Raw genomic sequence first — 72,089 nt, 5'->3', positions numbered from 1 at the left:
TACGTACAGTCGTGGAATTGCAAACACCGCGCAATCGCTTTGAAAAAAAGTGGAGTCCACGATTAAAAAGTTAGTTTTTTTTTTCATATGGATCCCATATTAATTCATTTTTTTCAAAGCGACTGCATGCCGCTTGCACAACCACGATTGCAAATATCATTTCTCTTTCTATTTATGTCGTGTGTGCCCCTATTACACGCGTACGAATTAATTGCAGGTTGTGCATGCATGATGTATATGGATGAGAAACTCTACTCAGAAGCCAAGCAGTACAATATATTTGTTGAAGAAAAAAAATAGAAGAATTTTTCTACTCAACTGGTGGTGTAGGCAGACTACTAAGTAGAATTTATAACTCATTAATTATATATATTAGTTTCCCATTATTATTTTTACAATATAATAACGAAAGAACTGTTGTTTCATACACAATGCTAGGATGACTCGGGCCCATATGTGCACTCCAAATATGGCTCCTAGTACAACTGCCTTTTTTTTTTTTTTCATTTTCTTTCTAATATTTTTGAAACATCTTTAACTATTAAGGAAAAAAAAAATTACAAATTCACTAATAGTGATCAATTCCTTAACCATTAAAAATAAATAAAATACATGAGAAGCACATGATTTGGGGTGCATTTGGGAGTCATCCAATCATTTTCCAATAAATTTTAATATTATATATGCGATCAATTACACACAAATAGATACCGAATAAATGGCTAATTAAAGATCAAGAAAAGTAATTAATTATATGAGTAATGCTACTCATCATCTTATTTCTTATGATGGAACATTGAATGATTATGAACTATTTATTATATTTCACTTGTGAACACATCATCTAATGCCGTGTTATGGAATGATGAGGAGATGATGAAAACTAGAATGATGAATAAATTTTTTCATATATAGATATATAAGATAGGAAGCAAACATGCATTAATATTTCACATCAACAGCAAGCGAAATAACGAGTAAATATAACGAGTAATCGTTCGATCGAGATATCGTCTCATGTTATGGTTAACTTATTCTAATATTAGCATCCATTTAAAACTAGATATATGGATGTCTCTGATATTGATAATTAAGCGGTTAAATATGAGATCTCGATCAATTAAATGCTTACATAAATAAGTGACAGATTAGATGCTACTGATTCAAGGTTACTTTTCGCTCACCAGATTTGCTTCTATATTAATCTTGCTGTCTACAGCATTATTGATTGAAGAATAGGAGAAGTACTTCCCGATATTGTTTCTCTTCATATACGATTTCTAGGGTTATTGATTGAGGCATAGCTACGTAGCTAGCGCTCAAAATATACTTTTCATTTAGGTGAGATTTAGATAGTGAGTTGAGATAAAAATTAAAAGTTGAATAAAATGAACAAACTGGATTATATTTTAGGGATTGAATAACGAAAGCAACAAATTAAGAAGCATATATATATATATATTAAGAAGCCATTGTGGTGGTACGTACCATTGCTAGTGTTGTTATAATTATAATATATATACATATATATATGTCATATCTATAGTGTATTCGAAAATAAACGTACCCTTTATAATTTCAAGAAATTGAAAGATAAATGAACAGTTTATGAACAATATATAATTAATGTTCCTAATTTTGTTATATATCAAAAAAGAAATTAATTTCTGATCATGAAATATATATTAATGATTCAGAACATGATTAATAATGTTACTATATATATGCATTACCATATATGATTGGGATAAATAATCCTCAAATTAAATATATATAATAACGTACTGCTCTGCATGGGATCATAGATTCATGACCCAGACAAGCTTAATTGGAAGGAAGCCGGCCGCCGGTAGCTAGCTAGGACATATATCATCATGATTACACTAATTATTTACAAGTTTGCTCAATTTGCTTGTGTGGGTCAAAAAAATAGTTAAGCGTCTCAATTATTACATGCGCCCATGCATGCAGATTAATCGTTACGAGATTAATTATTTAATTCCAATGTAAAGTACTATAAATCAACCAATATCGATACATGTATATATTGTTTTTAATAAACCGATTTCGATTAAATATTATATATACATATATATATAATATCAATATAAGTAATGCGTGGCATGAATTTAATTGACAGATATTGTACGTACGTAGGATATAGCGGCCGAATAATTCAATCAGACATTATTCCAAGATATTAAGAATATTATTAATTAATGTTACTCTTATAAATTTTGTTGTAAACAGCATCAAGATCGAATACTTGGATACCTAGAAATTAACATTTAAATGAAACATTAATATTAGAAAGAGAACAAGGAAATTAGGAAGTTATCTTTTAAAGGGTGATCAGAAAGATGCATGCATGCTTCGCTGATCTGAATCCAATATTTACCATATCCATATACATTAGTAGATGAATATATATTTATATATATATATATATATATATATATGTGTGTGTGTGTGTGTGTGTGTGTGTTTTATAGGTATATGTATATATTTATATGCATGCATTGTAAGTTTATGTACGGACCAACTTTGCAACCTAACTAAATTACAAATAGAGATAAGAAGTGGGACGTACGTGTCTTTATAACTATTTTTATTATTTAGTAAGTGGCACAACTTAGGAAGGTATTTTAAAGGAGGTTATATATAGGTTATATATACTTGAAAAAATCTATATGCAATCTATAAATATATAGAAGTATATAAGCAATGCACAATTCTTTTGAAAAAAAGTGCAATCCACAATTAAAAATTTAATTTTTTTTTATCTTGTATTTACTCACTTTTTTTAAAAAAATTACATGACGTTTGTACACTCCATGACTGCAAATTTCATTTCTCTTTTAAGATATATCAATACATGCGGTGACGTGGAGGATGCAATGAGACATGCCACATCAATTAATAAATAGTGTTTTAACTTTTTCGAAGGCCCCACACCAAATAGTGTATTAACACATTAAGCATCTAGTAAGTAATATAAGAGCTTGTTTTGATATTAATAATATCTCAAAATATCTATAAATAGTAATAAAATAATTTAAATTAGAATGTTTTATTGAGTTTTGAGAAATGAGAGAGAAAAAATAGAATAAAAATATTATAAATTTAAAAAATTGTTTGAATATAATTTTTTATTTTTATTTTTATTTTAAAATCTAAAAAAGTTAAATTATATTTTGTGTTTAGTGATATTTGGAAATAATATATCTGAAAATGATTATATTGCCAAACAGAACCTATATCATATCATTCTAGTTCATTCTTCTTCAATATATATGAGCTAAATTAGTCTCTCTCTTTTTATTGTAATTCCATTATTATTGTTATGCACAAAATGGTTGTATATATCATATATATAATAATATATGAATAGGGATTAGCTGGCTAGCTAAATAGTGCCTTATAAAGAACCGCAATATATATAGAGAAATGCTCATCCTACTTAATTAGAAAAGTCATCGAGAAAGACTATCAATGGTTTTTTTTTTTTAATATATATATTAAGGAAATATTTTTAAATGAATTTGTGAATTTATTTTTAAAAAATATTTTAAATAATTTAAAAAATACTTGAAAAAGAAACACAAAATAAAATTTAAAAAAAAAAGTACATTTAATTTACACTAATAAAAAAACTCTCTGAACCTCTCTCAATGGCCCTAACAGTCCTATATATATATATATTAATATATTTTCTTATGCAGATAAAACCCAAAAAAGTTGTGATCAGAAACCATTCAATTAATACTTTTCTAGATCATGATCATGACTTGACTAATGGAATTTTTGCCTAACATTTCGTTTACGTGTAAGTTACCTAGCACTTGACCATGATACCACTTTCTTTTTTTCTTTTTGGATGGTGATTCTCATCTGTACATAGAGCTAGCTACGTATGCCTGGAGTATTAATTTGACATGTTGTTGATACTTTCATTTATTTATTATTACTAGCTACCTGCTAGGTGATGAATGCGACATACGTGATTGATTTGATTCTTCACAAGGAAATTATAAAGATGTTGGTAAAAAGAAAAGAAAAGAAAGCTAATATTTTCATGCATGATGGATATTGAAGATTATTCTATAATCTTTTTTGATTTCCTGCCAAGTTAAGTAAACGACAAATTAAGGGTGTTATCACATAGAGTGGTTCTTGTCAATGAGACAGAGATTGTGTGCTTCATCCAGCTTGTTCGAATCGTCCTCCTTCATCCTCTCCTGATGATCTCGACCACCTAGTGCTTAATTCATCAGAAACGTTAACGAAACGGGATTAGATAATATGTACATAAAGAAACGGGGATGGATGTATGGATCGATGATCGAAACGTTTCCGAGAAATGCGGCTACTTGCCGCCTCTTTACTTTCCCATCACTTGTTTTCGAAAAAGGACTTTTGGCTAAAGTTTCATTTATAAATCCAGAGAGAGAGAGAGAGAGAGATTAAATTAATGGAGAGATTAAAAACAGTGGCAGAAATTGACCCTATGATACTTTAATAAATGATTAAACACCCAGCTCAAGACCTATTTGTTTATTGCTATCATTTTAGTTTTAAATTCTCCCTCTCTCCCTGCGTGTTGCGTATGGAGATCAAGAGCTGTTTTTGTGTGAAAAGTCAGCGACTCTAGCCTTTTTCCATTATTATTTTTTATTGTTTCTCTATCTGCTAATAAGACCATTCTCTCTTTGTTTTTCGGAAGAAGAACGATCACTTCCATTAAACCTTCGCAAAACAAAGCAAACTTTTTCGTTCGTTTTTCCGCTTTTCTCCTTCCTAATTGCCAAAACCCATCTCCCCAGACCGACTATTTTGTTCCCTTCCTTGATCAAACACCCATATACCAGACGAACCAAAGAGTATTTGCATGTCTTTTACGTCTGTTGTGTTCCAAAGATCAGGAAAAATATCCCTGGCTTGCCTCCAAATGACAGTACTCTTTCTCTCCGACTTGTTCTTGCTCTTGCGCTAAAAAAAGTATGTACTGCAGCTTGTTTATGCCCAGGATGGAGAATTATCAAGGTGATTTGACTGACATAGTCCGAGCTAGCGGGGGAGCATATGGCAGTACTGGAGCTGAAGGCGCTTCCGAACCCAGTCCCGGTTGGCGCTTCCCTTCCGATCCCATGAATTTTTCGTCGGTTGTCGAAGAGCCTAGGGATTATTTCGGCAATCCATTCTCCTACATGCGAGATCCACTTCTTTACGAGCTCGATGTATCAGGTTCCGGCTTCTTCAGCAGCACCAGTTCTGCTGAAATGATGGGCAGCAGTACAGCTGCTAGTGTGGAGGACACGGGCGGTTTTAATGGAGGAAATACTACTGGTGCTGTTGTTGGTGTTGGTGGTGCTAGTACGAGTACGATTCTAGCTCCGAGCAATTATCTTGAAGATGAAATGAAAAGGCCTTGCAATATATTCTCACGGATGCTTCAGATCTCTCCTAATGCAAAATTGCCTGTCTCCCCATGTGGTTCGCCGGTGATGGCCGCGGCGGCTTCTCCCAGGGGAATTAAGGCTTCTGCTATGGTTGCAGGCGACATGATTACTGCAAACAGCCCCAAAGGTTGCTTTATCGACAACACCGGGGTGCAGATCTCGTCCCCGAGAAATCCGGGTATTAAGAGAAGGTGAGTATTTAATCTTATCTAGCTAGCTCAGGGTTTCTTCCATGAATTAACTCTAAAGGAGTTGAATTTGATGCTATTTTAGTACTTATTAAATCCTTGTTCAATTTTATTTTTTGGATACAAAAGATTTCACAAGTAGGACCAGCGAGCTGGAAGTAATGGTCATGATCAAGTCAAGGCAAAGATCTGAATAAGGATTACATGCTTTTACTGTCGATGTTGTCATTTTTAGGTTGATTGTATCCTGTCTTGCTTGTGGTGCTCGAGATGATTTTCAGATGCGATTTCCCATTGTCAACATTACCAACAAAAAACATATTATCTTTGATGTGTAGTATCGATCGACCTTAAAAAGTGGGTTTAGTTTTGGTGGTGTCACACTGATATTCATCATAGACTTAGCTTTCATTTTGTTATCTCAAACTACTCGTCTTCCCTAACACACTTGAGAGGTTAGCTGCCTTTTGATTGGTATTTGGGCTGCCTTTAGAATAATAGCGTTCCTTTCAGCTTTATTAAATAAAATAATCCAAAAAACATCAAATTGCTGCCAAAAAGTAGCTAGGAGATCAATTGAAACATTTTTATTAATTTGCTCCGGGAAAAGATCATGACAACTAGTTAAGTGTCTTCTAATCTTCTACTACTTTAATCATTCAAAATTCTATCGGCTTCACCATATATATATCCATTATGATCTTCCTCTTATTCTATGCACTGATGATCATGATCGTTAACAGTTGCTTTAAAAAGTATAGCAATCAAACATAAACTTGGATGAAAATATATATACACATATACGCAGGAAGAGCCAGGCAAAGAAGGTGGTTTGCATTCCAGCGCCAGCTGCTGCAAACAGCAGGCCTACCGGAGAAGTAGTTCCATCTGATCTGTGGGCTTGGAGAAAGTACGGTCAGAAACCCATCAAAGGTTCTCCATATCCAAGGTGAATTGAGTTAATTCAGTTCAGTTATTCATATTCTTGATAACGGAAATTTCTTTTAAGATAAAACTTCTGCCAAGGCTGCAGTTTGTATCTCCCACTGACAGATAACATTATTACTTCTGCTTCTTTGCTTAATCAGCTTATTTTGTGTGCATTAATATAATCAAAGTGATACAACGTATAAAGAGACTGCAAAGAACCTTCTGAATCCCCACAAAAGCTTCGATCCTTGGAAACTGACCTCAAACACTTCCATTGTCATTGTAAATTGACTATCCCCAAACCAACCCTAGCTATCAGTTTCGTTTACTTCTATTTCCCCCAAATATTGGAAACGCAACGAGTAGTACACCAAACCGCGCGCATCTTTGAACTTTTGGTTAAGAATTTCGGGCTCTTTCGAATGTTTCCTTCGTTATTGGATCGGACTTCAACCGGCCAGCACGAGCTCTTACACTATTTTTTTAATATGTTATTTCAGTAAAAATAGCTGTTTTGTTTTGGTCTAGTTTATGATCCAGTCAATCTTACAAGTCTTTATATAATCACTCTCTTATTTTTGTTTTTTGTTGGCAGAAGGCGTTTATAATAATGTTTACTATTCGGTTTTGAAATGTGAATATCCTATTATATTATAAAGAAATAGGGAATCCATTTTCAAATTCAGATATACAGCTTACATGTGATGTATATAGCGGCAAATATTTCGGTGGAGTTCGAATAATTTGGATCTAGTAATTATCCAATACGAAACGATTAACCAAACAGGATCGAAAACTTCGAAGTAAATAGGATCATGATAAACTGTTAATGCTACGAGACAATTAATACTATTACAATAACATCATGTTGCTCATCAACTTGTATATATGTACGTGTACACTTCTTATTTTATTTTATTTTATTTTTTGATACTATACAGGGGCTATTATAGATGCAGCAGCTCGAAGGGATGTTCGGCCAGGAAACAAGTCGAGCGCAGCCGGACTGATCCCAACATGTTGGTGATTACATACACATCTGAGCACAATCATCCATGGCCAACTCAGAGGAATGCCCTTGCAGGCTCGACCCGGTCCCAACCATCGAAGAGCAATGCTGCTTCGAAAAACTTCCAAGGAGCCCAGTCCGGCAAGAAGCCAACAAGCCCGAAAGAAGAACAGAAGGAGAGCAGCATTGACGACCACGTATCTCCGATTGTCGGCGGCAGCTCGACAACAAGTACATCAGTCAAGGAAGAGCTTGATGAGGTGGAGAAGCAAGTGCTGGAGATGGATGACGGAGAATTCAGTACTGCTGAAGGGTTTTCTTACAGGCCGACAATGCCGGTGTCAAACCTCCAATCTGATCAGGACTTCTTCGCTGAGTTAGAAGAAATTGAGGCTGACCCTTTAGATCTCTTGTTTTCTCAAGGGTTTGCGGGAGATCATGCGCAGAAAGATAGTAAGGGCATGGATCCATTCAATCTCTTTGACTGGCCAGGGGACAGCGGCCACGGCGGCTCCAACCCTTTTGGAGAAGCTAAGAATAGGGGTTTATAACAAGGCATTTGAAACGATAGAGCAATTTCCCCACTAAAGACTCATTTTTTAATTTATATGGTGCACTTCTTCTATATTCAAGGTCTGGTATAAGCAGCCCTTAAAAGCTTCTGGTTTGAATATTTTTCCGGGTGGGGGGGTAGGGGGGAGAGATTTCTACCACTTTTGTTCTACCTTTTTCTCTTGTTATTTACCAGAACGGTTTGGGGATTAGGAAAAGGAGTAAAAGACACTGCTGGTTCATTGGGAGCAAAGCCATGAGTCCCACATTCCTTTTGGAATATTGGTGGATGGGACAGAAAGCTGAGGAACAGAAGGTTTCTACAGTGAAAACAAGTACATCCATCAGAGACATGACTGAAAAGCTCGGTGAGGAGATTGATATAAAGATGGGACTTGCCTTCCATCTTTTGAAGTGGGAAAAATTATCAATTGCAAGAAGCCCACCCTCTGGTTTTGTGGGTGGGTTGTCTTATAAACAAAAGAAAATTAAAGCCATGATTTAATTAATTGCTTGCTTTGACGGGTAATCGAAAGATGACAAAAATATATATATACAGCAAAAAGATCACTAGAAAAGCTTGGACTTTTCTTATCAGTCTTCTCTAGGGATGTATAAAAGAGAGATAAACTACATGCTTTGGGTTCCTCAGCTTTCTGTTTCTTATATTATCCGTGCAACTTGTATTTGTTTTCTATTTTTAATTCCAGTGTTCTAGTTTTTATAAATTACAGTGACTGTTTGCGAGAAAACGGAATTACCATTCAACCTTATTTTCTATGTTCATCTCCCTTGCTGTGCTCTGCATATTTTTAAATAGTATTAGTCCAGCTAAAAGGAGGTTGGCATTTAATATTTCTGCATGTGAATGGTAACCTGTGCATGCATTATTATTTCTGCATGCCTAGCTGCGACTGCGAACCTAGTTTTGCACGAATCAAAACCATATTCATAGAAGAGGGTGTTCAAAACATATATACAAGAACAACTACGAACCGCCAAAAGTGTACTTGGGTCTCGTTAGTTGCTTATAAATTAACGAGGGGATCGGAGGGAATTGATCACGGGTGTGTTGAAATTGTTCCTTGAACAGGAAACTTGAAGGAGATCGATGGACTAGCGGCCTGTTTACTGTTTGGAAACGCGTTTCTCATCAGATTCTCAGTGAAAGTGATTTCCCTCAGCTGTTTGATTTTACTCAAGTTTAATATGCACCGTAATGATCAGTTTCATTATCGAATGGAGGAAAAAATTAATAATTAACGGTAGTAATTCTGCTTGCTTTTAGTGCTAATAATCGCTTAAATAATTATCTTTACGTTTTTCAGAGATCTTCTTTATTTAAAAGAATTAAAAGACATCGTGAATTAATACGAGAAACTAATTGTATATATGACTTTATGATCCTAAAACACCATATATATATAGCTAGGCTAGCTAATCCTTGAGGATTACTTTTTCCATTCATACTGATCGAGATCTGTATTTTGAGATGATCAGAGAGGGGGAAATGGGGAGGACAATAAATCATAAGATCATGATCAGTATGAATAAAATCACAATCTTAAATATGTTTTTTCAATGTTATGGTTTATAGTTTTTGAAAGGAGTGTAGTACTTCTGCAAACTCGATCTTGATTTGTACAGAACTTTTTTCTTGAAAGAGTTCTAGTCTTTAGAGCTCATGACTAGCTAGTCCGGCCTTTGGTAACGCATGAAATTAATATTGATCGATTTCTGTCTTCTCCTCCTATATATAAGAAAATAAATATAGACAATTGGGTTTGATTTTAGTTTTGAAAGTGTCTATATCTTCAAGTACACAACAGGTAAACAAAAAATGGAACACTGGTTTTTCAGTTTGGATATAGTCACGTTGCATCAGGTAACAGGTTTTTCGCAGGTAAAAGTGGCATTTGTACATATATTTATATATATTTATATAATATGTGCATGTTAAGGAATGGGAAATTGAAACCTGTGCCAGAAAATAGGTATTGGCTTTTAACACTTGTCCAAATCTCGCCCTTGTAACGTTGAGAGTCAGATGCCTCTGCTGGTAGTCGAAGTAACTTTAACTAAATTTAATGGGAAATAGTGACCCTAAGTTCTGTCAAATCCATCAACTTTAAATCAAATTATCAATACCCTTTCAACTGAAGTCACTTCAACGGAGGAAAAAGAACAGTCCAAAGTTGTTCTCCAAATGGGTCTCCCTACTTCTCATTCTCGATTGATTGAAATGAGACTCATTATGCATTTGAAGGAATTTTGGGTGCAATTGGGTTTATGGGAGTGACTGTTGTCATGATTTTGGAAAGAAAGAATGCCGGTTATAATTGATGACAAACATAAAAGCTTTAGGACCATTTACTCTCTCTTTTTTTCAAAAACTTGTGGCGATAATTCCTCTCTATATATATGCTGAGTGAGCTTTCTTTTCTCAAATCCAAAGACTCACATGCACATAAAACATCTTTTCATGTTTTGAGAAATAATTAGTCATAAGTACTATAATGTTTGCATCATTATATAGCACGAGTCCTCTGATCTGTTGACAAAAATAAAAGTACTAGCGGTGATTTCTCTTAGGACTGATTTGATTATATAAGTATTACAATTTTTTTAAATTTTTATATAAAATATAATAAATAATTTAATTTTTTTAAAATTTTAAAATAAAATTAATATTAAAAAATTATATTATAATAATATTTTATTCAATTTTCAACAAAACATCCCATCTCATATGATTATCTGAACTGTCTTAAGTTTTTTTTTTTACTAATTTTGTACTTTTACCTGTTCTTAATATCCTAAACCGGGAAAATATAGATGTGCTAATTAGTTTCATTAATACTAACTAGGGAAAGGAAACATGAAAGTCAGTTTTCACACAAATTCCACTAATTTCAACGATCTTGTTGGTATCAAGTCATGAGCAGTAGTACGTTCTTTGTCTTATCTTTTTAGTGAAATATCACAATCATCACTTTAAGTATTTAATTTTTGCTTGTAATCGCAGCAAATTATCATGAAATCCCTAACATTTGTATTTTATTCTAGTTGAGGTTATCTATATAAATATCATTATGATCTCAGTACCTTCAATAATATATTATATGCTATCTATAATTAGTAATTATTTATATATATACATACATATATATATAAATGTGGGACCAACAAGTTAAGTATATATAGCATGAGTGGCCACAATTGAACAGGTCACCATCTACAAATTTATATAAACCGTACTCTAGGTCTTAAATTTGATTTCAGTCGGTCGGCACTGTGAATGTATATATATTATAATTTTTATTTCATTTTCGTTTCACTGTGTTGATGTGATAATACTCATAAATATGCATTAGATCAATTCTTATTTTTAAAGTACTGAAAAATTCATTAATAATTGATAGATAATATATATCTATCGTCATATATAATTACAGTCAGACGAAAATGTAGTAGTGATCGATGCACTAGAAAGTCCCCAAACATATACCCAAGTAAGATCAAAGTTAATGTCACCTTTAGTTTATTAATATCGAACGGTCTGTACATTTTGTTTTTAATTCATGTCCACGTTAGCTAATTAACTTCTCCTTTTGATAATATGAGATTCCCTTTAATTGGCCGATATTATCTCATACATGATCTCCTCATTAATGGAGTCCTTGTACACAGCTTAATGATTATGGTTTGGCAAATATTAATGCAACTTGGTCTTCAATATATATATATATATATATATATGTGGGTATTTTTATGAGTACTTTGAAAAGCTCGCAAGAGGCTTGCATGAACGTGAGGGTGGATGATATTTTCAGATTGTACAACACATGTAAAATAATTTTATCAAGTACAGTACCCTACCTATATATATATATAGAGGATTGTCTCGAGTCTCGACTGTTCTGAGAGGAATACTCCTCCTATTATATTGTCGGCTGAGGATCAGATTCGTATTCGATTCCCTGAATAATGAACTGACACTTTGGATCGATGCAGATGATCATTCATGAGCTCAGGAATATCCAACTTCTATTTATGTGTTAACACTGATCTATATATAACACATAGTTAATGCTTGGAATTCCTCTTCAGAGCATCCAATTTAGAAACACAACATAATATAAGGAAATAAAAGAAAAGTACGTACCGGCCTGCATCTGGATAATTTCTTGAGTAATTAACAGATCGATGCTTGGGTTTTCAAGTTCCTAAGTTATTTCTTCTCCTGATCTATATATAATTTTCCATTAATTAATCATGCTGTGATTCGGTTTTCGTTTATCTAGCCGTATGCATGATTATCATCATGAACGTACACTGTGTACGTACCATATAGACCCATTATTATATGGGCCTCGTACCATTTAGTTGGGCTCAAATTTCACTAAATTGTTTGATTGCATGCAACGAAGTTCTGAAAGTTTGGAGGAGCACAAATCCTTGCTAGTTGCTAAACATCTTCCGTTCCCCTCTCCATCACCTTGTAGGGGGATGTTAACTATACCATTCCTATGCAAACTCGTGCTGCTCAACCTGATGATCACTTATCCAATACATAGGAACTGATGATGACTAAAGGATTATAACTCATTCCATCTCATCTAATACTTCAATTTAAACTCAAACTACCCAGTTGATCAATCCTTGTAGCCTAGTATTTCTCGGGATAACAATATCTGCCCTTATATATATTAGTTAATGTCGTGTATATAACAACTGACCGGTACAAAACTGCAAGTGCACAGTATCGTAGTTTTATAGTAAAGTAATAAGAAGAGTATCGTCCTCAGGGATTGGTACCTTACTCTTGCCAAATACCAAAATTATACTAATCTCAATTTTATCTAGAGGAATCGCTAAGGTTTTCGTAGTTGCAAATAAAACTATATCAACTCAAAGAGAAATAAGCAAAGAAAATAAAACTGACGTTCAAAGATCAAATTCAATGGGGAAGAAAACTTCTAGGAAATCGATTTCACCTAATTCTTCACTATGTTTTTCTCATCCAGCTAATTTAACTTAAACCTCTTTTGTCTATTAGCAAATCTCTAATTCATCCAAAAGCCTCTTTCGATAGTCAATTGGAATTGACTCTTGGTTATCAATTCACACAAGAATATGCAAATTCAATAACCAAGAACGCAATAAGATCAAATATTTAATGACTACATAGGTTCATACAAGTCTTTCGATCTCTATACTTACCTATGCTGAAATATCCAAGATCTACCCTATGATTCCCTCTTTCGATAGCAAATCACAAGATTACTTATCATCTAATCAATGGCCAGTTAATTAGAAGCAATAAATTCAGAATAAAGCAGATAAACACAAAGAGAATTGCATTAAATTAGCATAGACAATCAAGCATAGTTCGGGAATAGGTTACATCGTTTTCCTAGAATGAAGAAAATTTAGCTCATGCTAGAAATGGAATTCAACATAAACGAATTCACCATAATTGTTCTGAGAAGATGGGAAGAAGAAAATAAACACTGAAAAATCCTCCTTGCAGCCTCAACTCGTCGTCAAAAGCTCAAGGGAACAATTCAACGCTTTTTTCTAGTCCGTGCTCGTGTATGATTCCAACGTACGTGCAATAATTGGAATTCCGTCTCCAAAACAAATGAATTGAATCCTTCTAGCTGTGTTTTTCTGTCCCAAAGAGTGTTCTCCAATCAAAACTCGCGGCCCTAGAGTGAAAAATTGCTTTTATATGGTCTCACAGCGGAAAACCTAAAGGCTGTCAAAATACGATGTTCGCTCGAGCGGGGTGTCGAGCGCGCATCGAGCGTTCGACTCTGCCTGATTTCGCTCGAGCGTCCTATCGAGCGCAGATTGAGCATTCGACTCTGCCTGATTTCGCTCGAGCGGCCAATGTCTCTGCTCGAGCGATCTTTGTTTTTCAGCAACCCGCTCGAGCTCCCTGTCGAGCGGCAGTCGAGCGTTTGAATCTGCCTGAATTCGCTCGAGCGGCCAATGTCTCCGCTCGAGCGAACTTGTAAAATCTGCAATAAGAAATTTTTGCAAGTCATCAACAACTTATGTACAGCTTTATAAATATTTAATGAGAATGCCCCATGTGGTACCTATCGATTGAACCAGTACCAATATTGTTATTCTGATTCGGCAAGAGCAGTAATTGGCTCACACTTCTTTTGATCTTCTAGGGCCTCCACCAAAATGTTGCATATGCTACCTTTGTTATGCCCAATATTACACCATTAGTTTATGCCGGACTTGATAACTAATTACCTCAATTGGACTACTTAGTTTATTCTCATGCTAAGTAGCCATTAGGGTTGAGGGCCGAATACCTACGCCTGACCCACCCAAGCCTCTCCTAGGGAGCATTCCCACCCAGTAAAAAAACTAGAGGTGAGTGCCAAGTGGGGCAATGCCCCCGCCTGGGTTTATGTATATATATATATTTTAAAAAATTAGGATGAAATGATGTCGTTTTGGGGAGTTATAAACTCACCCACAACGACATCGTCATTTTATGGTGATTTATCCCTTCCTCGAATCTCTATCTTTCTTTCACGCCTCTTATACAGTCATACTCACACTCAGTCTTCTCTCTCTCTCTCTCTCTCTCTCTCTCTCTCTCTCTCTCTCTCTCTCTCTCTCTCTCTCTCCCCTCCTCTCTAACAAGTTTCTTTGGCTGAATGATCTTCTGCCTCTTTATTCTCATTCATAAATAGTAAAAATAGGTTACATAGATTAGAAATTCGAAATCTGACTTTCTATTCTAAAGGGATTCAAATTTTGGATAAGATATATTTCCCATACTTATCTACCCAATCTAAATATTCAAATCACAAATCCTATAAATCCTATACAGCTGTACAAATCTATGTATGCCCGAAATACATAAATAAAACGTAGGAATTAATTCAAGTAAATATTATCCACTAATACCCCCCTCAAATTGATGCTAGTGTATCTACTAACCAAATTGCTAACTAAGAATTGATGCCGCTGTCAAGTCAACGCTTTTGTGAATATATCAGCTACTTGAAAATTCATAAAGATATGAGGAAGAATAATAAACTTAGCCTCATAGGCTTGACGAATATAGTGACAATCCACTTTAATATGTTTGGTACGGTCGTGAAATAATGGATTGGTAGTAATTTGAATGGCACTAGTGTTGTCGCCAAGAAGAGGAGTTCATTTGTCTTGTCTTGAAACTCAAGTAAGGTATTGTGGAACTTCTCAAACCAAGCTTTGAGAGCTTGTTTTAGACCATATAATGACCTTTTCAACTTACAAACATTATTAGCTGGGGAAAGGGGCATACTAGAAGGAAGTTTCATGTAAATCTACTCTTTTAAATCACCATAAAGGAAAGTATTCTTCACATCTATCTATCGCAATTACCAAGACTGAGAAACAACAATGGCAAGAAGGAGACGAACGGTCGTCATCTTAGCAATAGGAGCACACGTCTTTTCACAATCAATCCTATATTCTTGTCTATTTCCCAAAACTACCAAACGAGCTTTATATCTCTCAAGGGACCCATATGATCTAAGTTTCACAGAATACACCCATTTACTACCAATAGGTATCACAAAAGAAGGTCAAGATACAATGTCCCAAGTGTAATTGGCCACTAGTGCATCCATTTATACTTGCATGGCATTCCTCCAACACTCATATTCCATACCTTGCTTATAAGAGGAGGGAATAACAATAGAAGAAAGTGTAGCAGACATAGAAGAATGAGATGAAAAACCATACCAATCATGGAGTTTGGAGACTTTAGAAGTATGTCAACGAGATGGTGGATCTTAAGAGATGTCAAGGGATTGATCAGGAGCCATAGGTAGATACTCAGGAGGGGCAAAAAGAGCGGTCAGATCTGCTAGATGAGATGATTTATGCCTGGCGTAAACACAACCAAGTTTAAACTGAGTGGAAGCTGGTGTAGAAGTTGTATCCTCATCTGAAAAATTTGGCAAAATACATAAACTAGGAGGAATAAGGTATAGATGAATACGAAAAAATTGTTGCTTGTCAAAGAATACCACATTGCGAGAAACTCGAATGTGTTTAGCCTGAAAATCATAACAAACAAAACCATTCTGAAAAGAATTATACCCTAAAAAGGCACATTGATTGATTATGTAGAAAGTCTATGTCTCTCGTGTGATGGAAGATGCACAAAACAAATACAGCCAAATAAGTGCAATTGAGAATAGTCTGGAGAGTGCCCAAATAGCAAAGAATAAGGAAAAACATTGTCTAATTATGGAGTAAGTAATCTATTAATTAAATACACAGCAGTAAATAAAGTTTCACACCAAAAACGAGAGGGCACGCCCAAATCAATTAGGAGAGCCCGGACCATATCAAGAAGATGACGATTCTTTCTTTCAGCTACTTTATTTTGTTCTAGAGTATATGAACAAGAACGTTGAGAAATAATTCCTTGATCTTAAAGGGACATTTGAAACTAATTAGATATATATTCTTCTCCTAAATTAGGGCGAAGAACTTTAAGAGAAGTAGAAAATTGATTAGTGAGATAAGCCAAGAAACACTTGAGTACCAGAAATACTTCATTCTTAGTGTGAAGAAATTAAATCCATGTAAAACGAGTATAATCATCAATAAACATCACAAAATATTTATAACAATCATGAGATTCTATCGGGACAATACCACACACATCACTATGAATAACCTCAAAGACACAAGTGACATGAGATCCTTCTGAATGAAAAGGAAAAACTTTACTTTTAACTAACTTGCATGTATCACAATCAAAATTTAATTGATCAAGAGAATAGAGCTCTTTATTGCTAATTAAATTGGAAGATAACAAACTTATGAAGTATGTGAGAATTGGGATGACCCAACCGCCTATGCCAATCCTTCACACTCAAAGTACCAACATTACAAGAAAATGAAGATAAAGACTTTGACTCAACAGATTTTGAATCTAAACATAAAGGAAACAACCAACCCTCTTTAGGACCCCTCACGATCATCTTCCTGGTCACTTGATCATATACAAGACAACTAGAAGAAGTGAATAATACTCTAGAATTGTTGTTAACTAATTGTCCAATAGAAATTAGATTAGTATTTAATGAAGGAGACACCAAAACATTATTCAAAGAAGGAGAAATGTCACCTATGTTAGTGATAGGTAGGGCACTACCATCTGCCATGTGAATTTTAACAAGAGAGTGAGAGGTTGTAATACCCGAGTCCTACTACGTGAGTCCTTACATCATTTTATTAATTCTTTAAGTTAAATATTTTAAAATAAAGATTTTTATTATTTTATTATTTTATTTTAAGATGTATGTGCTTTTATTTTTATGTGGGTTATTAAAATAAATTAAGGCATGATTTTAAGACCTTACAATATTTTTTCTCTTAAACCCTCTAATTTTAATTATTCATGAAATAAGCCAAGCTTCCCCTACCATTGGATGGGTAGGTAAGAGAAAAATCTTTCCACACTTAATCCCCACCGTCCCTTTAAGCTTGTGAAGTAAGATTTGACCAAAAAGTAATTCTTATCCCTTGAACCCGTTGGCTTCCAAGGCAAGAAAGGAAGAAAAAATCTCTCAAGCCCTCAACTATGCGACACTGCCCTCTTTCTCTCTCATTTCCCTTCTCCTTCCAATCTTAAGCCAAGCACCCATTATTTCTTCTTCTCAAGAGGAAAATAGCAAGGTAAGAGTACTCTTTATGAAAGAATGTCTCTCTCTCTTTGTAAATATTCTTTTAAAAGAAAAGAGTAAATGTACATATTATGTACAAGCCTTTCTTAGTAGCCCTTCTTAAGCACTCTATTGATTATAATTATGTGTACGAGTATAATGTAATGCATGCACGTTAAGTTCTAGATCATGAGATTTTTATACACACTTTCTTAAATAATTAACGTCTTTCCTTATACGTACTAGCTATCACATAAAATGCATTTTAAAATAAATGAATATACATCGAACTAAGAAAGATAATGAAAATGTTTTTGACTGTAAAGAAAGGAAAGAGATGAAATGAAAGTTTCAATGTATGAAAATACGTAACGGCCACATGAATGAAAGGGTGTCAAATGAATGGGCAGATTGTAATGCCAGGTAAGTAGTACTGGTAGTGCACCCAGTGCTACACCTTGATGGAAAGATTCCCAACCCACAACCACGAGCGAAATTAGGTCTAAAAGACCACTAACCCCAATACATGGGGCATAATAGTGTGTACCGACTAAACGAAAGTGAAACATAAAAGTTATATTTTAAATATGTTAATTATGCATGAAGTATTGCTATTTCTTAAAATGTTAATGCATGAAAGCATAGTTATTTCATAACATGTTTATGCATGAAAACATAGTTATTTCTTAAAATGTTTACCTATGTAAGTATAGTTATTTCTTAAAATGTTTAAGCATGAAAGCACAGTTATTTCATAGAATGTTTACGTATGAAAGCACAATTATTTCTTAGAATGTTTATGCATGAAAGCATAGTTATTTCTAAGAATGTTTATACATGAAAGTATTGCTTACTCCTTAAACTGTTTACGCATGAAAGCATTGTCAAAGTAGCAAACGTTTATGTATGCATGTTTTCCAAAGAAAAAGATTAGATGATTAGCAAGTTAATGGCATAGTATACTACTTATTGAGTATTAGACTCACTTTGTATTTATATTTTAAACATCCAGGTAATAACGAAGAAGCTGGGGAGCAGGACATTACTGCGGAGGGAGCGGCAGATGCTTAGTGTCTTCCCAGTTGGTTCGACCTTATATGGATGATGAGTTATGTTTATGGATGAATGTTTAAATAGAATATCTATCAGGTGTTTCCCTTTATTAAATTAGAAATTTAGAGCATAAAGCACACGTGTGATATGTTTATGCTTATCACATATTACTAGAAAATAAACGAAGAAAAGAAAAGGAAAAAAAATAAAAGGTTAAGTAGTGATTCCACCCTTCCCAGGGTGGGGTTGTTACAGAGGCACTTGTCATATAGTTGGTGGCTGGGTACTGGAATCAAAATACCAAAGTTTAAAAGTTGATCTATGCAACTGTAGCATTGAGTGGTACTTAAATCACTCCCTTTGGTTTTTCCTTGAGTTGCATATGCTATAAGAGCTGGAGTAGCTTGTTCTATGGCTGTTTGGGTTATCAATCTTTGCTTCTCTCGAAATTCTCTCCCAAACACATATCAAGTGGAGGTACAGGATCTCAATTCATCATATTAGCATGAATAAATTCAAATTCAGACCTTTGTTTCATAAGAAACTATGTTTGTACACTTGCTTCATGAACAACTTGAATATCAACCAAACTTGTTGCTGGAATTGAAGTGTATACAATGGAATTATACTTAGCCCACAAGTTAGAAAAACCATAATAAAACCACTCCACAGAGAGAGCTCCTTAAGAGAAATTCGACATCTTTAGTTCGAGTTGAAATCTCCTTACTCCATTATTCTGAGTATATAGCCACTTGAGATGATTCCACATATCATGATCATTCTTGAATGAGCGTAAATTCAAGATAACATGGGGATAAACAAATACAAGAATCCAAGACATGACTCAGGCATCCTTGCTTTCCCAAGATTCCCGTTGATCTTTGTCCTCCGACAAAACACTACTTCCATCAATATGACCCCAAAGTTAATTTCCTTTCTCCAATAGTTGAAACCAAAAAGACAACGTAGTATAATTCTTTCCATTGAATCAAACTAGAAGAGAATCTCTAATTTCAAAAGACATGATAGACAAGAAACCCTAGCCGTAACCCTTGAGACTAGAGAAAAAAATAGCTACAACTCTGGTAACAAAAAAACCCTAGCCAAGAGCTTGTCTCTGATACCATAACAAGTTTCTTTGGCTAAATGATCTCCTGCCTCTTTCTTCTCATTTATAAATAGCAAAAATAGATTACATAGATCAGAAATTCAAAATCTAACTTCCTATCCTAAAGGGATTCAAATCACAAATCCTATAAATCCTATACAGATGTACAAATTTGTCTATACCCAAAATACATAGATGAAAACATATGAATTAATTCAAGTAAATATAATCCACTAATACTCTCTATCGTCATCACCATTGCTAAGTTCATTTTTCTCTCTATCTCATCTTGTAAGTAACTTGAAAACCTAAGTTTGAAGGATGGGATTGTCGTAAATGGAGGATGGGGTTGTGTTTTGGATTATGTGGAGTTGGATTGTGTGCTATATGTTCGATTGTGGATTTATGTCCTTCAATTCCAGATTGATTTTAGGATTAAATGATATATGGTTTCAATCTAAAACCCTAAATTAGTTTATAGGTTTGGAATGAACCTCTAGATGATTTTAGGATATTGAATCAATGACCCTAAATAATTTAGAGGTTCAATCTGAAACTTTAAATTAGATTAAGGATTCATATTGAACCCCTAAATGGTTTTAGGGTTTCAATTTAGAGGTTCAATTCAAAACCCAAAATTAGTTTAGGGTTTCGGATTCAAACCCTAAATTAGGTTAAGGTTTCAATTTGAAGCCCCAATCTAGCTTGGGGTTTCTATTTTAATAAATTTTAAACTAGATTGTGTAATTTTTTGTATGATATTAATTTTTCTGATTTTAAAAACCTACAATTTTTTAATACTTTGGATCATGTAAAGTGCTTGATCATTTGTTGAACTCATGGATAATGGTAATTGTGTTAGTGTGGGTGATCATAATACTACTCCAAGTCCAAACAGTATCACTAGTGTTACCTCTCCTACACCTACCATTACCCTTACACCCATGGGTCTACCAAAGAAAAAATCTGTTTCCATCGCGAGTGAACATTTTATCAAATTAGAGGGTGCTAACTCCAGTGATCCACAAGTACAATGTAATCATTGTGGTGTTGTTTATGGCTATTATTATAAACGACATGGTACTTCTCTCATGAAAAATCATTTAGAAGAACAGTACAAGAAGAGTCTTATATGACATGCAATACTTGAAAAAAAATCAGTTTAGATTGGGGATTGCACTTAAGAAGATGGTGTATGAAATCAGTAGCAGGGGCAATACATTGAAGGGGTTTGTGGAGTTTGACCCGAAAAGGTGTAGGAGGAATTTAGCTCATATTATCATAATAGACGAACTACCATTTTGTATTATGGAGGGTTAAGGGTTCCAAGTCTATTCTAAGGACTTGAAACCTAGTTTTAACATTATTTCTTGCCATGAGTGATGAGAACATGCAATATGTCCACCACTTTGACAAGAATGAAGAGAGATCAGGGTAGCCTAACAACGTTGATTGGGAAAATATCCAGGTTTTTGTAGAATTTTTTAAGATTTTTTATGATGTCACATGCACTATTTCTAGATCTTTATGTGTAACATCCAATAAATATTATCAACAAGTTTTTCAAATGAAGGGGATGTTGTAGACTTTATTGATGATTTTTTTTTTCATTTCTCCTAACGCTTCCCTCTTAAACAAAGACTAGATGTAGCTTTATGCTTCATGAAATTAAATGTTTTGTTGAGAGTCTATTTCCACGAAAATTAAGCAACAACAAACTAACAATAATAGCAAATACGTCGCTTCCTCGTTTATGCATTTCCTGGAAAAACATGGGACCCTCTGCAAATTAGCTTGTCCCTATACCTTATAAAAAAATGGTATATCTGAATAAAACCATAGGTACATCATAGAAATTGGCCTAGCATTACTCATTGATCACTCTCACTTACCCTCCAAATATTGGGTAGATGAATTCTTTTACAAATGTGTATCTTATCAACCATATGCCTATCCTTGATTTGCACAAATCCTCTCTATACTTTGTGTTATTCCACATGCACCTAGATTACTCAAGTCTCAAGACCTTCCGTTGTGCATTCTTCCCCTTATTTTGCCCATATACAACCCACAAACCAATATAGTTTACATTTCTTGACATGTCATTTTTTCTGAGAACAGTTTTCCATCCTCCACTTGCCTTGCTCTTCAGAGGTGGCTTCCTTGGATCCTGCAGCTCATGCACCAATAGGTAATGGTCAGTTCTCTTTCACCAATTGTGACGCCCCAAAATTCTGTTTGGGATTGGACGTACATTTGAAGCGTCGAGACATGCAACACAAGGTTACCTGCCCCCGTTCATGACATATAAGATGCAATGTTCCTAACATGCATCTAACAATATACAATATTCGCAGTGGATAAATTTTTTCTTTAGCAATACTATGCACCAAATTGAAAATATCCCAAATACTTAAAACATACTTCATACATAAAAACCCATTGAACAACTAAGATCACAACACTAGTCCAAAATGGTTATGATCCAAAAAGTACTAGAGATGCAACTTAATCGTACAAGTAGTAATTTACGTTAATTACTATATTAACATTGATGTCGCATCGTTGCTTAGTCAACTGTGTCTAGTTGATCAGCTCCTGATTCTCCTTCAGGTCCTGTAACAAGATCTACCATTCAGGGGGAATGGTAATTGGGACTACCAAAGTGAGATTTGATTACAAATCTCAGTAAGTTAACAAAAAACTTCCACACAAACTAATGATGCATGGATGACAGTAAAAGCATAAATGCATAATCAAATTCATAAGTAATTAAAACATAACTTGGCGTACAACATAGCATAATTGACATAACTTAAATTGAAACATGAACTGAACTTAACTTGACATGAACTTGATCTGAAACTTGACTTAGTATGAACTTGCTCTGAAACTTGAATTAACATGAACATGATATGAAAGTTAACTTATCATGAACTTGTTCTGAAACTTGACTTAACATGAACGTGATATGAAACTTGACTTATCATGAACTTGTTCTGAAACTTGACTTAACATGAACGTGATATGAAACTTGACTTATCATGAACTTGTTCTGAAACTTGACTTAACATGAAAAATACATACTCCACAGTTATTGTGGCCCCATGTATTCTACGTGTAAATACATACTTCACAGTTGTTGTGGCCTCATGTATTCTACACAAACTTAACTTAACATAAAAAATACATACTCCACAGTTGTTGTGGCCCCATGTATTCTACGTGTCACAATTGCTGTGTCTCACATAGTGTATGCGCCACAATTGCTGTGACCCCATACATAAGTAACCAAGATGAAACGTGACTGGAATACGAAATGACTGAAACCCTGACGTAACATAACATGACTTGAGCACAACTTGAAATACATGACCAACTTGAGATAGAAACATTTCGTAATATAACATAACATATAATAGACAACATATTTAACATGACATACTTGCAACAGTGAATATTACATGACTTAACATACATGTAATAGATGGCATACTTAGCATGACGTACTTGTAAGGTACAGTAATACATGACAAAATATATTATGTAACAGATAAAAATTGATGACAGAATAAATTATGTATAATAGACAATTACGTGATAACTTGGCATGGCATGACATATATGATAACACATATACATACACTGTAGTTCCTTTACCTAGCACACATATACAGTAGACTGCTAGTAAGTTAAAAGCTAACTTACCTTGATCTCCGCATTTCTTATAAAACCTCAAGTGCGATCACGAGGAACTGTAATTAGTGATTCTAAAAGTTAGCACTAAATTACTAATAACTTGAAATATGGAAAATACTAACTTAAAGAGTAAAATTTCCATTGTACTCTCTACATGTAGGAAAATGACCGTTTTACCCATAACTTAAGGATTTTGCATACTAACTCCAAAAGTCACCAAAATTTACATACCTCATGTAAATTTTATCCTCAACTCAAATATCAATTTAGAAAAATTTAAAACTAATCACAACTATTAAAACTCCATAGGGCCGAAATTCTCATATGCTATTTCCATTGATTTTTGTTTCTAATTTGTTTTGATTAACCTTTTGATCTATAACTTATAAAGATGTGATCTTCAAACCAAACTATCACATGGTTTACAAAGATGTCCTAAAACATATATAAGCTTCTAATTCAAGATCACATGGTTAAAAATTAACCAAAACATAAATTTAACCAAGAACATCCACACTTTGGCTTATTTGAATATCTCTGTACATAAAATTTCATATCTTTGAAACTAACATCAAATATCTTCAAAATAATAATATAACATGTATATAAGATGCTTAGGATCCTCCAATTAAATTATCAAAGCCATTGGAATAGGTTTAGACCACCAAAGAGTTAAACTTTCTCAAAACAGAAACTGTTTTTCCTCTTCCAGTTTCTAAGTTCCTAAATCTAAGAAAATCTTTCATCAAAACCTTTAATCATGCAAAAATCCTCAACCAATAATCATATACACATGTTAACAATACTCCATAAAACTTTCGGACCAATATCTATCCATTAGCTTGGTCAAAAACTTCAAACTATAACATATTCTCCAGTTTATCTCCCAGAATGACCTTTCTATAGTTTACACAATATTTGACTGACCAAATGATCTTCAAATGGGACAAATAAGATATTTACGTAAACTAGACTAAAAAAGAAACAACTTATATGAAGGAGATTTTATGATAAAACACTTACAAAAGCTTCAAAATGGGCGTACAAAAGAATACCTAAAAGCTGTCCAAGAGAGAGTGTTTGGTATTCTTTCAATGGAAAGTGTAAATGAAGATAATTTCATGGGAAAGGGTGGTTGGAGATACTTATGGATGAGATATGGAAGAGATGAGGCTGGAGTGAGAAGTGTAGGACTCTCTTACCCGAAGTGAGAGTTAAGTGTAGGACTCTCTTACCCAAAGTGAGAGTGGAGTGTAGGACTCTCTTACCTAATAATATCTACAAAAATCAACTCAAGATATTTTTATCCAATAATATCCACGAAATTAGCTTAAAATATTTTTATCCAATAATATCCATAAAATTACTTTAAGATATTTTTATCCAATAATATCTATAGTTTTGAACAGATGTTTCGTCCAAAAATATGAAAAAGTGTTATTGCGCCATAAGATCTTAAATGACCCTCCGACTCTAATGGCACAAACCATAATACATTTTGACACTTCTAACTATCTCCAATAATCAAAAACACACTTATGATACCATAACGAGTAATAACACTAACTATGTAGTTAAACTAAAACCTATATGATTAATGGATTCGTGAAAACTTATAGAGTCTTTACGAGGTTCCTAAAATCAATAGAAATTCCACAATTAAATTTCTAGCGGGCTGTTATACCAATCCCTTTTCTTCTAAATTTTTAATGGCTACTAATGTTTCTCTTGCAGCTAGCCCTACTCCCAGTCAACCCTCTTCCTCTTCACCTACACCCTTGGACCCATATACAAATACATCCTCCCCTAGCTTCATCTCAAATAAACCACTTCCAGAATCATCCCCTATAACGCCATCTACAGATTCCCTCACTTACAAATTGTCATCCACACGTATGGTCACTAGATCACAGATCAATTCCCTAAGACCAAAAAAATTTCCTAATTTTCAACTTTATTACTTCTCTAAACATCCTATTCAAACTCTCTCCTCCATCACCCACTCTATGGAACCACACATTTTTAATCAGGTTGCTAAAGATCACAACTAGGTTACCGAAATGGAAGCAAAATACAAAGCCCTCATGGACAAGCAGACTTGGTCCTTATGTCCTTGACCACCTTATAGCAAGTTGTTTACAATAAGGGATTCAAACTAAAGCAAAAGTTTGATGGATCTATTGACTATTACAAGGCGAGGGTAGTGGTAACGAGTTTTGATCAAGAGGATGGCATTGAATTTACAAAGAAATATAGCCTTGTCATCAAACATGCCACAATTTGACTCATGTTTAGGCCTTATAATGCATCATAATTAATTTATACAACAACTTGGCATCTTCAATGCATTTCTATATGGTCACCTTGAAGAAGAGATGTTCATGGAACAACTTTGGGGTTTTGAAGATACTGTCTATCTAGATTATGTTTGTAGGCTTCATAAATCTTTGTATGTCCTTAAGCACCCTAGAGACTGGTTTATGCACCTTTCTCAATCTCTAATGGAGCTTGGACTCACAGTTTCTCAAGTTTACACATCACTCTTTTATGTTTTCGAGTCCTGCTTTTGTATCTTCATTCTCATATATGTCTCTTGATTATTAGTGACTGTTCATCTGACATCTCATGTCTTCTTAAAAGGCTCAAAAGTGACTTTGCAATCAATGATACTGCCATACCTTAAGGACACAATTGAGCATGGCTTACACTGAACATGAAGGTCTTTCGATATTCATGGCTTTTGTGATAGTGACAAGGCTGGAAGCGCTAATGATAGGAAATCAACAATAGTTTATTGCATTAACCTTGGTCAATGTCTAAAATCAACAACATATTTTGATCCCATTTCATTTCCTCAATAATGGTAGATATGGGGTTCCCAATTGTAATCCATGCTAATGGAAACAATCTCACATCCCTCAACTCAAAATTCAAAGGTTCGAGGAAGCTCCTTCAAGGCTTCCACCTCCACACAAACTCTCACATAGTTCCCTCTATTTTTGCAGTTGGTCATACTCTCAGGATAAAGTGGTGTTCCAATGACACTAGCAATGAAACTCCAACCCTTTTGCAAACCATGCCTCATTAGGAATACTTCTTAGTTTCAAAAAGAGGGATTTCTTTATTTCCTCTTTGCAATGAGTCATATTAGGCTACCATTTCTTCAATACTAAGGGTCTATTTACCATATGTCAAGAGGCAATATCCAATATTTCAAGCATTTTTTCAATTTCATGAATTTGAAGAAATAAAGGCCATTATAAACTTAAAGTAGCTCAGTTAAGCCATGTTCCCTCCACAATTTTAATGCTATTGTGCTAACCATATTGTATGGTAATTACTTCCCCCATAAAATATCTAACAAGGGTACTCTCCCACTCCTTGCACCCCTTCTCAACAATTTCTTTTAGTAGAACACCATTTTAACCCTATCTATAATCAAGGGTGGAATATATTAAAGTATTACAAAGGGTTTGATTAGAGCAGGTGAATTCACATACATCGTGCTCCTTTTGACCATCTAAGCATAACTATGGTAGTGGGGGCATTCACTAGATGGTTGCAGGGTAGATGAGCGCATGCCCCAATTTTCGGTTCAAGAGGGTGGCTAGGGCCAATAATAGGTCATCCTCTACCACCTTCTCCCCCTCTCGAGGGGTAGGAGTCTATACTATACCAAAATAGAAATGAATCTTTGTTTGAGCTCATAGTGTTAATCGGTGTACCTGTTGTTGGTGCAAATTGACTCGGTTGGTTGTTTCGCCGGTGTTCAATTTCAAGTTCAACATCCAATCGAGTTTCCAAAATGTGAGAGGGAGCACCACTTATACCTAACACTAAGCTCATTTTTCCATCCAAAACCGTTGTGAATGGTTCTCTGAGTCATGCTGGTCAGGATTGCGATATACAAGATTTGTAAGATCGATGGAGGTGTCATCCCCCATAGTTACTGATGCCAAGAGGATGGTGGGGACTTGTTGTTAGTTGGAACTAGCTAGGGGAAAGGGTGGGGAAGTTGGGAATTTAGAGTTAAAGTGAAGGATGGGGGGAGAGGAAGGACCATTGGTGCTTTATCTTAGGGCTAAGAGCCACCATAAGTCTAGATAAATGGGATCAATTTAATGGATGTAAGATCTTGGAGTCGGGGGGAGACAGATGCACTCGTACATGCCACCTATGATGACAGAGGGGAGTACAACAACTAGTGTAGCAAGTTTGTTGAGACTCCAAGTAATAGCTACAGAAGTATACTTACAAGTTACATGACTTTGTTACCATCCGGTATATAATCTTTTATTTCAAAAAGCTTACATCTCATTTGTTTCTCCCAATTTGTCAAATGGAAAAAAAAAATAAAAATAAAAATTGATCTTAGACCTTTTGGCTCCCGCTAAATCTCATGCATGTGTGGCACACTTGCCACCCCTTCCAACGCTTCTTCCAGCAAATTGCTTCTTTTCTTGAGCGATAATTTATATTCTTTTCACTCACTAGAGATCAAGATGAGAAGGTGATGAGGTTATTTCCACCAAATAATCAAATAATCCAAAACAACAAAGTGAAGGACAAGAAGTATCTCAATCTCTAATCATGACATCATGACTCTCTATTTTAACTTACCAAAATTGTCGATCAAAGAGGCCTCCTTAGTTTGACCAACATTTGTTGCCATGTGAGGAGAACAATTTATTGAGGCCCAAAATGTTTTTTAATTTTATCTTTAGGCGTTGTATTAGCTTTAATTGGGTATTTCTTGAAATCTTCGCCCCTTCTTTTACTATATTTTTGTTATTAATGAAATGCTAACCTAGAAAGAAATAGTTGCCAATCCCAAATATGAGAGTTTTAGGAAATAACTTTACCTCCATTATTTTTTATATTTTTTATGAAAAACGATAAAGAAAAATACAAAATTTCGTGTAAAAGTAGGTACACATGAACAGTAAAATTACTGTTCATAAGTGCCTTCAAATTTTCGTATGGTTAGCAAAACTCATTCTGCATTAGAAACAAATATATATCTCAGAAATGATTTGTACAGTCGGGAAATGTAGTCGGCGTGCAGTCAGCTGTAAAAAAAAAATTAATACGGGACCTATATGAAAAAAAAAAATTATTTTTATAAATTTTTATAATTCATGTAAGTCCCCCTGAATATAAAATAATTTTTTTATAATTTTTTTTATTCATCCCGTACAGCCGACTGCACGCCGATTGTATTTCCTGACTGTATGTAACAAAGCCCTATATATATATATATATATATATATATAAAGAACACTAGTGCTACGGACAGTTGACGGATGCAGTTGCCTTGCAGTCTCCATGTCATCAAGCGCATTTTTAATGGTAAAAATGTCAAAACCCTATTTTGCCCTCAAATAGAAAGAATAGAAACAAAAACGAGGCAAAAGACGAAAAGATAAAAAACCTCAATTCTTGCTCTACTCTCTTTGTTTTGCAACCGAGCTCAGATTCACACTCAAGAAATTCGTGGCTTCATGGTGGTCTGGCATCTTTGATTTGAGAAAATTTTTGTGTGCTATTGTCTAAAACTTGGAACTAGTCTGAGATCTCATAGAAACTTCAGCGTCGTGATCTAAAGCTTGGGTCTTCGTGGTGCTCTGGTGTTTCGTGGCATCGTCTTCTTCTCAAGGTCGTGTTCAGGTTCGTGAGATCCTTGAAGTAGATTTGTGCTGGTAATTTTTTGGGTCTCTATGATCCTCGTGTGGGTCATCTTCAAGTGAAGTGGATCTGTACTAGCAATTTTGTAGGTATTTAGGATCCCCGTATGGGTCATCTTCAAGACCCCGTAAGTTTGGGTCTATTGTTTGCTGGTATTTAAACATGAATGTTATGCTTCTTCAAGATGCATTTGGCTTTTTGTGACTATTATGCTTGTTTATTGAATATAAACATGCATGTATATTCAATAAGTATTCTGTGTGGTTGATTTTTGCTTAGCCTGCTTGTTCTCCATTTGCCTTGGTTGCCTTATTGGGAAAGAGTAGCTTGATTAAACTAGCTCTTCTGTTCAAGCTAATTTAATAGACTTAGCTTCATATATTTAGTTTGTCTTAATATCCTATAAAGACACTTTTTTTCCTTTGTTTTTCAGTATGGCGTCCTTACAATTGCAATGGGTAATGGGAACTTCCCTATCAATAACATTTTTAGAGCTCTACCTTTGTGTGCTTATATCTTATTTAGCCAATAAGCTTGTTTCCTAAATGAGCAAATCTTGAGACTCATAGGCAACTTTCCTATCAATAACATTTTCTTTGGTTTCATGCACCCACAACATGAAGAATGCTATAAAGTATAAAGATTAGACCCATGACAAACGCTCCTCATTAGGCATTGGTAAGATCTATTTATTTTTCTTTGGTAGAAGTCACTTTGAAAACTACCAGCAATCTCAAAGGGCTAATTTTTTAATAGCAAAAAAAGTGAATCTAAGAGTGCATATTCAACTTGGTTTAGCCATTAGTGTTACTCCACGTGTGATACAGAGTGCTATTCTAGGATGGAGGAAGCTTGTGGGGATTATTCCCCTCTTTTGGACTCTTAGGTAAAATAAAATTTGTTGAGATGAAAGCCGAAGTCTTCAATGCTCTCTTTTCATAATGCTACCACAGCAGCTGGGCATAATGCTCTCTTCTCATCCTTAGCATGAGAACTATCAATTGCAGACATGAAACTTTAATCAGGGTTACCCCTTTAGTTTTATGGTTAGACATGGAAGGTGTTTTGTTCTCGAGGCATTTTAATTGCAACTTTTGACTTAATTACTAGTGGATTGGGTGCATGGATATGGACTCAAGAGGGACCAAGGAATCTTGACACTTTCTATTACTGTACACAACTTAGTAGCTAGAGGAGGGGTTGAGACAAGTTAATGACCCCTGTTTGAAGTTTATTTGGGGCAATTATGTTTGATAAATATATTCCACCAAAGCAACCTGGCAAAGGAGACATTAAGAACCCAAATATATAAAATGACCTCTTGATGCATGCTTTATTTTTATTTTTTATTGTGTCACTCACATCATGTTTTTGTTGTTTTTGGTTTTCAAGGATTCCCAAAATGGTAAAAGAGCATGACTAACTCTGCATGGTGCATGCATGCTTGAGACTTCTAATTGGCCTATGCATCTTCCAACTTTTCCTTCACATGCCTGAGTCTGTGGAGGCTGTGCTACTTAGGACATGTTGAAGCTGCAATGGAGAGTATCCACTCCTTGAGCAAATGCATTTATGTTTAATTGTATAATGTAATTTAGCTTCATTCCCAAACTAGCCAGAATAGAAGTGGGAGAACAAATGCATTTATGTTTAATTGTATAATGTAATTTAACCAGTATGTACGAGTCTGTGGGTGTTTCATTTAATTGAAAAGTTTGTAAATTTGGGAGAATAGATTGCAGTAGAAAGTAGAAACTACAAATATGAGAATTATCTTATGGCATTTGTCTGGATTTTTGTATGTTAGTGCGATAGATTTCATTTGTATGTCGAATCTAGGGGCCATTCAATTACAAATTGCAACAACAAGCAAGGCAAAGTGGCATTCCAGCTTCTTCTTCTTTTTTTGGCAAGTCATGACCATAAATAATCGGCCCTTTATATAAATCATAGACATAAAAGTTGATCAACTCAACCAATTCATAATACAACATTAATATCACTACAAATCTTACAAAACTCCATAAACAGAAGCAATAATGCTTTTTTTTTTTTTCACACTTATCATAAAACAAAGATGCACAATATTGTATACAACAACAATTCCATGAGATTTTGGAAAAAATTTGCAACATGCAATCACTCTCAAGGAATCCTTTAGATCGAAATGGTCATCATGTCCAACAAAAAGTTCTCCATCATCAGCTCCTCAGCTTCTCCATAGCAATGCATCTCTGTAACTCGCTTACTATAAAATGGCAGGATGTTGTTGTTCCTAGTGGGTTCAACTAGCTTGAGAGGGCATGACCTAAGTGGAAGAACTGGGAGATGATGTGAGTAGCTTGAGATGTTGTTGTTCCTTTGAGCAAGCCTTTCTTCGTCAAGATCTGCTGGTAATACACTTGAAACAAAATCTCCTACTATCCATGTAAGTAGTACTTGAACTGTTGGCCTCAACCAAACTTACATTAACACCTGCACGTCTCAGTACCTCAAACGGGTCTTACGAACAATCAAATAAAATCTCATAAATATATATATATATATATATATATTTATATATGCAAATCTAAGTACATGAATCCAGTAAATCATTTACTTTTTATATCATTCTACCACAAATGTCAATGTAATTCATGGTCCTTGCATCCACTACAAATTGCCAGTTACTTACAAAAAGGAATGGCTCCAGCTATACACTCTGTACATTGGACAGAGACAACAACTGCATGTAGGGTGATTTTTTTGCCCAATACTACTCCAAAAATTATCATCTTCAATAGAACAAATTCATCTCCACCAACGTTTGCCACATTAAGTAGTAATGTGTATGTTTTTGCCTAACTCCATTTGGAGGCTCAACTAGAGTCACCATTGCCCTATAAATTCACCACCCCAATAATTAAAATTTACTCAACAGCAATTAAACCAACAAAATTTATGACTAGTTCTTGGAACAACGATAGTACTATTAACGACAATAATCACTAATAGTCATAGTTATAACAATCTATACATAGATAATTGTAAAAGAGTTCAAAATTCGAGCCTTACTTGCGGATTAAACTTTTGCGGGTGTTTTGAATTTCTGACTTGTTTGACTTTTTTTACCTTACTTTATACTAAAAATTATAACTTTTAAATTTTTCCAACCAAGAAAACATTCTCAGATTACAAATCCGGAGAGCATTCGAGGCAGCAACTATTCTTGAGCTCTCACATCATTCTCGAAGCTAGTTTTTCAACAACGAAACTTGGGATTTCAAGCAATCCACGAATCACTGATTGACCTTTTAGGAACTGGGATGAGCTTAGATGCAAATAGATCGGATGGGTATGAGAATTAGGAATGGTGGAAACGGGTGAGAGAGAGGCAAGGAAGAGATGAAAGAGAAGACGAGATAGGTTTGCAAGAAAGGTTTAAGGGAAGGAAAAAATAGAGGAGCCATCGAAGGAGAGGAGAGGAGAGGAGAGGAGAGGAGAGGATCTTCCTTTGCTGTTTTTCAGACTTGAGAGAGAGGAGCAAAGAGGAGGGAATCAGGGGAGAAATGGAGTCTCAACTTCATGCTTTGAAAACGAAACGGTGCGTATGGCATTTTTATCACGTCATCGAGCCGTTTGTGCGCCGTTTGCAGCAGGCGACTGCAATAAGCGTTTTTCTATAAAAGAAAAAGGGACGGACAGTAGCACACGAAGTTGAACTAAAGAAACATTAATGGTGGCAGGCTAACAGCCATACAATTTTGCATTTACGCGAGGCGTTCAGCTGAGAACTCCAAATGCATTGTTCTACACCGGGGCCTCTATAGTCTACAGTTTAACGTCAAACAAAGTGCAAAATGAATAAGCTTTTCCTTTTGAACCAGCGGGTGTTTGTGACAACACCGCTGAGCATGAGATCAATATCCCGATGGCGACGGGCTTCCATGTCCTCAATATCTTCTTCTGCTTTGAATTTGGAAGGTGGGGTTTCCATGGTGCAGGGAGCTTCCAGAGGAATTGGCCTTGAATTTGTGAGCTTTCCTTCCACTTCTCTTTACATTTACATTTACATTTTCCTTTCCACTCTTTGGCGTACATGGTTCATATATCTAAGATGGACTGGTCTGTTTCATCCGTAAAGCTTTGCTGGGAATGTTGCATTTTCATGGCACTTCTTAAATTTCGCTTTTTTCCAAAGCTAATCGAAAAGAAGGAGAAATGAAGCTTCTTCCGAAATAAAAAGATTTTCTTTCCATTTCTCTCTGTAAGTGCCTAGGCTATGTTCTGAAAGATGAACCAAATGGGGGTCTCACTGACCTTACGCTACTATTAAATAAATTTGGTAAACGTAAGGGCGTTAAATTTGATAGCTTACCTGTGAATTCAAAGATTTGGTGCATAATTACCATATGTTTGAATGTCCTATAATCTGTAATGGTGATGCCTAGATGCTACCAATACATATAATGGTTATGCTGCTAATTTTGGAAATATTGGGAATAACCAACTATTAACAATTGGAATAGGAAAAAAATTAGGGGTTTCATTTTGAGCCCCGGCTCTTGGGACCTTTTCTGTTATTATTTTTTGGGTGAATGATCTAATATTCAAACCGAGTAAGTAAAAAAAAAAACATACCTGTGTAAGTCAAGCAAATCATAATTGAGGAAAATGGAAATACAACAAGCATCGGCATACCACCAGAAACTTTTCCCAGTATTAAACAGCCCAAGTCAATTACGAATAGAGCAGAATGTTGGCAATTTTCCAGGATCTGATAGAAACAAAACTACATGCATATAGCCAAAATGGTTGATATGGCAAACCCCCATTATAAAAGCCTTTATGATTTCTTGTCTTTTATGTATGGTTGTTTTTGGCCAGCAAGCCAGGCTTTATGGAATAGCAATGTCTCCTAAAAGTGTTTTAAGTGGAAGCAAACTCATAAGTATCCTGATTTAGCAGATCCCTAAACGCTAAATCCTCTACTTTAGGATTTGGAAGCACTTCGGTTGAATTTGATTCTGGTAGCGATTTGAACCAAGTATACCATTTCTCAACATGTGCATTTATCTTGTCAAAGAGAAGTATTTGATTTTATCCTTTTACAATTGTGAGTTTAAGAAAGGCTGCATGCTTTAAACTCTGTTTAAGAAAGGCTGCATGCTTTAAACTCTGATCTAGCTTTCATTAGCATTGTAAAGGTTGGGTGGCAATCCAAAAGCTTTCACCTCTTAAAACAGAGGCTTTAACCCAAGCAACTGATAGAGATCCATATTGAGCAAATAGGGACTACTATATTCTCTTTACAAAGGTTTTAAATCACCAAATCTGCTAAAAATCAAGCCACCCTCCAATTTTGGATTAAACTTTTCAACTAACCTTAGCCCTTGATGCTCTATCTGCAGTACCACGCCACAAAGCACAAAAACTTTGCCCAATATGCTTTATGACATTGGAGAAGAATGAACTTTGAGTATATGTATGTTATCTTCCAATTTTTCATAGTTAAACTTTTATGCTTTGGAGTGTTGATCAAAATATTTCTAAAATAATCATTTTAAGGTTATTTGACGTCAAGTAGTGGGTGTTACTCTATTGGTTCTGTATAGACCTGGAAAAATGTTGCATTCATTGTCTTCTTGTACAACTTTTGTCTACTCCTGGTCTAAGTGTGGCCAATCAACAATAATTGTCTTTGGCACTCTAGAATAAACTTTCAAGCATGTTCTGAACTCTGTTTTAGTGCTTTTGTTGGATTTCCCATTCTTCCAATGAGTCAACTGTAAATTTCTGTTCACAATTTGGTAAGACAATTTTTAGATGTCTATGGGAGGCCACCATTTAGGTTCTTTAGGGCTTGATAGGATTATGACTATTATTATATATAAATAAAATCTTCCACATATGGTTTTTATGGCTAGGTAATGCTTTTACGTAGGGGAAATTATTAAAATATAGTTCTACAGTTATTTTCTTGATTGGAGATTGTTTAAATAGTAGACAGTGCCAAAGTTGAACATACTTAGATATTGAATTTTGCTCTTTTGGTTCTTCCTTTATGTTATGAATTGATTTTGTTTTCAGTGCATGGTCTTAAATTCACAGTACTTAAACAGCCTTGCTGGAGTCGTTTTTAAATAAGTTAGATTTAAAGGTATTTTAGTTGCATTATTGCTACCATAATCTGTAGATGTTAGTGAGAATCATTGTCGTGCTTGTGCTCCCTGCCTAGTGCTTTTCCTGAAACCTCTTGCTCTTCTTTTGGGATTGTTGACATTAAATTGAGATTGAATATAATGAATCATTATAGAGAGAGGCAGAGAGAGAGAGAGGGAGAGGGATTAAAATCGATGATGCTAATTGAAGTAATTCTCTTTGTATGGCATTGACTTGTTTTCTGCTTGCATAGGTTAAGCAGCTGCTGGAGAAGGAAGAGAAAGGGCATGTTATTGCTACTTGCCGCAATCCTGATGCTGCAACTGGGCTTCTGTATCTGAAAAACAAATTTTCTGAACGACTTAGCATTCAACGGTTGGATCTGACCCTTGAGAGCACCATAGAGGTTACATCACTCTTACTCGAAAGGGAGCTAACATTTGCACCTTGATCCATCCAACATGGTTTTTTGCACTTTTTTGGCTTGGCCCTTTTTCACTATCTATAATTTATATACCTTGATTTGGTGGACTAATGAAATCAAATTTTTGCTTGTCCTAATTACCATCATTTGAGTTCAATAGTTGTTTTTGCAATTGAGATTAATGGGAAAGGTATTAGGCCTTTTGTTGGAAATTCAGATAGAAGGATTGAAAAGTTGGAGGCCAATTGAGATAGATATGGAAAGATTGTTTAATTTTGCTCTCTCCAAAGAAAAAGGAAAATGAAAAAAGAAATAAAGGTGGTTGTAAGATTTTCAAAATTTTCCTTTTTTTCAACAAATTTGGTTTTGCTATTTACTTTCTCTCCTCATTTTATGTCACGTTTCAGGCATCTGCAAACTCCATTAGAGAAACATTTGGCTCTTTAAACCTTCTCATTAATGCATCTGGCATTCTTTCAATACCGGATGTACTGCACCCAGGTACTGCTCGTGTCATTGCTTATATCAGGATCTCGAGACTTGTAATGGGTGTTAAAATCTGCAGTATAAGTTCAGATCGTGGACCAGAGCTACGATTCTTGGTGCCTGGAGCTTACTTTTTTCCAATAAATCCTGGCAGTCACTAATATTCTTCGATTTGCAGTACAGAAACAACACTGAGCAAAGTAGAAAAGACATCGTTGCTTCTTGCATATGAAGTTAATGCCGTTGGTCCTACTCTAGTGATCAAGGTATGCTTAATAATTTTTTTTTTGTCACTTGTCTTTAGCTTTGAACAAAGCGGTTTAGCAGAACTGACACCTGCATCCTATTAGGCAAGAAAGTCTTCAAAGTTTGAATGAAATGCTGAATAATGTTTTTTGTAGTGCTTGATTTGATGAGATTAGAATATAGTCCATACTTTCTAGGGGCCACGTCTCATAGGTGGAAAGCCTATAATTTACCTAATCTGTGTGATGCATTACATGTGTCTGGGGTTTAAAGGGGGTAAAAGACAAGTTGTATTTGCAGAGTCTCTGAGATTCCTTGTCAGCTAAAAAATTTGCAACAAGTTTTTGAACCGGAAAAAACTCAGGTAATGATTCGGCCTCTAACCTCCATTTAATCCAGAGAACATTGCAAAGACGATTGCAATGAATGTACTGTGGTATAGATTACCGCCCACTGCTTGTGTTAGTAATATATGCTTAAAATAAGTGTGAAAGAAGGCTTCTTCATGTTATCAGACTGGAAAGATATCTAGATCTAGCATCTCGCCTTCATTATCACTGGACTTCTCCAAGAAATAATTTCTAGATGCTGGAATTGCTTCTTAACAAAACTAGCTCCCAAAACACGGTGGTATTATGTAATCCCCTGATTGAGTATAGGAAGGTGGGAATGGGATCTCAAATTGTTTGGGTGGTTATATATCATATGCAATAAGCATGTTATGAAATGATTGCAATAGGGCTTCCTTTTTCTACTATTTTGTTTGAGCTTTTTTGTAGCTTCTTTAATAAGAGAAATGATTTGTACAAGCTCCAAATAGACAAGCCTCATGCATGCCCTTGTAAAAAAGTGGATCTCACCTTAAAAAAGTGTAAAAACAACTATTCTTTATTAGTGAAACTCACTTTTTTACAAAGGGCTTGTATGGGGCTTGTAGGTAGCATTACTCCTTTAATAATGTGATTAAAGATTGTAGTTTGTTATTTGTACGAGCAGCACATGTGGCCTCTTCTAAAGGTGGGTGGAGGCTCTGGGACTGAAAGGGATGTTGCAGTTGTGGCCAATTTAAGCGCCAGGGTGGGATCCATTGGGGACAATCGCCTTGGGGGCTGGCATTCATACCGATCTTCAAAGACTGCACTTAATCAGCGTATGAATTCTTCATTGAATTCTCACTAGCATAGATTTTCTTGCTCTTAACACTGAGATCATTACTACATGCAATTGATATCTTTCAATTCTGTTTCGTATTGCTATTAAAAATGTTGCACCAGCGGTGCTAATGTCAATGGTTGTGGTATTTTCATATACCTGTTTGAATGCTATACACATGCAGACTGACTCAAGACATGTTATTGAATATATTGGATGCTTCCATTGGTAAAGTTCAATTATATATACCTATCAATCTCCATGTGATTAAACAGATCAAAAGAAACAAATAGTGGTTCGGTTATATTATTATAATTCATTTGCAACTGATGCTTGCAGTGACAAAAACTGTCTCAGTAGAGTTTGCCCGAAGAAAGGATCCAATTATATGCATTTTGTTGCACCCTGGCACAGTGGATACTGATCTCTCTAAGCCATTTCAGAGAAATGTTCCAGAGGGCAAGCTATTTACCAAAGAGTTCTCGGTTCAGAAGCTCCTAGGCATTATCAACAATGCAAAGAGCCACGACAATGGCAAGTTTTTTGCCTGGGATGGTCAGGAAATTCCTTGGTGATCTGTCACATTCATTTAGAATACAAAATATTGACTACTTGAGTTCGGAATTTCTAGATCGATTCTATTTTTTGAGTGAAAGGTTAAATGTTATTTTTTTTATTAATAATGCGAATTATTGACTATGCAATTTCTCCTTTTGTAACCTCCATTGGTTTTTCGGAGACATTTATGTTTTCTACTCTGATGTGAATTCTGTCAGAAAGTATATGGCACTACTTTCCTATTCCCAAGTGCGTTCAAAATCTGAAACTTGTCATTCTTTAGTCCTTACTCTTAGGTGTTGGCAACAACTGTAAAATCTCCACTGTGACATCTACATTATAAAAAATAGGCAGTATACAAGCTCTTAACACCCTCTGAGGCAGAATGCATAATCTCTTGTATCCTTCTCACTCTGGCGCTACTCATTGCCATTTATAAAAGAAAAAAAGCAAGTTCTTAATCGTTTTTCTACAGATAAAAAAGGAGCTTAAGAAGTCATTTTGTTACAACAAACAATGCCTGAATTAGTCTGGATAATTTAGTTTCAACCTTGTTCATCTTGGAAATTAAACGATTTTTATAAGCATGAAATGGATGGCACTGTTACCATCAGGGATGAATAGCATCAGTCCTTGAGGGGAGAAACAGAGACAGAAGAACTTGCTTCACCTGCTGAAACTTGTAGCATCAATCCTTGTCTAAGATTCTGATATAAAACATTGGTGAGAACCAGAAGGATCTTCCCGCCTTCCTTTTGAAGGCCACCACAAGATGTGGTCTTGCCATGGAAGGGTTCTCTTGTGAGGGGAGAGATATCTTTGGTTCAAACCTTTCGAACCTTTCCCATAAATTGGTCTCAACTTGCCTTTGATTGTCCAAAGCGATAGCAGTGAAGAAAAAAATGACCTCCAGGTCATAATTCTCCAAGCGGTAGCGAGTCTCCTCAAAGATGAGCACCAGCAACCTGATGGTACATCCATTGTCTTCTTTTAATGTTCGTATTTATCTGATTCCATCTGTTATCCTTCTACCGTGTCAAGCTTTTATTTGCAAGTTTGAGGGAGAAGTCTTGGGATTCCTGATCTTGTTCAATTACTGCTGAAGCTTTGAATTCTTAATTTAACCGTGAAAACCAATAATCTGTCAACATAAAAATGAAAAAAAAATGTCTTCAGATCAGATCAGATGTAAATGTCTTCCGTAGAGTATTGGATTTGTTTGGGAACAAGGTTTGTTTTTGCACTTTGGTTTGGGGCTCTTTTTGGCTCCTGAAGGTTTTGGTTCCCCAAGGTGTTAGATTGTAATCACGGAATTTCTCTGCAATAATTGAGTGCTTTTTAATAAATCAATGGGATCCATCCTTTGAAAAAAATCTTAATTACAGTCTCTTCCCATCAAATTCGATGAATCCTTCTTGACAAATATCAGGCCTCCTGTAGGAATTTGGACTTTGTACCATCCATTCTAACAAGTTCCCCCGCTTACTGCTTGAACTTCATCCACCTTAAAGGTTTGCACCTCATTCTTATTATCGATCCAACTATAACCTGGTTCCTTAATTACTTGTTTATCACTCATCAGCTCCCTAATAGCCCTCACATCATCCCATCTTCCCAACCCTGAATATATATTTGCCAGAAGCACATAAGGAGTAGGATTCTGAGGGTCCAAGCGGTAAAGTTCCTGTGCCGCTCTTTCTGCTAAGCTCACATTAGCATGAACACGACAAGAACTAAGCAACACCTCCCATAGAACTGGATCATCTTTATATGGCACCTTATCTATAAGCACTTCTGCTTCATCGAACCGGTTAGCTCGCCCCAAAGAATCGATGATGCAAGTGTAGTGGTCCAAGACAGGCTCCACATCATGTTCTAGCTGCATTGAATTGAATATCTCCAAACCCACATCTACCAGTCCTGAATGGCTACAAGCAGTTAAGACAGCAATAAATGTAATATTATCAGGTTTCTGACCAGTAGTAATCATGTCTTTGTAGAGAGAGACAGCGTCATATCCACGTCCATTCTGTGCATACCCATGTATCATTTCATTCCAAGTAACAGTATTTTTACTGTGCATCATATCAAAGAACCGCCGGGCCTCATCCACATCACCACATTTACAATACATATCAATAAGAGCACTACCCACAAAGACGTCACTTACATACCCATCTTTTGCTATCTGAGCGTGAATCTGTCTCCCTTGGGACAAAGAAGATAGTTTCGCACAGCAACTCAGCACAGTAGCATAAGAAAATTGGGTAGGACATATTCCATTTTGTCTCATCTGCTTGAAGAAATTGAAAGCTTCCACTTCTAGAGAATTAAGCGAAAAGCAAGCTATCATTGAGTTCCAACAAACAACATCCAATTCAGGCATATTATAAAATATACACCCTGCCATCTCTGTCTTCCCACATTTAGAGTACATGCCAATTAGTCCACTGGCAACATATATGTCAGTATGAAAGGAAGCCTTCCGTGAGGCAGCATGGACCTGCTTTCCAAACTCCAGTAGCCCCATTGCCGCACATGAACTAAGGATAATGGCCAAAGTAGTCCGATCAGATTGCACACGTTGAAACTGCATTTCCCTAAAGAGTTGTATTGCCTCCTTGTGATTCCCACCCTGGGTATAGCCAGAGAGTATTGCATTCCATGAACTCACACTTGGCTGAGACATGCTATCAAATATTCGACGCCCTGTTTCAATATCGCCAGACTTGATGCATCCTGCAAGCATATTGATATAAGTGACCTCATCTGGCTCAAAACCAGACCATTGCATTCTTTGCAAGTAATCAAAAGCTTTATCACTTTGATATTTCTGGCCATGCCCAGCTATCATAACGTTCCAAGAAACAACACTGGCTTCAGGCAAATGAGCAAAAACCTTCTCGGCACTATCCATGTCCCCATTCTTTGCGTACATATCAAGTAATGAATTATTTAAATGAAGATCTGTCTCGAATCCTAGTTTAATACTGAGGGCATGAGCTTGTTGCCCATGCACATTGGACGAAAGGACGTCGTTCAGATCATCCTGATAGAATTCTCCTGATACCCCTCTACCACAAGCACCTAAAATGCTTGACAACGAGACAGAATCGATACGTATTCCTTTCCTACACATTAGTCTAAACATTTTCAAAGAATCCATAACTCGACCCGTCTGTACCAACCCGCCCACCATGGCTGTAAAAGTGACCTCATTATGTTCGTGCATGTCCCCAAAAACTTGAATTGCATCCTTCATAAGCCCACACTTGGCATACATGCACAACAAAGCATTAACGACATATATATTTTTGTCAAGGCCAATCTTAATAACAAGACCATGACATATCCTACCACGCTCCGAAGCTAACAAGGCGCCGCATCCACTGAATACACTCGCCAACGTGAAATGTGTAGGTACGTATCCTTCCGAGATCATCGCATCATACGCATCCAAGGCTTTCTGTTCCAACCCACTTCGAACGAGTGCGCTAATCAAAGTGTTCCAAGACACGGTGTTTCTTTCCGGCATTTTAACAAACAATGCATAGGCATCCTGTACATTGCCCACTTTACAGTGAACACTCAAGATGGCATTCCAAGAATATACGCCTTTTTGAGGGATTTTATCGAATACCCGGCAAGCGGAATCGATTTTCCCGCACTTAGAGTAAAGCTCGATGAGGCGGTTGGAGAGGAAGGTTTGGGAGGCGAGGCCGTTCCGGAGGAAAAAAGCGTGGAGGATCTTGCCGGCACGATGGGCTTTCTTGTCGATGCAAGCCTGCAAGAGGTTTACCAAGTGGGTAGTGGTCTTGCTTTCCATAGTTAACGAGAGTCGGGTTTTGAAACAAAACTATTTCATTACAGGACCATGCGAACTGTAATCACAGTCACTATCTTCGTATTTTAACGGACATGTTCCAATTTGGTCATGCAGCCGACTCGGACTTGCAATGCTGTACTTAGATACTAGGTCTAGTAACTTTTGCAATTTATTGTTTTTTTAAACTAACCCCTGCGGTACAAGTTATTTATAAATACGATCCTCTCTTTATTAATTTCAACTTAAAACAAGTAGCGCAATTACAAATTGTCGCGCGTCATCTTTATTTATTTATTTATTTTAAATTGAACTTCTTTAAACAATCTAAATAAATTTATATAATATAAACCACTTTTTATTTTAAGAGTTAATTTTTCTTTCGAAAATAAAAAGGCCGTCAATACCACTTGAGTCTTGAGCTACCACCGATGGCCAAAATCGAGTCATTCTATATAGGATGAGATGGCCTAGACGGCTCCACAAGGTGCGGTATATTGTATGCATGATAGAGATGCAAGAAGGATTAACCACTTACCACCTAAATGTTAACCGAGTTTATCGGCAAAACCCTTAATTTTAGAGAATGAGGCGATTTAGAGGAAGTTAGACAAGTTTGTTGGCAAATTCCTTAATTTTATGGATGAGGCGGATTGGATAAGGTGATCTAGTTGTTGTTTCTAAAAATTAAGAATTTTACCAATTTGTTAATTAGTATATTTATTTCATCAAATTTAGGGATTGTTTCCCTTATATTTAGAAGTTTGGATTATTTTGGATTGAGATCTAGATTGGGGGAGGGCCAGCCAAACCCTAGCTCTATTTATTTCGGTTTTGCATTGTATTTTTATTATGCTATTTTTTTTAATGAAAGTTTAAACACTTATTGCCGAGAATTGAGTGCTAACCCGATTTAGTCTTGATTTTCATACTATAACCAATTCGAATCTTGGTGTTGCCCTGAGGTAACCCTTGATTCATCCATCCAACACGACCATAAACACCTAAGCGTGAGCGAGGCTTCCATCATTGGTGCTCTTATTGAGAGGCATTCAACCCATGGAGAGAAAGCCAAAGAGAAAGATCATAGTTAATCGACAACTGACGCATAGGGAGCGGATTGAGAACGTTGAAGCCACTTTGAAGGCACAACAAACCACCACCAATGAACGGCTTAGAAGGATAAAGGAGGTGCTCCACCAATTAGTGAACCAAATAAGGGTACCCGAGAATGGAGGTGGAATGCGCCATAAAAGAAGGGCCGAGAGACACCATAGTCCCAAGGGTTCCGTTGGGTCTAGAAGAAGCCAACACCATGAGAGAGTGGAGGATTCGGATTCATCTAATAAATATTCCTCAAGCTCCGATGAGGAATCAACTTAAGAAAGTGAAAGGGAAGAAGAAAATCGAGGTGAAAGAAGAGGTGTTCATAATTGAAGGCTAAGAGGGGAAGTCATCAAACCTAAGATGGATTTTTCTAAGTTCAATGGTGATGACCTGAGCACATGGGTAAGTAGGGCTGAGCAATACTTTGAGCATAATCATATGGAGGGTCATGCTAAGGTGTCCTATGTTGCTTACTTCCTTAAGAGGGGGCTAACCAATTTTGGCAATGAATGAGGAAGACCTATAGAGCTCAAAAGAGAGAATTGAAATAGTGAAAATTTGTCAATGAGCTCTTAGGGGAGTTCAAACCAACCGAATATATGGACTACCATGAGACTTGTTGAACCCAAGGTTTCAAGTTTCATGTGATTATAAATCTACACATGGATTTTGATGATAACAAATGAATTCAAAGAATAAAGGAGTTTCAAGCTCAAGTTGTCCACACAATGGAGTCAAGCACATCAAAGAACCAAGCATGAGCAAGAAGGAAATAAGTTCACATTAAAGTCATAGAGTAATGTTGTAAATCTCTTAAAATTTGAAATTAGGATTAATGCTCAAAATTAATATTTTATCATAAAGCATTAAAATACATTTTCCACATATGCATGAATTTTTTGAAAATTAAATTTGAAAATTTTGAAAGATGATTGATTGTCATCTTTTACATGTGCATGCCTTGATTAAAGGGTTGAACTTTGAAAATATTAAAGATGATTGATTGTCATCTTTCACATGTGCATGTTTTATTTGAATATTTTCAAAAGTGATTGATGCTTTTTTAGACTTATACAAAAGGTAGATGATTTTGTTTGAAAATTTTGAAAAGTGTGCTCCTTTTGTCATATACAAAAAGTAAAATATTAGGTTTGATTTTTTTGAAAAAGTGAATGATGTTGTTTTTGACATGTGAATCTTTTTTATTTTGAATATGAAGTCTCATATGCCTATAAATAGATCATTTGAGAGCTTCACATTCACAACACCAAGAGCATACAACATTCATTCAAAGCTTTCATTCTCTATTCTCTAAGCATTGAGCCTTAATCCTTGTTCATTTTGAAAGATATAGTTTGCGCTGTATTGTTCTTATTTCACTCATTGAGTAGTATTTTCTGATAATGTACCCATTATCAGCTCTTGTATCAGGAAAAAGAGTGTGTATAACTCTTGTGCGTGTAGAAAGTATTTTACACGGAGAATAGTTGAATCACCACGTGTAAGGTGATTGCAAGTGTAGATAGTATTCTACACGGATCTTTTGTAGCGGTGTTGTTCAAAGGTGTAATAGGTTTCAATTTCCACCTGAAGGAGATTAATAGTGAATTTAGGAATCCTCAAGGGGTAGCTTGAGGCGAGGACGTAGGCAGTGGGGCCGAACCTCGTTAACATACTGAGTTTGCTTCTCTTTTACCCTTACTCTTTATATTTATTGTTATTTCATATTTTGTTTATATTTTATATTATATATTTGATTTATAATTATTATTTTTTTAATACAACTCAATTCACCCCCCCTCTTGTGTTAGTCATCTGGGCAACAATTGGTATCAGAGCTAGTTGACCTGTACTGTTCATACAGGCAGATCACTCATGGGAACTCTCGCTTGTGACTGTGTCACCGAAGCAAGACTCTCCGACCATGAGTGATGGTGCACCGGTAGAGACAGTGGCCGGCTAGTCTGGTAGGTACAATTGTTAGGTGACATAGGTGCTGCCTATGATCAGTAACAATTGGTATCAGAGCTAAGAGTTCTATTATAAGATTAACTATCTTTTGAGTTAAGATCTTATGACTAGCATTTCAGCTTCATTTGGTGAAGGTCAATCTAGCAGTCGGCCTCCACTCTTTTGTGGAGATAATTACTCATTCTGGAAAGTTAGAATGAGAATATTCCTTCAGGCTCAAGGTCGAGAAATCTGGAAATGTATTGTAAATAGACCTTATATTCCAACAAAAGTGGTTGATGGAGTAAAGGTCAAAAAGGAAGAATAAGAGTTTGATCGTGAAGATGATAGACTTTATACTTTGAATTTAACTGCTATGAATTTATTATTTAATGCTCTCAATAGAAATGAGTTTAATAGAATAATGACTTGTGTTACGGCAAAAGAAATTTGGGATAACTTGGAAGTTACTTATGAAGGAACTTCGCAAGTCAAAGAATCAAAAATTTATATTCTTACTCATGAATATGAAATGTTTAAGATGAATGATGATGAATCTATTTCTAGTATGCACACTCGTTTTACTAACATCATAAACAGCTTGACAGCTCTTGGCAAAATTTATTCCAAAGTGGAGATAATAAGAAAAATTCTCAACTCTCTACAAAAACGCTGGGAATCAAAAGTGACAGCGATTCTTGAAGCTAGAGACCTCAAGAAGCTTAAAGTGAATGAACTCATCGGGTCACTTATCACCCATGAGTACACATTGAAAAGAGGAGAAGAAGAATGAAAGCCAAAGAAGAGCTTGGCACTTAAAGTTATTTCTCATGAAAGTGAAAGTGATGAAGATGAGGAAAATGAAGACGAGGAAAGTGAAGACAAAGATGAAGAAGTTGCGATGATAACAAGAAAAATTCAGAGGTTCTTAAAGAAAAATAAAATTTCTCCGAGGAAATCTTTCAAAAAGTTTTCCAAAAAAGATTCAGGTAAAAATGACACTTTAATTTGTTATAAATGTAATAAGCCTGGTCATATCAAGCCAGATTGTCCTCTGCTAAAGAAAGATCGAAACAATGGCAAGAAAGCAATGAAAGCTACATGGGATGATGATTCAAGTAGCTCAGATAGTGAAGCAAGCAATGGAGAATCAACAAATCTTTGTCTTATGGCTAAAGATGACATAGAGGTAACAAATCTTGATAATATTGAAGATCCTTCATATGAAGAATTGCAAAATGTTTTAGAAGAGGTTTATGAGGAATTTGAAAAATTGGGTATCAAATATACTGCTTTGAAAAAGAAAAATTTTTCTTTAACAAATGAAATTGATATTTTAAGAAAAGAAAATATCATTTTGAAAGATAAAAATCTTGAATTGAATAAGAAGAAAACCGATTTAGAAAATATTGTTGAAAACTTTACGAATGGAAAAAGAAATTTTAAAAAACTTCTTGGTAGTCAAAGATGTGTTTTTGACAAGGCAGGCTTGGGATATATGCCAAAACAAAAATACAAATATTATAAAAATTTCTTTGATAATCCTTCTATATCAAAAACCAATAATCAAAATTCTTTTCATAAAAATAATTTTGTCAAAAAAAGATATTATTATAATCATTCAAGTTCTTCATATATGTCACATGCTATTTGCAATTTCTGTAATAGAAATGGTCATAATTATCATACTTGTCCTATTAGAAGAAATCATGCAATGACTGTTAGGGCCATATGGGTACCTAAAAATCTTGTTTATTCTAATACTAATAAATAAAGGACCCAAAGAACTTGGGTACCAAGAAAAATCATTTTAATTGTTTTTATAGGTATGCATGAAGTCATCCACAAGCAAAAACAAATGGTTTTTAGATAGTGGATGTTCAAGACACATAACGGGAGACAAGACTAAGTTTTTTGATATTAGATCTAAAGAAGAAGGACACGTGACATTTGGAGACAACTCGAAAGGGAAGATCTTGGGAATAGGTAAAATTGGTAATGAATCTTCTCTCATAATTGAAGATGTTCTACTTGTTGAAGGTCTAAAACATAATCTTTTAAGCATAAGTCAATTATGTGATAAAGGATTTACAGTTACTTTCAAAATGGATAAGTGCATTATTTTGAATGATCATGATTGTAATATTTGTTTTATTACTTTTAGAAACAATAATGATTATACAATCGATTTTGAAGAAATTACCTCACAAGATGTTATTTGCTTTTCAGTTCAAAATGAAACTAATCGGTTATAGCATAGAAGATTAGGTCATGCCAACATGGAACTTATTTTCAAACTTTCAAAAAATGATCTTGTGAGAGGTTTACCAAAAAAAAATTTTCTTAAAGACAAAATTTGTGATGCATGTCAATTTGGTAAACAAACAAAAACTTCTTTTAAAACTAAGAAACATATTTCCACTACTAGACCATTGCAACTAATACATATGGATCTTTTTGGACCAAATAGAGTTGCAAGTCTAGGAGGAAAATATTATGCATTTGTTATTGTTGATGATTTCTCTAGATATACTTGGGTCATCTTTCTTGCTCATAAAGATGAGGCACATAATGCCTTTACCAAGTTATGCAAGAGAATTCAAAATGAAAATGACTATACTATTTCAAGTATCTGAAGTGATAGGGGAAAAGAATTTGTTAATAAAAATATTGAAACATTTTGTGATGAAAATGTTTTGTGCATAATTTTTCTGCTCCTCGAACTCCTCAACAAAATGGGGTAGTAGAGAGGAAAAATAGATCTCTTCAAGAAATGGCAAGAACAATACTCAATGAGAACAACTTGCCTAGTTATTTTTTGGCTAAAGCGGTAAGTACTGCATGTTATGTTATAAATAGAGTTATGCTAAGGTCTAAATTAGATAAAACCCCCTATGAGCTTTGGAATGAGAAAAAGCCCAACATTGGTTACTTTCATGTATTTGGATGCAAATGTTTTATTTTGAATGACAGGGATAATTTAGGCAAGTTTGATGCAAAATCTGATGAAAGTATCTTTTTCGGGTATTCTACTAATAGTAAAGCTTATAGAGTATTCAATAAAAAGACTTTGACTGTACAAGAATCTATGCATGTAGTATTTAATGAATCTAATTCTCCACTCTCCAAGAAATCTATTGATGAAGAAACATGAGGTATAAATAATACGGAAAGTCTCAATCTCAACAAAGAGAAAACAATAGAGGAAGTTCAACATGGAGCTATCAGGAAAGATCATCAAATTTTAATACAAGATGCAATCAAACAGTGGAAATTTGTGAAAGATCATCCAGTGAAACAAATTTTGGGAGAACCTTCACAAGGTGTAAGTACTCGATCATCTCCTAGAAATATTTGCAATCATACTGCTTTTCTATCTCAAATTGAGCCCAAAAATATTGATGTCGCACTTCTTGATGAATCTTGGATTTTAGCTATGCAAGAAGAGCTGAATCAATTTGAAAGAAATGATGTTTTAACACTTGTTCCTAGACCCAAAAATCATACTATTATTGGAACAAAATGGGTTTTTAGAAACAAGAAAGATGAGTCCGGAGTCATTACTAGAAATAAGATTCGACTTGTAGCCCAAGGTTTTAATCAAGAAGAAGGAATCGATTATGATGAGACATATGCACCAGTCGCAAGATTAGAAGCTATTCGAATGCTACTTGCATATGCTTGTTATAAAGATTTCAAACTTTTTCAAATGGATGTTAAAAGTGCTTTCTTAAATGGTTTTTATAAATGAAGAGGTATATGTTAAGCAACCTCCAGGTTTTGAAAATCATATTTCTCCAAATCATGTTTTCAAACTCACAAAAGCACTATATAGACTTAAACAAGCTCCTAGAACTTGGTACGAGAGACTCAGTAGTTTCTTGATTGAAAAAGGTTTTTCAATAAGGAAAAATTGACACAACTCTTTTCATTAAATATGAAAATGATGATATTCTTTTGATTCAGATTTATGTTGATGATATAACATTCGGTGCTACTAATGAAAATATGTGTCAAGTTTTTGCTAAGACTGTGCATGAAGAATTTGAGATGAGCATGATGGGAGAACTTACATTCTTTCTCGGATTGCAAATTAAGCAAGCAAAAAGTGAGACATTCATCAATCAATCAAAATATATTAAGGAATTACTGAAGAAGTTTGGGATGGAAAATGCTAAGGAAATTGGAACGCCAATGAGCCCATCAACTAAACTTGATAAAGATGAATCCGGTAAGCCAGTTGGCTCGAAGATATATCGAGGTATGATTGGTAGCTTATTATATTTAACAGCCAGTAGACCATATATTATGTTTAGTGTGTGCTTATGTGCACGCTTTCAATCATCTCCAAAAGAATCACATTTAATTGCAGTTAAGCGCATTCTTAGATATCTTAGTGGTACAATTAACCTAGGGTTATGGTACCCTAAGCACACATCTTTCGATCTAATTAGCTACACAGATGCAGATTATGCTGGCTGTAAAATAGATCGAAAAAGCACTAGTGGAGTATGTCATTTCTTAGGTCATGCACTAGTTTCCTGGTTTAGTAAAAAACAAAATTCTGTTGCACTATCTACTGCTGAGACAGAATATGTTGCTGCTGGTAGTTGTTGTGCTCAAGTTCTCTATATGAAGCAACAACTTGAAGATTTTAAACTCACGTATAATCAGATTCCAATCAAATGTAATAATACAAGTGCTATAAATCTTTCAAACAACCCAATACAACATTCTAGAACTAAGCATATTGAAATAAGATATCATTTTCTTCGAAATCATGTGCAGAAAGGCGATATAGTACTAGAATTCACAAACACACACGATCAGTTAGCAGATATTTTCACAAAACCTTTACCAGAAGATAGATTATGTATGATCAGAAAAGAAATAGGTATGATGCATGCTATGAATATCTCTTAAAAGATAGACTAGAGTCAATAAAAATAGAGATAGATTTTTTAAATACTTTTACATAAACTTGAGATTCTTAACCTCATGTTTGAGACGCTCATTCTCTTCATACAATATCATGCCATTCTTATCCTTGGGAACCGGCAAGCAGAATGAAGAATCTAATAAAGATTTCAACTGTTTATTCTTCTGCCGAATGATTCCTTCCCTTGTGTGAGACTCTTGAACAATTCGTTAAGGTACAACAATTTGTTCTTTGAGCTTTTCAACTTTATGATTTTTGGTTTGTAGCCGCTGAGAAAAAGCAACAATAGAGGAAGAGTAGCGAGTCCCAAGACTCACCAAGTCATAAATTGCATCAGAATCTGACTTATTAGTCAGATTATTATTTTCTTGCTACAACATGACACCAATGGCAGCTGCAGAAAGGACAAGAGGTTGAGATGCAGAATGCCTCATGGATGGATCTAGAGAAATGTTAGAAGAATGAGCCATTGAGAAAAGAATAGAAGGCTTAAAACGAAAATGTTGAAGGAATGCATATGAGTTATAGAGATGAAAAGAAAACTTCATGCGGATTGGATAAACTTCAGGACTGATTTTATAGAGATAGCATAAAGAATAAGACAAACTATTGTCTCTTCAAATCTTATTTAGTCAAAAGAAATACAAGATATGCTGGACACACATTGTCAAAAGTTTTCTTACTAAGCCAGCGAGATTAACAGTAGATTATCCTTATTTTTTTAGTAAACAATGAACCTCTGCTATTATCTGCCGATGTTGACCTTGTATCTGAACCCTTTCTTGTTCCAGCTCCTCTATTCGTGGTTGCAGATCATGAGCATACCAATTTGCAAATTTTTTTCAACTCTTGATTTTCTTGCTTTAGCCTTTTATTCTCACTATCCTTATTAGCAAGCTTCTGTCGTAACTTAGATATTTGCATGTTAAGATGATCAATCTCACTCACCCTCACCATTACCCTCCGAGACATGATCGTAACAGAGGCAGCATATTGACTACTGAACATTCTTGATTCTGCAATAATCTCAGAATCAGCCTTACGAGAAAAACGGTTCTCTACTCCTATCATAGTATTGACGGCCTCAGGAGAGAAGATTGATGATTGATGTGTCAAGGGTTCCTGATTCAAGTCTGGAACATTAGTGGAAGAGAATTGCTCAGCCATTCTATCGTTGTGGAAAAACAGAACTTAGGTCAAGAAGCGATGTATTTTTTTGGCATCCGATAGATGAAAATGCTCATTTTTTTATAGAAACTCAGAGCCTTCAATCACGTTTGTCAACAACATCAGGCGATTGTTTAAATCTCCAGCCGCACTAAATTCATAGAGTTAGGCCTTGAGACTTTGCAGTATTTGTTGGGTCACGGACGGTTCCTTTTTCAACTATCTACAGTGACTATTAAACACATCGTTTTCTTCATTCCATTTACTTGCTACCGATCCTTTTTAATGATGCCAAAAGAGGGAAAAGTTTTAGACTAAAACATTAACATTGTTTAAATTGCTAAACTTGTTATATATGCTTGGAATTATATTTATATTTTTGCTTGAAAAACTAACGCATATTTTCAGGGGGAGCTTAAGTATTAATACAGGTTTCAAGTTCTATCAAGTATTTGTTATCATAAAAAACGGGGAGATTGTTGAACCCAAGGTTTCAAGTTTCATGTGATTATAAATCTACACATGGATTTTGATGATAACAAATGAATTCAAAGAATAAAGGAGTTTCAAGCTCAAGTTGTCCACACAATGGAATCAAGCACATCAAAGAACCAAGTATGAGCAAGAAGGAAACAAGTTCACATTAAAGTCATAGAGTAATGTTATAAATCTCTTAAAATTTGAAATTAGGATTAATGCTCAAAATTAATATTTTATCATAAAGCATATTAAAATATATTTTCTACATGTGCATGAATTTTTTGAAAATTAAATTTGAAAATTTTGAAAGATGATTGATTGTCATCTTTTACATGTGCATGCCTTGATTAAAGGGTTGAACTTTGAAAATATTAAAGATGATTGATTGTCATCTTTCACATGTGCATATTTTATTTGAATATTTTCAAAAGTGATTGATGTTGTTTTAGACTTATACAAAAGGTAGATGATTTTGTTTGAAAAATTTGAAAAGTAAAGTGTGCTCCTTTTGTCATATACAAAAAGTAAAATATTAGGTTTGATTTTTTTGAAAAAGTGAATGATGTTGTTTTTGACATGTGAATCTTTTTTAATTTGAATATGAAGTCTCATATGCCTATAAATAGATCATTTGAGAGCTTCACATTAACAACACCAAGAGTATACAACATTGATTCAAAACTTTCATTCTCTCTTCTCTAAGCATCGAGCCTTAATCCTTGTTCATTTTGAGAGATATAGTTGCACTGTATTGTTCTTATTTCACTCATTGAGGAGTGTTTTCTGATAACCTACCCACTATCAGCTCTTGTATCAGAAAAAGGGTGTGTATAACCCTTGTGCGTGTAGAAAGTATTCTACACGGGGAATAGTTGAATCAGCACGTGTAAGGTGATTGCAAGTGTAGATGGTGTTCTACACGGATCCTTTGTAGCGGTGTTGTTCAAAGGTGTAATAGGTTTCTATCTCTACCTGAAGGAGATTGAATAGTGAATTTGGGAATCCTCAAGGGGTAGCTTGAGGCGAGGACGTAGGCAGTGGGGCCGAACCTCGTTAACATACTGAGTTTGCTTCTCTCTTACCCTTACTCTTTATATTTATTGTTATTTCATATTTTGTTTATATTTTATATTATATATTTGATTTATAATTGTTATTTTTTTAATACAACTCAATTCACCTCCCCTCTTGTGTTAGTCATCTGGGCAACAATCTTTCAAAGATCTTGCAAACCAAATCTTTAATGGATTATCAAAAGGAATTCGAATACTTGTCTACAAGGATACATGGGTGGTTGGAAAAAACCCTTATTAGAACTTTTGTGAGAGGCTTGAAGAGTGAATTTGCGGTGGAGGTAAGGCTTAAGAAGTCAAAAACCTTGATGCAAGCCTTGGAAGTTGCACGGATTAAAGAGGATTAACTCCAAGATTTGAGGAAGAATAGCCGCTTTGAGGTAAGGAAACCACCCCCAATGATTTCCAAATTTGGTGCAAATAAAACTTTTAGCAAGGACTTTTAACTGGGAGGCCCTAGTGGAGGTGCATCAAATAGAGTCAAACCACTACTTGTGGGCGTGAAGAGGCTATCATGGGAAGAGATGCAACAACGAAGGAAAAATGGGTTTTGTTTCAATTGTAATGAGATGTTCACAATGGGCCACAAATGCAAGGTGAAACAGATTTTTCTCAATAAGATGGAGTCGGAAGAAGATGAAGACTTAGGGGAGGAAGAGCAAGGAGCAATTTCCGGAGCTTGACCTTGAGGACAAGGTCGGTCTTGAAGGGGGGGACTGATGGAGATGCAAGAAGGACCAACCACTTAATTACCACCTAGATGTTGACTGATTTTGTTGGCAAATCTCTTGATTTTAGGGGATGAGGCGATTTAGAAGAAGTTGGACAAGTTTGTTCGCAAATTCATTGATTTTAGGGATGAGGCTGATTTGAGGAAGTGATTGAGTTGTTGCTTCTAAAAATTAGGGATTTTACTAATTTGTTAATTAGTAGATTTATTTCATTAAATCTAGGGATTGTTTCTTTTAGATTTTGGAGTTTGAATTATTTTGAATTAAGATCTAGATTGGGAGAGGGCTAGCCGAACCCTAGTTCTATTTATTTTGATTTTGTATTGTATTTTCATTATGCTATTTTTTTGAATGAAAGTTTCATCTCTTATTTTCTAAAATTGAGTGTTAGGCCAAGTTAGTCTTGATTTTCATACTCCAACCAATTCGGATATTGGTGTTGCCCTGAGGTAACCCTTAATTCATCCATCCAACACGACTGTAAACATCTAAGTGCGAGCAAGGCTTCCATCAATGCGTCATGGCTCCACCTTGGCCACCATGGTGTAGCGCAGCTTTGATGATCAAAACATAGTCATTGACGATGGTTGGGGTGGCAAATACCACAAGAAGTTACATTTTTTTAAAATTCCTATTTAAGTAAAAATGATTTTATTATAAAAAAATTTATATTCAAAATTTAAAATATGTTTAATTTATTCTTTAGAAAAGTTAAGTTTGACATGTGGCAGCTACAGTTCACATATTTCTCATCTCATTTTATCTCATCTCATCATCCAAACGAGTCCTAAGTATCGATGTGGTAAAACAAGTGTGGGAAAATCCCATGACAAGTTACCTGCTCACATTCTTTCAAGGAAGCTCAATGTCCCTAAAATGAGTGCTGCCACAAATGAATAACATAAAAGTAATCTTACAAACTCATGTGACTTCATTTGATCTGTTAGATCTACTTTATAATAAAAGTAATTTTATAATCTGACAAACCACATCAAACTACATCAGATTGTAGAATTATTTTTATGTAATCTCTTTATGGTTGGAATATTTCTCCACAAAATTCCCTCAAACTTTGGAATACAAACAATTTTTGCCATATGTAAACTCTTGCTTACAAACTCTATCTCCTATATTTTGTAACTCACTACAACTCCTAGATAAACTCTCTTGAAAGGCTTTTGAATTAACCTCGATAAAATCCGTAAGATGTGAATCTCTTTTGCACAAAACGTCTACACTTTATTGACTTGCAACTATAGATTTTAATGCAAATTCTTTCTGCACCCACAACAATCAAAAGAAATTGTAAGTAACTTCATGAATAGTCTGAAAATTAGTTACGACCAATGGTCATTTGATCTAATCACAATCCAAACAATGTTCCCACAATATTTTCAATATATTTATCAAATCCCAAACAATTAAATCATGAAAGATTTTAAAGATCTTTCTTTTTTCTAATATAATGTCGATTATAGAGAATGAATTTCTTTGTGCTATTACAAATTGTAACCCTGGTTAATTGTACGTAATAACTAGAGTATTTGACTGTGTGTTTGGTTTATTTATATATATATATATATATATACATACTAGGATTTATTATTATTGGAACTTGGTCTAAGTTAGAAGAAGGCTAGGAATCTAAGCCTTTAGAGGTTTTGGTATATGAGTTTCTAGGAATTTGGAGTGAGATAAAAATAATATGGGTTAGAAACTAGCCTAGAAGCCCAAACCATGACTCAAGCATTGACTTGTTGCTAGGGTAACACTGACGTAATGTATGGAATAGGCAGTGCTGCATATCCAATAGACTCACCATCTTATAAATACTCCTCTTTCTCCTTCACAATCACTTTCCAAAGGTCTCGACCGTTTCACATCCTTTGTCTTCTTCCTGCCCTTTTGTCTTTGTGCTACTGAAATTCGTGAATCTTGGCTCAGCCTCATGAGGAAGAATGCCATTTCCAAGTTGTGGGAGTTGTGCTAAGTCACCATTTTCAAACATCATTGAGAGCTTGTTTATATTCCCTTTCTAGACAATTGGTAAAGTCCTTTTTTTTTTTGTTGTTGTCATAGTAGCACTCATTATCCATGTTTCACAGACTCTATTTATTAGTAAAAAAAAAAGTGGAGGATAAGGGTTGTCATAATATACCCTTGCCATATTGAGTCACTACAACCATGCAATCAAGGGTCGCCAACCGCCACTTAACTACCCTGTGACGCCCCCAAATCCCACGTATGGACACGGGAAAATCGAGACGTTCGGATGATGACATCACGGGTCACTACCCTATCGCCAAGTGCCAAGTGTGTGTACATACAACAAGTGTGCAAATAAAAACACGCAGTGGATAACAAAAGTCTCATAACTAAGTACCAGAATTTTTCTTTGTTTAATACAAAACCGTTCAAAACATACATAATAAAATATAACAAGCTACAAATATCGTTTCAAACCTAATAACAAGGCATAAACTTCAACTCAATACTCCGGCGGAGCCTCCTCCTCGGGCTCAACCTCCTCCTCCTCCTCGATCTCTACATCAAAATCTACGGTACCAAAAATGGTGCCGCAGGTAAGTAAGATCCAAAACGCCACTATATAAAAAAAAATATATTAAACTCAAACAATATGCATGAAAGAATGCAATGCACATAACCCATAAAATCACATTTTTCCACGTACGCCAAAATCCTATTTTGGCCCAAAACATAACCTTTAAACCAGTCCTTGCCATTATCCCAGATAAAGGCCCAAAACAAGAAACCACCACTTTCCCAGAAAATGGATCACAAAGCCTCAACATAATCTCGCCATTTTCCCAGAAAATGGCCCGTATCCGAAATCCATAAAACCGATCTAATTATTGCATGCACCATGATCTCCCCTAGGGATCATCCGCACACTCTGGCTCCTGTGCCACACTGCAGGTAACGACTACACGTGTGACACCTAAACGAGCGATGCCCAGTACTCGCACCTAGCGCGTCCCTGGACCAGGCCATCCTCTAGTCCCTGCCACTCTAGGGACCACGAAGTCGACACGACAGCGTTACCGTATCGTGCGATCCGGTCGTCGCTGTCATGTTACCGTATCGTGCGATCCAGTCGTCGCCCAGCGACAACCCAGGGGATGTCTCTCGAGTGACCAGAGGAGCTCCACCGAGATAATACCTCATCCCGGCTTGTGGTCGTGATACACACGCACCCGAAAATCCATTTACACGATTAAAACCGAATTTTCTCAATTTAAATAAAATGCACACGAATGCATCATGCAATGCACGCCTCAAGGCACAATTAACCAACCAATCACAAAACAACCAAACTAAGCAACTCCGTCCTCATCCATCCGACCCCCGAACTCCTCGGACTCAGTCCGGAATCAACTTACCAGTCAAATAATTTATTGTAAGAGTAAAATATATTTAAATCTAAAATAGAGTTTGGAAAATACTTACAGCGCTATAAGGTATTTTTTGAAAGCTCATGACGTTGCAAACGGTGAAGAAAAAGCAATGTAATAGTATATTTTACAGTGTGGCCGTGGGTTGTAAATTACCCACTTTCAAACGGGAATAAACCAAGACACGAAATTGATAGGGAATGGTCTAGAGATGTTTATGAAGCTAATGGAAGTGAGTTTTGGCCGTGGGTGGAGGTGGAAAAGGTGGTGGAAGTGCAAAAAGGGGCAGATCGGAGTTGAGCTCATGGGAGCTGCTCCGGCAACAGATCGGGGCCGGAAATGGGTGGGTTAGGAAGGCAAGAGGTAGGGGATGAAGTGGTAAAAAGATGGTGGCCGGAGGTGGAGCGACGGTGCCAGAAATGGCTCAAAACCGTGCGGAAAGGTGGGGCTCTAGAGGGTTAACGGCGGCTCGGATGGGGCTGGAAATTGGTGAGGTGGTGTGCTGGCCGGAGGGGAGTCGAACGGTGGTGGCTGTGTCGGCCACGTCGGTCGGCAGTGGTGGGTCTGGGTGGTTGAGCTGAAACGCGACAGGAAGAGAGGGAGAGAGTCGTGCGCGCGGGAGAGGAGAAGGAAAAGAGAAGAAGAAGAAAAGAAAGAAAAAGAAAGAAAAAGGAAAAAGAGAAAAAGAAAAAGAGAAAAGAAAAAGAAAAGATTAGGGAAAAGAAATGAGGTCCAATCCTCACCTCGGAAGTCCAAAAACTGGTCCGACGAAAACGATTTTAAAAATCATAAAACGACTAAAATAAATTAAACACCACATCAATTAAAATAAAACCAATTTAAAATACAATAATTTAAAATAAAAGAACTATTATATTAATTAAATTAAAAAAAAAAACTCTTTCAGTGAAAATACACGTAAAAATGGGGTATCACATACCCGAACAAGGAAACGAATGAAGAAGTATCATCATATCTTTGTCTTGCAACCACGCACACCATCATTACTAAGTTTCTTCTCAAACTCATGTACTTTTCATCACAAACACATACAGCCCTCAGAAAAACTTCACGACCTAGGGCTAGAGGTGGGGAAGCAGAGTTAAACCGAAAAAGATAGTGTAAATGATGCAGGGGGATCCGAGATAGATGATGTTAAGCAAAGCTCCATATGCCCTTTTTTCGACCTCAAATTCTACTATTTTCCCCTCCGAATCACTAGTTTTAGTTATTTTTTACTATTTGTGGTAATATTTCGTTTGTCAGTTAGGAAGTCATTTTAAACTTGATTTGGGCTGAATATTTTGCAGATTCCTTATTTTATTTTGAATTTCAATTTTGAGTGATTTTCAGGATTTTGCTATTTTTGAAAAAATTTGGATAAACACGATTTTTGGCTATAACAGTCTGGCTTGTGGACTGATTTTCGATATATTGCTTGATTTGATAATATTCAGTTAAACCCTAGAGATTTTTCTCTCTGTGTTTTTGGGTGATTTTCTCCTATTCTTCCTTGTGAATCATCTGCTGGAACTAGCCTGCAAGATAATCGCTATTCTGTCCAGCATTAGTAAAGGATATGTGTATAAAGGGCAACATTGTAAGGATAGGTGACCTAAGCGTATGTGTGTTTTGGAGTAACATAAGTTTTAGGTTCTAGGCAAGAAAAGGGTAAGGCAATGAAAGAGTTAGGTGGGGAGAGGAAAGATTTGTGTGAAGTAGAGGCACGGGTATTAAGCAAACAATGTAAACTATACGGGGAAAAAAATATTTGACTGAAGAACTTAGGTATCCCGAGGCTTCATGAATATTATGTGTAATGTATGATGATTGAGAATGATTGTCAATACCTAGATATTATAGGTACGGTTCAAAGCTTGGAGGCACACAGAGTTAAGCATAATTTACACAAGGACCAAGGTAAGTAACTGTTGTCATGTTCTTCTACACATTGTTTTATGATCAATTGTATAGTCTCTTTTGCAAATATATATTTAGTAAAGGTTTACAAAGAAATATATATATGTATGTATGAACCTTCGTTGGAAGCCCCTTTTTATGATTCTAGAACTGCATAAATAATGTCATGATTGAATACCATTTAGTATGACTATGTATTTTTAACGAATGAACAGTGAGGTAAGAAAAGGAAAGAAAAGAAAATATAATTGTATGATTGCATATATATGATGAGATAAATGAATGGGCCATATGAGGATGAGGAAGGTACCTATGAGATTGGGATGGATTGCAATGTCAAAATGCATCACTAGTGATACACCTAGTGATGACCCATTCTTGAGGTTTGGATCTTATCCGGTTGCTCCGGGAAGAACCATTGATTGCAAGGGTCATGACTAAATCTAACACATGGGTAATAACAGCCTGTAATGGCCATAAAGGATGAGGTTAAGGAAATAAATTATTAATGCTTGAGGTTGAGGAAATGAAAGTTTTTCTGTAAGGCATTGAGGTAGAAGTATATTTTCTTTTAATGTTTCGAGGTAAATGTATTATGCTCAAGGTAATGTTTATCAAGAATGTCAATGATAACTAAACCTAATATTTATGTTATGTTTACTGTATTATGTGGTTCTTACTACATATTTGACTCGTTTTAGTTTCTTTCAATTTTCTCCACCCAAGGTGTCGAAAATTTTGAGGATGTTGTGGGCGGGGATGCTGATTCAGGAAAAGATAACAACATTGAGGCTTAGGGCTCAATAAGAAATTCTCTTTCCATTATTTCGTTTCAAAGGAATTGTAATACCAAACATTTTACTCTCTTATTAAGTAAATCCGACTGAACTTTATTTTGGGACCTTTTAGCTTAATGCAAATATTCCACATGTTTTTATAAATGACATGTAATCTTTTATATTTGGTGTCTTAAGTTTAGTAACATCCATTTACTCTAACTTTACAAGCTCCAAAGGAGAGGCTCGTTACACAAATAAAAGGAAAACTTTATTTTCACTTCATCAAAGCCCCTCTACTAAATCACTAGGCCTTGATGGATTCACTAGCTAGTCATTTCTATAAATATTGTTTGGAGGTTGTACAAGTAGATTTTATTATTACCATTACAACTTTTCATTAACAACCAACTTCTGAAGGAGTTGAACCACGCTTACATTCCTTTGAAGCAAAAACACTCACAAAGATAGTTCACTAATTTTATCCAATCAATTTCTTTAATGTTTGCTACAAGATCATAGAAAAACCCTAATAAATTGTCTCAAAACTATCTTGAGGCCTTAGACAAAGTCACCCTTCGTCTCCTTTTCACTTCATCCTTAGCAACAAAGTATTGTCTAGATTAATATGTTAGAGGAACTACTTAGCCACCAAAAATGCAAGAATATAAATGTAGGTGGACCTATCAATATCACATCTACTATGTGATGATGATCTTTAGAAAATCCTTTGTTAAACAACACAATCTATTGCCCTTGAGTTCAATACTTCATGGTCAAGTTAATCACCTAGAAAATTCATCCATTTAATTCAGCAATAACTCCTCAACATTAGACGTTAGAACAATGAAAAAGGTATTAAGTTTCAAGATTTCTCCTTTTGCGATTAGATATATCGGCATCCTTCTATGTTTTGGTATTTCTAAAGGAGTTCTTGTTTTTGAAATCCAAGAGAATATCCAAACAAGGTTAACAAGTTGGAAACCAAAGCTTCTCTCACAAGCTAGTCGAACCAATCTCATTGGATCAGTAGCAAGCTCTAGCCCTTCCAGTCATCTTCACCGTGGAGTCTTAAAATAATCTGAAAAATGATAGTTTTTCTTTATGTAAAATTCTAGTGAGATTTTGACCCTAAGATTCTCATCACAACGTCACTGCAAAATAATGAGATCTGATTTTTTAACCTAATTTGCTTAGAGGCCTAGTTCTAGAACTTCTTTTGTACTTTAATATGACCATTTCCAAATTAGGATGGCAATTTATTGGTGGGAGTTACAATTTTGGAAGCATATCCTATCTCATTAAGACCTTAAAAAACTTTTCCTTTATATCAACAAATCTTAAATCTTCCCATTGAACATTTTGAAAAAGCTTTCTCAAGCAAAGAATGGTTAATCAATCATGTTATTACTTTCAAATTAAGAAAGGTTCATCAATTAGAGTTTGGATTAGACTTTAGATCCCCACATTGACCTCCTTTAGGCCCTCTTCCTATTTTATCAGTGTTGTCTTAGATCATAACACCAAAGTCTTGTACTTAATTTTAAAGGAGCAAAGGTGTGACGCCCCCAACTCCCACATATGAAAATATAGGAATTGAGACATCGGGATGATGACAACACGGGTCATGCACTCCAACGACAAGTATTAAGTGTGTACACATGCAACATGTGTAAAACAAAAGATGCAGCGGATACATTAAAGTCAATAAACTAAGTACTAGAATTGTTAAATACAGAATCACTTGAATAAAAGTATTTTAAAGGTATTACAGTCATCCAATGAAACCATAATAAACACCAAAATACATAATTCTAAGAGCAGGAAACAAATCCCAATACACGAGCAAGTGACCCCAAATCACTCCTATGGCGGCGCCAAATCCTTAGGCTCTACATCATCATTTGCATCAAAATCTAAGGTACCATAAAATCATATCGCAGGGTATCGAATACTATGAGATTATGAGTCTCAGCAAATAATCACCCAAACAAACCAAGAGATGAAAATACATTCATGCAACAACAAATATGCATGCATATGATGAAATATGCATGAGACCCAAAAATCATCCTTTTCCAAAAATAATTATGTCCCAACACACGCCAAAGTCCCATTTGGCTTAAAACCATTCCATAAAAATACCAAATGCCATTTTTCCAAAAGATGACCCAAATATCCAATTTTAAACCGTATGCATCACAATCTCCCTTAGGGATCATCCGCACACCCTAACTCCCTTTGTAACACCACGTGTAACAACCATGCATATGAATTCGTAATGAGTGATGCCTAGTTCCGTGCCCAGTGCATTCGTGGCCAAGCATCCTCTAGCCCCCGCCAGCAGAGGGACCATGGAGTTAGCACGAGAGCATTACCATCCCGTCCAATCCTATTATCGCCCATGGACAACCTAGGGGATGTTACTTAGTATATTACACTCTCGAGTAGTAGAGGCACACCATTGAGATAGATATGTATGCATCCAAAAATCATTTTATACATGAAAACCCAGTTTTCATTTCCAACACATGAACATGCATGAACACAATGATAAATACGAAGACATTGAACACCACAAATAAAATATCCCACCATAATTCAATTTCACAAACAATTCCATTCTCCGATCCAATTGACCACCAAACTCTTAGGACTCAAGGTCCGACACAATCAACCAGATCACAAAAGAATTGTTAGTGTAAAATATATTTAAATCTAGTAAATTTTTTTGTAAAATTACTTACAGTGATGAAATATAATTTTTGAAGGATCAAGAAGATGTTAGAGGTGGCGGCACAGCAACGTAATAGTGTATTTTGAACTATGGTTGTGGGTCTCAAAATGGCCAATTTTGAACGGGGATAAACGAAGACTTGTGTCGGCTAGGGAAGAGCTTAAAGGTGTTGATGAAACTAATGGTCATGGTGGTTGGCCATGGGTGGTGGCGTGGGTGGCGGTTGGAGGCCAAAAAGCTCAAATCGGAGATTAAGCTAAAAACGATGACAGATCAAGATTGAGGAAGGGTGGTTTGGATGGCTAGAGGTCCGATGGTGGTGAGGTGAAGAGATGGTGGCCAATGGCAGAGCGACGACAACGATGGAATGAAAAAGGGTCGTGGCTTGGATTCCCTTGTGGCAGTTAATAGTGGCATGAGAGAGGCTGAGATTAGAAGGGGAGGGATGCCAACCTGAGGGGAAGAGAATGGGCGGGGTGGTGTTGGCCACGTTGGCGAGTGGCAGTGCACTAGAGGAGATGAAGAAATGGACAGGGGAAGAGGGGAGGAGGGGCTCGCACACGGGAGAAAGGCAGAGGAAAAGAGAAAAGAAAGGAAAGAAGAAAAAGAGGAAAAGGAAAAGAGGAGAAAAAGAAAAAGGGAAAAAGAAAAGTAAGGGAAAGAAATAAGGTCTAATCTTTTGGTCTCAAACTAATCCTTTGAAAATAAAATTTCAAACCGACAATTAAATGAAATAATTTTAACGAAGTGATTAAATAAAATAATATAATAAAATCCAACAATAAAATAATAAGATAATTTAAAATAAAGAGCATTTTAAAAAATGATCAATAATTAATAACAATAAAACACATTGAATTAAATTTCACAGTTAAAAGTTGTGAAATAATACCACGTAAATTATTTAAAATTTAAAACGAGAAAGCCCATAATCCTAATAAATGCAATAATTACTTAGTTAAAATACACGTAAAATACGATGTTTATAATCATATGTTTATTTTATTCAAAATGTTTATGTCATGCCATGTTGTTATATATACGAATCGTGAACATCTATTACATGTAATGCATGAAGCATGCAAGTTCGTCATGTAGTATTTTTCAATTCAAGTATGAAATATTAAGTTTAAATCATGGTATTTTTATGAGGCAAGACATCTTGTATGAATCTATTTAGGTAAGAAAGCATGTCATGAATTATCAAAAATTCTGATGTTATTAAGTTATATTTTTACACAAGTCCATGTCTGACATGCATACATGTCATATTTATTGTCATACATGCTTGATATACTATTGGTAGCTTGGGAGTAAAACTTGTTGAGGTTATAAATCTCATAGTCGTGGTTCCAACTACCATTCTCCCGGAATGTTAGAAGATGTGATAAGGCCGAATGGAGCACCAAATCCTAGGTTGGACAACGTCAAGTATATAGGGAGAAGCCTCAAAGAGTTGATGGAGATGATACTCTAGTTTTCGGACTTTATTTTAGAGTTGATAGCCGAATTGCATGAGCGGCTTGGTGTTTAGACTAGATTTTCTATGTCTGTAACTAAGGAGTTTCCACTCTAATACAATGTTTGTTTTGTTTAAAGACTAGTTGGACTAATGTTATTACTCTTGGGTATGTGAATTTGAATGGAATGAAATGATGTTTTAGGATTAGCATTTTGTACAATGTATGTTGATAAAAAAAAATATATATATTATCTATTGCATTTACTTCATATTATTATAAGCATGTTAGGTGTATTACATCTTAACTGTCATGAATGGGGTATGTAATCTTGTATTGCATGTCTCGATGTCTCAATATTCGTCCAATCCCAAGTGGAGTTTAGAGGCGTCACATAAGGGTCAATCCATTTTTTATGTTCAGTACATCCTTTTGATTTTTCACGATTTTCATGACATATTTTTTTCCATTAACAACTTGTGCAAATTGCTCGCCACTGGGTATGCATTAAAAAATACAAGTGCCCTCCACTTGGTGAACTATGTAAGGGATGATAATGATTGCCATCTTGGTGAGGAATAAAGCGTGTGCTGTAGGCAAGCAATACTGCCTATAAAGTAAGCGAACATTACATTAGTTACTTGCTACTTGGCGAGCAATATGAATAATGATAGTACTTGCCATCTTGGTTAGGAACATGCAGAAAGGTAGTGCTTGTGCAATAGGCTAACATTATCGTAGGTAAAGTGCCTACCACTAGGCGAGCATTTCGAAATTCAATTACTCACCACTCGACAAGTAACCTAAGGAGAAATAGTGCTTGTAGTCTCAACAAAAAACAATCAGGGATAAAGCTTGTGTGGTAGGCGAGCAATGGCATTAGCAAAAGTGCTCATCATTAGGTGAGCATCATGGATATAATTGCTTGCCTCTCAGTGAGAAAAAGCACAACTAAAGTAGTGTGCCCATACCCCAGATAAGCACCTTGAGGACAAAATCAAAAAAGAATTAAGATAGGATAGAAAATGAAAGGAAAATGATAAGTGATATTATAAATTTTGAGAAAGTATTTGTAGAATATTATTAGTTTATTTATTTTCTTGGTTATTCATTAAAAGAAATTTGGGTCGTGACAATTTTTGTAACATCAAGGAAAAAAAGGCAAGCGAATTACATGTGTAATAGTTATAATTCATAATAGCAAAACTCATATAATAAATGTACCATGCTTGGTTTGAGATATTTACTCAACACTTATAATTTGGGTTTAGCTACTCTCTTGGAATCCATGACTTCTTTCACTAAAGGTGTTGTCATTGGGTAATGGTAAGGGATTTCAATATCATCAAATTCCCTAAATATGATTTCAATGAATCAAGAGTAACTCCCCCTATGATTTACTTTTCTTGAACTCTAAATTAATCACTTAGTCTTGCAAGAGAGGTGTCTGTACCTGGTAAAGACTCAATTGTGCCCTTATTAGCCATTGTTGAACTTGTCTTGATTTGGAAAAGGACCATTTTGACCATTGCCTTCTTTTGATAGATTTTTTTTTTTTTTTTTTAAACTTGGCCCATCATAACTCAAATTTCAATCGATGTGGACCAAACATAATAAGTTTCTAAACTTTGTTCCCTTAAATTGGAGCCAATCATGTCATTGCTTTGGTTGATACAGGCTCGTTTTTAAACTTAAGCGACTAAAGTTGACTTTGAAAGATTAAAGTTGCTTAGTTTTTGGTAATATGTTTCAAAAGCTTGTTGTTTTAACAGTTAAAAGTCAAACAACTGAGTTCTCTTTGCAGCAATGTCCACTTGATTTTGGGCATCTTGCACAATTTAAAAAAGAAATACGATGATGTGCTCCTCCAAGAAGTGATTTTTTTTAATTTGTGAGTCTCCTCTTGTTTTCTCTCTGAGGAAATGAGATGGTGTCCTAGTTTGTTGAAGTTCACTTCAATAGTCTTTACTTGTCCTCTTCTTTTCTTCATCTTTTTCTTAGGATCTTGTCTAAGAATATGGAGACATTGGAACAATTGTGTGGTCGTTTACATTCGACAAAGAAGGAAGAGGGTGTTATTGAATTGGAAGAAAGTGTTACGGTGGAAAGTTTTCGTAAGGGGGAACTATGCCTGATTGGTAATGTGTGGCTTGATCGGACTATCACGTCTACTATTATCCAATCTACTATGGCAAAAGCATGGAAGTTGAGCAAACAAGTAGTATTTCAAGGGTTGGAGATAACATATTGTAACAGCCCGTTAGAAATTCAATTGTGGAATTTCTATTGGCTTTAGGAACCACTTGAAGACCCCATAAGTTTTCACGAATCCATTAATCGTATAGGTTTTAGTCTAACCACATAGTGTTATTACTCAAGTGTGGAATGTTCAAATTAAGTTAGAAAAGTTTTAATTGGACACCTTAGCATTGATTTTGGCCAAGTAATTTCATCCCCTTTCATGGCTAATCAGATGTCGTCAAGAGGATCTAGAAGGAAAAAAAAAATCAAAGAACTACCTAGAAGAAAAAAAAAATCAAAGAGCTACCTCACTCTTCCAAGTCTATATTCTACCATTTGAAAATATCTTGGGCTGATATTTGTAGATATTTTTGGGTAAAAATATTTTAAGCTGATTTTTGTGGATATTATTGAGTAAAAATATTTTGAGCTGATTTTCGTAGATATTATTGGGTAGAAATATCTTGAGCTGATTTTTGTGGATATTATTGGATAAAAATATCTTGAGTTGATTTTTGTGGATATTATTGGGTAAAAGTATCTTGAGTTGATTTTTATAGATATTATTGGGTAAGAAAGACCAACACTCAACCCTCACTTCAGCCTCATCCTTTTCCATATCTTGTGCATAAATATCTCCAGCCCACTCCCCATGAAATTATCTTCCTTTACACTTTTCATTGAAAGAATACCAAACACTTTCTCGGACAGCTTTTAGGTATTATTTTGCACACCCATTCGAAGTTTTTGTAAGTATTTTATCATAAAGTCTCATTCATATAAGTTGTTCCTTTTTCAGTCTAGTTTATGTGGATAGCTTATTTGTTCCATTTAAATATTACTTGGTCAGTCAAATATTATTTAAACCCTAGAAAGGTCATTCTAGGAGATAAACTAGAGAATATGTTGTATTTTAGAGTTTTTGACCAAGCTAATGGACAGATCTTGGTTCGAAATTTTTATGAAATATTGTTAACATGTGTATATGATTATTTGTTGAGGATTTATTGCATGATTAAAGGTTTTGATGAAAAACTTTCTTAGATCTAGAAACTTAGAAACTGGAAGAGGAAAAATAGTTTCTGTTTTGAGAAAGTTTAAAATTTACATGAGGCATGTAAATTTTGGTGACTTTGGAGTTATCATGCAAAATCCCAAAGTTAGGGGTAAAATGGTCATTTTCTCACATGTAGAGGGTAAAATGGAAATTTTACTCTTAAATTAGTATTTTTCCATATTTTAAATTATTAGTGATTTAATTCTAACTTTTAGAATCACTAATTACAGTTCCTCGTGATCGCACTTAAACTTTTAAAAGAACCGTGGAGATCGATGTAAATTAACTTTTAACTTACTAGCAGTTTACTATGCTATCTATTACATGTATGTCATGTCATGTTCACTGTTTCAAGTATGTCGTGTTATGTTCACGTACATATTATGTTCATGTTCAAGTTCATATCAAGTCAAGTTCAGTTCACGTTTCAATTTAAGTTATGTCAGTTATGTTATGTTGTACGTTAAGTTATGCTTTGATTACTTATGTATGGGGTCACAGCAATTGTGAGGCATCACTACGTGAGACATATCAATTGTGACATGTAGAATACATGGGGCCACAACAACTGTGGAGTATGTTTTTAAACAGTTAAAGAATAAGTTTTAGATCAAGTTTATGTTATGTCGTGTTATGTTCATGTACATATTATGTTCATATTCAAGTTCATGTCAAGTCAAGTTTAGTTCACATTTCAATTTAAGTTATGTCAGTTATGCTATATTGTACGTTAAGTTATGCTTTGATTACTTATGTATGAGGTTATAGCAATTGTGACGCATACACTACATGGGACACAACAATTGTGACACGTAGAATACATGGAGCCACAACAACTGTGGAGTATGTATTTAAGCAGTTAAAGAATAAGTTTTAAATCACGTTTATGTTAAGTCAAGTTTCAGAGCAAGTTCATGTTCAGTCAAGTTTCAGAGCAAGTTCATGTTAAGTCAAGTTTCAGATCAAGTTCATGTCAAGTCAAGTTCAGTTCACATTTCAATTTAAGTTATGTCAGTTATGCTATGTTGTACATCAAGTTATGCTTTAATTACTTATAAATTTGATTATGCATTCATGCTTTTACTGTCATCCATGCATCATTAGCATGTGTGTAGGTTTTTTGTTAACTTACTGAGATTTGTAATCAAATCTCACTGTGGTAGTCTCAACTACCATTCTCCTTGAATGGTAGATCTTGTTACAGGACCTGAAGGAGAATCAGGAGCTGACCAACTAAACACAGTTGACTAAGCGACGGTGCAACGTCAATGTTAATATAGTAGTTAACGTAAATTATTACTTGTACGATGGAGTTGCATCTCCAGTACTTTTTAGATCATAACCATTTTGGACTAGTGTGGTGATCTTAGTTGTTCAATGGGTCTTTATGTATGAAGTATGTTTTAAGCATTTGAGATATTTTCAATTTAGTGCATAGTATTGCTAAAGAAAAAAATTTATCCACTGCGAATATTGCATAATGTTAGATGCATGATATGAACATTGCATCTTATATATCATGAACGGGGGCAAGTAATCTTGTGTTGTATATCTCGACGCTTCAAATGTCCGTCCGATCCCAAGCGAAATTTGGGGGCGTCACAGGGTGGTATCAGAGCAATATGTCTCTGGGCAGTAAATCCACATGTTATTAGAAAATGCACCAAATATTAGGTTTAAAATTTTAGTCATCATTAGGCTTGGATTTCTTAAAGGTATGAAAGGTAGTATGTGATTTTATTACGTGTACTCGTGTCTTTCAAGAATGAATACATGACTTGTGGTAGAATACCTCGGAACCCTGAAGGAGACTTCAATCAGGAGAATCGAAATTCCCCAATGGATGGAAGATTAGCTGAAGCTGTACGTATGCTGACTGATGTGCTTAGACATCAACAACAACAACAAGTGCACGTACCCAAACCTGAAGTTAGGGGTTGTCCATATGAGAAGTTTTTGATTCACCATTACCCAAATTTTTTTTTTGGTAATAAAGGGCCACTGAGAGCCGAGAAATGGATTATAGATCTCGAGAGGATGTACGAGATTTGTAGATGTACTGAGGACCAAAAGGTTCTATATGCTGGATTAGGGGAGAGTATCGGACGGTCCGGACTGGCAAAACCGACCGGACCGGCAGTTTCGGTCCAGACCGAACCGAACCGGTAGAATGTCCGGTCGGTTTCGGTCCTATTTTCTCTGGACCGATAGGTTTCGGTTCGGTCCCGGTTCAGGGGGGTTTTGCCCCGGACCGGACCGAACCGAACCGAATGAATATTAATATATTTTATTATTTATATAATAATTATAATTATATATAATTATTTATAATTTTTATAATTGTATATAATTATTTATAATTGTATATAATCTATAATTATTTATAATTTTTATCTTACCTAATAGGCTAATATTTATCATACTAATTATTAATATATAGAATTTTATACTAATACAATAATACTAATATAATAATATTTATACTAACTTACTAAGACTAAGACTAAATCACTAACCGTCTATATTAATAAATGACTACTAGTTATTAGTATTACATGATATTTACATCTAGTTATTAGTTATAATTTATAAACTTATAATAAATAAGTTAATAAATATTACTAATTTACTATATATTAATAGACTAATAGTATTACTATATTAGTATAATAGTCTATTAGTAATTTAGTATATAGTAAATTACTAATATATATAATAGTAATTATAGTATACTATTAGTTATATATATTAAATTAATATATTTAAGTTATTAATATATTAGTACTAGTGTAACTACTAACTAGTGTTATTACATATTAATATTATTAGTTACTAGTTATTACATCTAGACTATCTAGTTATTTTTTTTTTTATGGGAATATGCTTCATAGCATTCATTCATAAACGAAGTTATAGCTGTGACTTATCAGTACAGGAGAACCTGACTATAAATCAACTAACGCAACAGCTCAGGAGCTTCCCCGCCAACAAATTTCTTTGTGATGGACATTGTCTAAACTTCTACACCCTCTCTCTTGACAACTGCCAAAAGAGAAAGCGCTCTGTCAAAACAGAGCTAAAACAACCTTTCTTCCGAAGAAGAGAGGTACAACCACACTCTCTCCTCCCAAGGAGGAAGAGTACCAACACCTACCTTCCTCCAAAAGAGGAGTAGGACAAAGGACAAACACCCACCTTCCTCCAAAAGAGGAGCGGGACTCTACTGCTATGGACATCAAGTCCAATAGCCTACATATTTTATTTTAACAATAAACTAAAAAACAACAGTCCTGCAAATACATAAAAAACAAACACAAAAAACACATTGGCTGTCCAAAACAGTGGTCCAGTCGAAACCAAAAAAGGCCCAGCCCATACAAATGGAACTCTCCTCTTAGGGCTTCATCGTAAACTTTGAGCTGCCGCCACCTTCTTCTTCCTTTTTTCCTCTCGCGTCTTCTTTCCTCGCCATTGCACAATAAAGGCCATCCCTTCCAGTCGACGTGCATGCTCGTTTGACCATTGTGCAGGTGGCTTGTCTTGTTTTGGTAGCCCCTCGGTTTGACTCCACCAATCTGCTCTGCATGCGACTCGTATACGTGAGCTAGCCTCTCCGTTTTCTGCAACCCAGTCCGCTGCAACCCAGTCTGCACCCCACGATCTCCTGCTCCTCTACTTCTGCTGCAACCCAGAACTTTGCATCACCGAAGCAGCCAGTACCCTAGCTCGGTTATCTCTGTTTTCCTAGCTGAAAACAGAGCCCCTTCAGCTCTGAAGTTTGGTTTCGTGGACTGAGTCCGAGATCTGTTTCTCTCCTCAACCAGCCGACTACATCGCCTACCTTCGTGCACTATATCCCCGTGAGGTCGCCCAAGGCTCGTGACGGCTTGTGATGCACGAGCGACTGCTCAGGACGAACACAGCTCCATGAGAACAGAGCTGGTTTCCGAAGCAGAGATGGATCCTTGAGCCCTTAAGCCACCAAAACAACCTCCGAAAGCCTTATTTTAAGAACCTAACCACACACAACCTACAAAAGAAAACAAAAAGAAAATAATCAAGGGAGGGAGGGAGGGAGGAGCCGAGGCTCCCGCCTCCCTCTTCGGAGGTTTTTGTTTTTGTTCTCTAGAGAGATGGGGGAGTTTCTCTCACTAAAATCTTCATGATGTGGTAGGTTTGGCTATCTAGTTATTAGACTATAGTAAATAAGTTAATAAATATTACTAATTTACTATATACTAAATTACTAATAGACTAATAGTATTAGTATAATAGTAAATTACTAAGTTAGTAAATTTCAAAAACAAAAAAAAACTCTCTAAGTTAGTAATAACTAATAATTAACTAAATTAACAATTAACTAGTGATTTTTTTAATGATTTAATTAAATAATACACATTAAATAGTTTACCTAATTTTATTTTTACTAACTTAAATATATTTTTACCAACTTATTAATTTTTTTTTATTGTTTAGAATTAGATTTTAGAAGAAGTAATATGGGTTGTGTGAAACGGCGCCGTTTCACTCAACCCATATATTTTTTTCTGAAATTATGTGCTGAAACGGCGCCGTTTCAGCACATAATTTCCCTTTCCCCCCCTCCCCCCCGATTCCCTCCACTCCTCCTTCAGTCTTCACTCTTCACTTTCTCTCTCAACTCTCAAGTGAAAAACACGCTCGACGCTCACTTGATTCTACAGACCCTAGCCCCGTGCCGTGCGCATCCCCTCCTAGCCGTAACCCATTGCCGACGCTGTGCCGTTGCCCACTTGCCCCTCCGTCGCATCTTAAACGAGGTGCCTCTCTCTCTCTCTCTCTCTC

At 35.4% G+C, this 72,089-nt stretch overlaps 3 protein-coding genes and 2 long non-coding RNA genes across 5 annotated transcripts; 3 read left to right on the top strand and 2 right to left on the bottom strand.

Moving 5' to 3' along the window:
• Positions 1-4,553: 4,553 nt before the first annotated feature.
• LOC122275243 (probable WRKY transcription factor 14) lies at positions 4,554-8,922 on the top strand. Its single transcript, XM_043084226.1, has 3 exons — positions 4,554-5,650; positions 6,456-6,596; positions 7,519-8,922. The coding sequence occupies exons 1-3, from the start codon at positions 5,001-5,003 to the stop codon at positions 8,135-8,137; spliced, it is 1,410 nt and encodes a 469-aa protein (XP_042940160.1). The 5' UTR covers positions 4,554-5,000; the 3' UTR covers positions 8,138-8,922.
• A 20,149-nt stretch (positions 8,923-29,071) lies between these two features.
• Positions 29,072-31,167, top strand: LOC122276121. The gene is made up of 2 exons (XR_006228757.1): positions 29,072-29,511; positions 30,777-31,167. It is a non-coding gene; the product is annotated as an uncharacterized LOC122276121 (long non-coding RNA).
• Positions 31,168-31,301: 134 nt separating this feature from the next.
• Positions 31,302-32,580, bottom strand: LOC122276122. The gene is made up of 2 exons (XR_006228758.1): positions 32,439-32,580; positions 31,302-32,263 (listed from the first exon to the last, which is right to left on the bottom strand). It is a non-coding gene; the product is annotated as an uncharacterized LOC122276122 (long non-coding RNA).
• A 502-nt stretch (positions 32,581-33,082) lies between these two features.
• LOC122276120 (C-factor) lies at positions 33,083-38,635 on the top strand. Its single transcript, XM_043085611.1, has 6 exons — positions 33,083-33,397; positions 35,779-35,931; positions 36,357-36,450; positions 36,619-36,701; positions 37,678-37,831; positions 38,173-38,635. Exons 1-6 carry the CDS (start codon positions 33,224-33,226, stop codon positions 38,406-38,408), a joined length of 894 nt encoding a protein of 297 aa, XP_042941545.1. The 5' UTR covers positions 33,083-33,223; the 3' UTR covers positions 38,409-38,635.
• Positions 38,636-38,690: 55 nt separating this feature from the next.
• LOC122276119 (pentatricopeptide repeat-containing protein At4g20770) lies at positions 38,691-42,377 on the bottom strand. The gene has a single exon (XM_043085610.1). It carries the CDS (start codon positions 42,215-42,217, stop codon positions 39,857-39,859), a length of 2,361 nt encoding a protein of 786 aa, XP_042941544.1. The 5' UTR covers positions 42,218-42,377; the 3' UTR covers positions 38,691-39,856.
• Positions 42,378-72,089: the final 29,712 nt, after the last annotated feature.

Source organism: Carya illinoinensis, chromosome 9, assembly GCF_018687715.1.
Source record: "Carya illinoinensis cultivar Pawnee chromosome 9, C.illinoinensisPawnee_v1, whole genome shotgun sequence".
NCBI lineage: Eukaryota > Viridiplantae > Streptophyta > Magnoliopsida > Fagales > Juglandaceae > Carya > Carya illinoinensis.
Note: the sequence above shows the minus strand (reverse complement) of the source record. Positions and strands in the feature narration are given on the sequence as shown.

What these genes read in the sequence shown, in the direction of transcription:
- LOC122276120 (XM_043085611.1), top strand. Translation starts at nt 33,224, where the DNA reads ATGAATAAGCTTTTCCTTTTGAACCAGCGGGTGTTTGTGACAACACCG. An exon ending in CCCTTGAGAGCACCATAGAG is followed by an intron (nt 35,932 to 36,356) that starts GTTACATCACTC and finishes GTCACGTTTCAG; the next exon opens with GCATCTGCAAACTCCATTAG. An exon ending in AAAGACTGCACTTAATCAGC is followed by an intron (nt 37,832 to 38,172) that starts GTATGAATTCTT and finishes TGATGCTTGCAG; the next exon opens with TGACAAAAACTGTCTCAGTA.
- LOC122275243 (XM_043084226.1), top strand. Translation starts at nt 5,001, where the DNA reads ATGTACTGCAGCTTGTTTATGCCCAGGATGGAGAATTATCAAGGTGAT. An exon ending in AATCCGGGTATTAAGAGAAG is followed by an intron (nt 5,651 to 6,455) that starts GTGAGTATTTAA and finishes ACATATACGCAG; the next exon opens with GAAGAGCCAGGCAAAGAAGG. An exon ending in AAAGGTTCTCCATATCCAAG is followed by an intron (nt 6,597 to 7,518) that starts GTGAATTGAGTT and finishes GATACTATACAG; the next exon opens with GGGCTATTATAGATGCAGCA.
- LOC122276119 (XM_043085610.1), bottom strand. Translation starts at nt 42,217, where the DNA reads ATGGAAAGCAAGACCACTACCCACTTGGTAAACCTCTTGCAGGCTTGC.